Genomic DNA, 58,802 nt, shown 5'->3' with positions numbered 1-58,802 from the left:
CCGCTGTTTTTCCAGCACTGCTTTGGTGCAGCCCTCTTCCTTTGAATTGTGTGTCCATTGCATGTTCAGAGATCAGAGGAGAACTTAGTGTGTGATGCTCTCTGCTGGGCGAACATCACAAAAATCAAAACAAGCGCTGTTAAATACAGCCATGACAGATATGTGTTTTCAACGTTTCTATCTTTATCCACATTTGTGTCCTTCTCTGTCTTCTTTTTTGGCAATGCATTTCCTCTTTTTTGAAGATTTGTATGTGGCCACTCTAAATATCAGACAGGGTATTTCCCTTGGCCTCTTCTTGCCTCCTAGGAAGACTTGCCCTTGCTTTGTCTTTGGATTCAACTGCATTTTTATTTTACTTTTTGGGCCAGATGTTGCTGACAATTATTGCAAATCTGACAGGAAAATGTAAGACCTACCCAAAGATGGGTAGTCTTTTTCATCTCCTTCCCCCAGGAGATGGATTGTACAAGGGGTATTTCAGTAAGGGACTGCACACAAGGTTTGCAATATAAGGGGAAGAGGTTAAATTATAGAACAGAATGGACATGAAAAGGGCATCAGAGACGTAGTGAAAGACAAAAGAGATAAACAAATAGATATTTGCAGCCACTGTTTGCTTTAAAGAAAATGATTTGTGGATTTTGATTTTTTCTTCTTCTCATGAACCAGGTTAAGTTTCTTAAAAAGGGTTGTTTACGTTTGGTTTTAAGATGCATATGTATAGAGTTCTATACTTTCAGTACACTACCTAGCTTTTAGATGCATTCAAATATAAATATTTAATAATACTTTACTGTTATTTTTATAATGCTTTTCATAGTTTTTATACTTTTGAGGGCAGAGGGGTGGCTACAGATAATAAAGTAGTTGTGATTAATGTCACCACCTTTTTTCGGGCCCTACAGACTGCTCCGTTGCCTTTAACAACAGTTTGACCTGCAGAAATCTCGCAGGCAAAGTTTTCCCCATCACTGTTCTCCATGTCAAGGGGAAAAAAACACTTGCTATATTTCTGCAAAGGAATATGAACTTGAGCACACTCCAGGAGAGAGCGGAGGACAGGAAGGCCTGGTGTGCTATGGTCCATGGGGTCATGAAGAGTCGGACACGACTGAACAACTAAACAACAACAACATATTTCTGCAATTCAGGCCTGTTCTACCCATTTCTCAGAATGTGGTGACAGAATTCTGAACTATATCACTTAAGAATGCAAGTGGGGTATCATATTTTCAAAGGGTCACCACTTAAAATACAAACAGACCTATAACACATCAGAAAATTAAAAGACCTCACAGGAAAAAATATGTCCTGAATGTTGAAATCCCTGATGTTTCTGAAGCTCTACGGTGTTTAAATTAGCATAATTTAAAATAGTAATTGATATGCCCCAGCTTTAAAATAGATCATTCTTATTTTAATCAAAACTTAGCATATCATCAAATCTTTAAACAATAATTAACAACATTAAACAATAAGCAATGGACAGTGGAATATGTACATATTCCTGAAAAGATTTATTGAAAGTATACAGGCTGGTTGAGCAATTGGTCAGCAAAAAGAATATCTGGTCAGTTCTGGAACATGTGTTCATTTCTAACATGAACACACGACCCAGAACTGACCAGATAATCTTTTCAATAAAGGCTAGCTGGATGTACTTCCGTGTTCTTTTTACACATCGCTGAACACAATCTCCAAAAATCAGCTGTTCGTATTAAGTTTTCTTTGTTTGTAATAATGATGATGACGCATCCTATGCACATCTACCTTGGAATAAGCTCGCTGAATGTAGTGGGATGTCTGACTACACATGAATAGAACTGTGCTGTAAAATAATGTTATTGTTTGTCCTTCATTTAGAATTGTACTTGCCCACTTATTTTCCATTTTTATTGTTTTGCATATCGTATTCCTTTATTCTATATTTGCTTCCATTCTGATTCCTAGCTCAGCATCACTAAAATAAAACCTTTCTGGATGTTTTAAACCAGAGGTCTTCAGCCTTTTTGAGGGCACATTTGGAATGTTCAGAGTGAGAGTGGGTGCTCTCACAAAACGGCTGCCCTGGGGTGGGCTTGTCCATTCATAAATAGCTGCTATGGTGGGCCTGGCTGGTCACAAAACACTCATTTCCCAGAAGGCAAAGCAGTGAAACTAAAAGAAAAGTAACTTGCCCAAGAACCTAAGTCCAAGGCAGAGGTGGAGTCTTAGCTCCAAAACACAAGGCCACTCTTTTCAACCCAAATAAAGATGGTGTTGGAGGACAGCTGTTCACTTTGCTGTCCTCCTTTAATCATTGTCAAATGACATCCCCTAAAATGCTTCAGATACAATTTCACTCCTGAAATGTACCCTAAACAGGGACACACACAGGGCTTTGATTCCGAATACACACCCAGAATTAAATTCCATCGACTCTCAAGGCAAATACACTTGGGACTGAGCTATCAGGCGTTTGCTCTGATTAAAATGAACCGGGCAGGGTCAAAATCAAGCTCCCACCCTGCAAAACATTAGTAATCATAATCAAATTTGATTATGGTATGACAGGATGTTACCTCCCTGCCAAAGGCTTGTCAAGATGAAAAGTGACGTAACCCATCAGAATGTCGGACTTGGGCAACGCTGGTTTAGGAAAAGGTTAAACAAAGCCTTGTCATCATGACTAGTCCAGCTGAAGAAAGACAAAACTTAAAAGATGACTTAAACCATCTATCAGAAGTGGGCAAAACCTGTTCTTCATTGGCCACACTGGAAATAGGCCATGCACCAGAAGACTGTGATTTGCATCTTACCTGTGTGAGGCTAGCAGAGCGTGGCGTAGTGGTTCAGATGTTGGATTGGGCCTTGGGAGACCCAGGTTCTAGCCCCCACTCTGCCAGGAAGCTCACTGGGTGACTTTGGGCCAGTCACTGACTCTCAGCCTAACCTACCTCACAGGGTTGTTGTGTGGATTCAATTAAGAAGATGACGACCATGTAAGCCACTTTGGGTTTCTTGGAAGAGAAAAAAGCTAGGATAAAAATGTAATAATATAAGTAAAATAATCTGCACATCATATTTGTATGTGTGTGTGTGTGTGTGTGTTTTAATCAACATGGTGCATTTTAAAATATAGTTGGTGGTCATGTTGCACTTGAAGAATCTTGGCTTGGCAATTCTTGAGTAGAAAAACAATAATGTTGTTTTTTCTTTTAACTTCTAGTTTCTCTTCCTTTAGTATTTTGCCATCCTGTTATTTAAACATACCTCCGTACCAATGAATGAACTTGAGCACACTCCGGGAGAGAGCGGAGGACAGGAAGGCCTGGCGTGCCATGGTCCATGGGGTCATAGAATCATAGAATAGTAGGGTTGGAAGGGGCCTACAAGGCCATTGAGTCCAGCCCCCTGCTCAATGCGAAGTGTCGGGGTCATGAAGGGTCACGAAGAGTCGGATAGGACTTAATGACTGAACAACAACAACTGTACCAATGAGGGCTAGAAACTTTAGAGCTAGAATTGTCATGGTTCTGACAAGTGCTTTTGAGTTATCTGTGTGTCTTGCTGGATTGCGTAATACAGTACTGAACAATGTATTTAGTTGCATACAGATTTAGTACCAATCTCCATGGTGATCTGCTGAGTAACATAATTTCTCAGGTGATTTCCTGAGGGACGGGGGAAGACACATCTCTGCCTCAAGGAGCTTACACATTCATATAACTTATGTTTTGTCTAACATAATTTGAAAGGGTGAATCTTTAAATTGCTCACTTTTTCCATTTTGCCCATACTTGTCTAATTGAGTTTGCTGGTGATGTACAACTGAACCATTACCTCAGTCTGCATTACTATGAACACTTCCTTGGGAAGAAGCCTCACTTAACCCAAATGTGATTCCAAGTAAACATGCATATGACTTTTCAGAGGAAAAAACTGGTGAATTACATGTCTTGAATTCTACCAAAATGGCTTATTTTAGATGTAAATTTCCAAGAGATGCAGCACAATCCAGTGCTTGTTTACTCAACAGTAAGTCTCAACGTATGCAGAGCGACTTACTTCTAGGGAAATGCACTTAGGATTGCAGCCTTATATATTCACGGTTCTTCTGGATGGGCAGCGGCCTTTTATTAGTTTGTAGTGCTCCTCCTTGCTCTCCAAATCAACCCTTCCCACTTGTGCACCTGGTTTCTGGGTCTTTTTCTCCAGCATCAGTATTTCCTTGCTGTAGCAGTGATTTCTAGGCTCCGTAATTTCATGCTATTACCATTCAGGAGGCCAGTCTGCCATCCACATATAAGAATGTTGGTCTCTCTCCATTACACAGCAGAACTAATCCTGAAATAGAATCAGGTGCATTGGGCGGTTATTCTTCCTGTTCAACTTAAATGGCTTTACAAATGGCCCAAGTGCCATCTGATAACAGGGTTGTTGCACTGCTGTGCACTGAGAGGGAGAGAGGAAGAGTAAATGCTGTCTTCCTAAGGCTATCATCTGCAGCCAGGAAGTCAAAATAGCCATCGTATTCTTACAGCATATCTTGGGACAAAATGCAACTCACGAGAGAAATTATTTGAGGCTAAAATAATGGAAGATAAGCATGAAGTGGGTGATCAAATGTGGAGGAAGAGAAAATATTTACTGGGATTTTTATTCATGCGACAGTACAAATGGGCATTAGCACCAGCAAGCTAAAGTACATTTTTGGCAAAGTCCAACCTTTAAAACAGTGTGGATGGATCACATTTCCATTGAAATGAACAGGATTTCAGTTTATCATGATTAACTTAAATCCCATTCATTTCAGTGGGTCTACTCTAAGTAGGCCTTATGTTGGATTTTACCCATTGCGGCCTGCAAAACAGAAAAATAAAGAACTGGTATTGGTTAACTAAGGCAGCCTTCCCAAACCTGATGCCCTCCAGATGTGTTGCAGGCCAACATCTGGAGAGCACTGGGTCAGGGAATGCTGTCCTTAGATTAAGATGTCAAGCGCTTAGAGAGCTTGTCAGCATCATCCTATATCATGACACATACCTAGCACACTGGCTGGTTAACAGGCACCATGCTCCGCAAAGACTCATTCCCTTGCACTTCCAGATCGCTGACGTGACTGCCAAGCACTTGTGAGGGCAATTTCCTGTCATTTATTTCTTTTTAATTGGAGTTCCTGAGTACCGTCATTCCTGTGGCATGAAAAGTTGCTGGACAGGTTTCCATGGCTGGAGACAGGTTTTCATTTACTGCTCCTGGAGCAGGACTCCAGGCTCTGTTTATGACTTGACTGGCTATTTTTTGTAGGCTTCTCCACTCACACCACTCACTGGAGGGGCTCTGCTGAACACAGGATGTAGGGCGCTGCCTTGTACCAGCTCAGGCTGAGTGGATTCAGAAAACACGATAACCTGCACCGAAGGGTCAAGTAAGGGTTGTCGTTGAAACGGTGGTTATTGTGTTGTCTAAACCCACCCACACTAAAACCATGGTTTATTAACTGGGCTGACTGGGGGATTCTGGGAATTGCAGTCTAACACACCTGGAGGGCACTTGGTTGGAAAAGGGTGCTCTAGCTGAATGCAAGCGTAGTCTTCCATGAAAACGCCAGCGCATGACCCAGCTTGCACAGGAGGAACCTTTCCCTTTCCTTGGATCTTGACCAACTTAGGCAAGACTCCTTTGCCAGCATCAATGTATGCTAGTGACCAAAACCAAGCTCTTGCCTTGGAGCTATTCTGCAGGTCTGAGGCAGCCTTTCCCCAACCCAGCACCCTCCAAATGTGTTGGACTACAACACCCATCATAGCCATTACCTCCCTAGTGTACTCCACCAGCAAAGGCGTTAATTCTGCTGTTGCTACAGGCAGGATTCCAGGTGGAGTATACATTTGCTCTTTCCCTACCAGGTGATGGGTAAATATTTTAATGAAGTTCAGCACTGTAGGATTATGTACCTCTCCCAGCTAAGCTCGCTACCAAAACCAACTGCCTGAAGCATCCCATTGTCCTTTTCCTGTCCTTCCTTTCCTAGCAGGCTACCTAGTTTTTTGTAGGATGCTTTACAAAAAGCAGATCTGATGCTGGTGAAGGGCACTGCTAAGTCGGTGGTAGCTATTTTTGGAATATACCTTTAACATTTTCTATTGGCCACCCAAGGTGCATGCGCAAGAGAGAGAGAGGTCTTGGTCCTTACATGCACAGCAAAAAGCAATGACTCAGCTAAGCTGGGCAGCAGCAAAATGACCTGCGTGCTTAAAAAAGTGCACGCAGAGGCCCAAGAACACAACAGGGCTCTCGACCAGTTGAGTGAGATAACTGTCCATGTAAAGCCACCTATATATTTACTGGGGCTTTTTTCCAGTGTTTACCTGAATATTCCCACTTATCCTATTTGGAGGTTATCTTTATATTACAGACTTAAAAGGTTCTGCTGAACAGACACATTTTGAATGGAGGAAATTAGCCTCTCGCAGAGCATAACTTACATGGATAGCTGAACGCATTCCACTCTACAGGGAATCCAAGCGTGCACCTATTCCCATAACTGTCATCTCCCACCCGCACAGGAAAGCAGGGAAAATATGAGAACCTCTTTTAAAATACCCGAGAAGATCACAACACATATCCGTCAGGGGTAGGTAACCTGCAGTCCGCCAGACGTTTTGGGCCCCAACTTGCCTCAGCCCCAGCCAGAATGGCCAACGTTCAGGGATTATGGGAGCTGAAGCCCAAAACTTCTGGCGGGCCCCTACAGCTGCATTTGACATTTCTTACATTGCCCATTTGAGGCATTTAGACTGAAAGGATGTCTTGAATTGCACACCATCATCAACCCAAAATCTTTGCTTGTTATTTTGAAGAAGCTGAATCACTTTTTAAAAAACAGGCTAAGTTTTGCTCTTTGGACACATGAAGGGAAGTTTCCCAAGGTTTACAATGTCAGTGGGTAAGAGGAAATTAATCTCAAGCCCGTCTTTTAAAACTTTTGAGTTCTAGCGGCTGGCTCGATACAGCCACATCTGCGACTCAAAACACTTGTCTGTTGGCTCCCCCTACTGACAACAACCATGGCCAACCATACGTACAACCTTAATTGCTAAGCTGGGAGAGCTAGCATGACTCTTCTGAAACAAAGGTGAAAATAAAAGGGTGAGTTGTTTTGAGATACAAGAAAGGAGTTGCCCACTTCCATAGCTGGTAGGAGCCCCCCCCCCCCCTTTTTGTAGTTTGCTCCCATACAGGAATTATGGTCACCTTACAGCATTGCCTTCCCCAGCCAGGGATGGAGCTCCCAGCATCCCCCAGCCTACAGGCAGAACTCAGACTCATACAGGAATTTCGGTTGCTTTACAGGCAGACTGCGTGCTTCCATACATCAGCTGGGAAACACTCCTTTACTTGGCAATAAGCATCAATGATGGCCTTACAAAGTAAACAGATGGCACTGAATCAAGGGCTTTCTGGACTGGGATGGAATCACCAAAGAAAGCTTGTGCAACAATTATGACCAGCAATTATCCCATGAACTCTGCAGCTTCAGTACCAACCCCAGCCCTTTTTCTAGACCGGGGTAGGTCATCTGATACCCTCCAGATGTTTCAGACAACTGTCTCTAGTCCACCAGTGTGGCCAATAGTCAGGGATTAAGGGAGTTGTGCCCCCCAGATGCTTTGGACTACAGGTGGCCTACCCCTGATCGAGACAAAATGCAAACCAGTGTAAACAACCTGTCAAAGGATTATTTGCATAGAGTTTAGGACATCACTGAAACTTTTGCTAGAGAGCTACCACCCACTTCTGTTCTGACTGGGCATTCAGGCCAAAGATAAAAAACCCAGAATGGCATGCAATGTCCACAACACCATAATATAAACAAACCAGACTGAGGGTGGAAATGATGTTAAGACCAGGGTCACACCAACCTGGAGCAGGGCCCAAGCACAACTGCTTGTCTAGAAGTGTGCAGAGTCAGAATGGAAGTGCCGGGCTACCGTCCACAAAGGCTCCCCTCTCAGGAAGCCCCCACCACAGGTTTTCCTTCTGTGTACTGAAATGAGCATATGGGAATTCTGACCATGCCCGCTTGAAGCAAACCTGGACAGTTTCAAAATGTGGGAAGTGTAGAAGGGCGAGGAACCATGAGTAAGGAGTCGGCTGGTTCCCAGCCAAGGTCTAATGAGAAGGAAAATCATGGCTAAGAAAGCCACACAGCAAGCTCCCCCGCCCCACCCGACTGTTTTCTCAGCAAGACAATGGGTAGTATCTATTCAAGTCTAGATAAACCAGAATAAAACTCAAGAAATAGGACCAGCAGAGTTTCGTAGTTTTATTCCCCTAAACGTTTACTGTGCTGTCTCCAGACTATTTAGAAAACCAATTTGTGAGGATAAACTCCGTTAGAAAGTGAAAACGTTGAACGCAGATAGCCCCGAAGCTGAGGCACCTTCTTGATGACCAGAAGGAGCTGGGAGTCCACGGCCTTCTGGTCGGCCTTGCGCCGCTCCGTGATCTCATATTTCTGAGAAAGCAAGGGAGCACGTAAATCATCAACCCCTTTCTGAGCAACCTTTACTTCAGGTGGGAGCTGAGGGCCACCTGCATCGGCCTCCCCCCCCGCAACACTTTCCCTCTTCTCTCGGCTGCTCTAGACTAGGATCTGAAGAGGCACTTTCAGTAGGACCAGGCATCTTAAAAATTTCACAAACTGCTCCCAAAGCTACTCTGTTTAGTTGGGTCCAAAGCTCTCGAGGGTGGTGACTGGACTGGTGATTGGTACTTCTTTGGACTGTGATCCTCAGTTCCTGGGCATATACTCCTTCATATTAGCAATCGCAGGAGCAAAAGGCCCCAGGACAACAGGCACGCCCCCCCCCCCCCCCCCCGGGTTAAATGGTCAAAGCCAACTTTTTATGTAGACGGGACTGTGAGTGAGCTCTGCAACCATGGAACCACCACTAGAGATGTGAAGGCTGGGTGGGGGAGAGAATCAGAAAAACTGGAGTGGAAATCCCTGCTACCTCCCAATTTTTCAGGGCCCCCCCCTCCAATTTTTTTCTCTCCTAGGGCTTCATATCTCTAAACCCCAAAGACCTTTTGTTTCCTGGAGACTCAGGGTTTACATATAAAATCTGCTCACATTTGTTCAGCATAAGGCAGCTCCTTTTGCATGAGGTAGGCAATCCAAGCATGTTATACCCATCACCCCAATTCACCAAAACAATCAGATGCACAGCAGCTTCTCTGAATTCATTCTCAGATTCAAAACTCCCTAAAAGTAACTCCGAAATCTGGATTTCAAGGTACATTTGAAGTATTAGAGCAGAGCTCTTCAACTGATATCAGTAGTGAGGCTCTCATGAATGTTTTCTGCTTATTTTGCTTTCTTATGTACAGATAGGAAGCTGATTTTTTACAGGAAAAAACCCTACAGTATTTTCCTTCAAAGACTTACCACATTTCTAAATTGGGGAGAGAGCTGAATTTTAAATGCTTAATTAAGATGCCTATGGAGCCCCCCCCGGTTGACTTAGACTTGCCTTCACCCAACCTAGTGCACGCCAATGTACTGAACTACAACTCCCAGCATCCCCCAGCCAGCTGCACACACAGTTACCTCTTTCTCAGTGTCAAAGATTTCACCCTCTTGGTGTTTGGGTTTACGCAGCCTCTTCTTCTTAAAGTAAAGATCACTGAGGTGCTTTGGAAGTTTTACGCCAGAGATGTCAACCTTGGTTGAAGTGGCAATGACGAATTTCTGGTGAGCCCTGCGCAGTGGAACACGGTTGACGGCCAAGGGCCCTGAGGGCAAGACACAGAGGAGCGTTAGGTGGCGGCCTCCCAGTGCCGGGAAATGGCTTTGCCTCCTCCCCGACTAGTGGCAGCCACTGTCAACCTTGAGGTCTACCAATAGGCCCCAATTGACCTCCCCACCCTTGGTTGTATGAGGCATAATCAGTTCACACTGTGGGACCTGCTGGTCTTCACCATAGCTGTCAGGAGCGCCCTAGCGGCCTTTTCCAGTCTACTCCAATAGCCAACTCAAGACACAGACGAAAGGATTCTTTTCAAGGCTTTAATCCTGTTACAACTTAATGACTCTTTCAGATGCTCATCACCAGCGACTAAGCAAGGAACAGCAGAGTAGCCTATGCTCTGAGTAGGCAGTTGATCCCTGTTTGAAGGAGAATCACTTGAAGACCCTGAACTTATGGGCTAGGGAGAGATCCTCCCTCTTTCCCTTGGGTCCACGGGAGGCGGCCGTTGCTTGCGCGCCAAACGGGCACTACGCCTCCTTTCCGCACCCTCCATCACTCGTCGCTCCCTGCGTCTGTGTTGAGCGTCTAGCAAGCCCCCCTCCTGCACTTTCTCACTGCTAGGATCACTATCTATTTCAGGAATGCCTGCAGGAGGAATCTCTGCCATCTGCTGTGCCTGTGAGGGATGAGCTGGCCCCTCTCCCACGGATTGCTGATCCTCCTCAGAATCAGAACTGCTCTGGGGTTCTATCGGCTCAGTTTCCACCCTGACAACAGCCCACATTAAATGGCAATGCAGACACCCCATAAAGACTCTCTTGCGGTTGCATGTTGAAGGGGGAAGCTCTCCTTCAGGAAAGCTTATCTGCAGGTATTGATCTTCTCCTTGAGGAGCCCCTGATAAGCTTCTGAGCAACCCCAGTGGCTGGTGGTGGACTCAATTTAAGGCAGGGCCATATTTCAGAGGGGGGGGGGGTTCACCTTGGCTCACGATGGAGACGGGATGTTCAAACCCAGCCATTCTGTTTCCAAATCCCACGCCCCTGTTCCAAATTCCCCAATATTGCTAGTTGAAGACCAAATCCATGACATCAGGCTTCTCCCCAAACTGGTGGCCTCCTGATGCAGTGCTCATCAATTCCCATCAGCCCCGGCCAGCATGGCCAATGGTCAGCAATGCTGGGAGTTGTAATCCTGAACAACAGGAGGGCGCCCAACACTGCATCAGGCCATTAAGCACCTGAGCCATATGGACACCTCAAAATGCATCGCACACACTCCTATTCAATGTGGCACTGCAAGGGAAAACCAATCTTGGCTGGGCAAACTTGTTTTCAGAGACGCATTGAAATTATCAGCTGAGGAAAAAATGCCTATTTAGCAATCCTGGGCTCTTGAAAAAAATACAGCCAGCATAGGAAACTTCAAGAATACTCTGCAAAGAGCATGAATGCAAATGTTTATTTTACTTATTACAAGTATCCAATATTCCATCCTTTGGTCCCAAGACTTCCAGAGCAGCTTTCAAAATTTAAAAGAAAGCCAACAATTATGACATTCGCAAGGGGCATATGACAGTTTTACTGCTGCTCTGGTGGTGGCTAGTTTAATCCTTGAAAGCCACTCTAGAAGTGCCATTTGTTGGGTGTGCTACTTGCTGATTTCTGGCTTGGTTATGTGATAACAGATGCCGCACTTTTGCAACCTCAGCCCTACCTTACAGGGTTGTTGTAAAGGTTACAACTAGATAATGCATGTGAAAGGCTTTGACACATCACACAAATGTTAATTAGCATCATCAGCATCATCATCATCTAGGAGACAATCTGTTTTTTCACTATCTGAATTTGCTACTCCTCCCATTTTCACTATTTATATGTGCTTTAAAAAACACAAGAGCCTCGCGTGGTGCAGGGTGGTAGGCGGCAGTACTGCAACTGAAAGTCTCCCCACAACCTGAGTTCGATCCCAGCGGAAGCCGCGTTTCAGGTAGCTGGCTCGGGTCGACTCAGCCCTCCATCCTTCCGAGGTCAGTAAAATGAGTACCCAGCTTGCTGGGGGAAAGGTAGCCACGACTGGGGAAGGCAATGGCCAACCACCCCACTATAGTCTGCCATGAAAACGCCAGCGCAAGCGGCGTCCCTCTAGGGGTCAGTAATGACCCGGTGCTTGCACAGGAGGAGCCTTTCCTTTTTTTCCTTTATAAACACAACACAATCTACAAGTTTTCAGAGTGGTAACTGTCAGCCTGTTACAGAAGACAACATAGAGCCTTGTGGTACCTTAAAGCAGTCTTCCCCAACCCGATGCCCTCCAGATTCTTTGGACTACAACTCCTAGGATTCCTGACCATTGCCTATGCTGGCTGGGAATGATGGGACTTGTAGTCCAACACATCTGAGGGGGGAAACAGATTGGAGAAGGCTGCCTTAGAGACCAACACATGTATTACGGCAACTGCTTTTGCTGACTGCAGCCCACATACAGAATTCACGAAATTACTGAAAGCAGGATATGCAAAGATCAGAGTTGGGGGGTTCACGCGAACCAGCTTACCTGTTACAAGCAACAGACCGCTTCCAAGCTGCTTCAGGAAGACCACGCGCTAGAAAGACAAGACAGAACAGGGTTGTGAAACCGGAACCAGAGAGAAGGGATCATGCCAGCCAGGCGGCGAGGCGCTGCGCCTCCAGCAAAGAGCCCGTTGGGGCTCCCCTCACCTTGCCTCGGTGGCGACCAGTGAGGAGGATCAGAACAGTCCCTGGGCTAATGGAAGTCCGCAGCTTCCTCTTGTGCAGAGCAAAGTTCTTTTTGCCATGACTCAGGAGTTTGCGGGGAACATCTTCTGTTGGGTAATACCTAGGCTAAAGGGAGAAAAAAAAATTGCAGCACAGTATTGGATTCAGATCCCTTTTTCACGAAGTGCTCACTTTTCACCATTTGTAATATCAGAAATGGAAAAGTCTCACCCAGGTGGCTTCCCACCTGCCAAAAAACATTTTGAGGCTGCTGCCTTGAAGTTTGATGACCTTCCCACCTCAGTCCCAGACCTGTGATTCTGAAATCTAGAGATCTGAAATAGTTTGCCAGCTGGGCAAAGGAGTGCAGCACAAAACATTTCTTAAGCAGTATAAGAAAAGGACTTCTTGGTAGACTTATCCATCCCTCTTGAAACACACCAGGACGTACAAAGACAAATCATGGAGACGGAACGGTCAGGGACACTTGCACAAGTAGGGTTTGTGTCTACTTGGAACAGAAACAGGGAGAACACAAGCTACAATCCCCCACATGCCTTTAAATACTACTTAGCACAGGTCTCAGATTCAATGTTTTTGACTCCACCTTATTAAAAAAGGAGACACATCATAGAACACGTGAACGTTAACTACACGGTGGGGACTACCTTCAATGTAAGGATCACTAAACGCTCAACTTTCACTCGGGCTTCATATATATATATATGTTCTCATCAGCAAAGGCGATCGTTACCTTGTCGTGGTGCTGGAGCTTGAGCACCTCAGTGACGTCATGAGCTAAACCATGAAGGGACACCCAAGACGGGAAGGTCATGGCAGAGAGATGAGACTAAATACGATCCCCGGGGAAGGAAACGGCAACCCACCCCAGTATTCTTGCCATGAAAACTAAATGGATCAGTACAACCAGAGATATGTCGGTATACCATCGGAAGATGGGACTCCCAGGTCGGAAGATGGTCAAAATGCTACTGGGGAGGAACAGAGGATAAGTTCAACTAGCCCCAGATGTGATGACGCAGCTAGCTCAAAGCCGAAAGGAAGGCTAGCAGCTGATGGTGCTGGTGGTGAATGACGAATCTGATGTTCTAAAGATCAACACACCATAGGAACCTGGAATGTAAGATCTATGAGCCAGGGCAAATTGGATGTGTTTGTTGGGGAGATGTCAAGAAGAAATATGGACAGAAGTTCGCAACACTGTTCAGGAGGCGGCAACAAAAAACATCCCAAAGAAAAAGAAAACCAAGATGGCAAGATGGCTGTCTGCTGAGACACTGGAAGCAGCCCAAGAAAGGAAAGCAAAAGGCAACAGTGATAGGGGGAGATATGCCCAATTAAATGCAAAATTCCAGAGGTTAGCCAGAAGAGATAAGGAAGTATTGTTAAACAAGCAATGCGCAGAAGCGGAAGAAGGTAATAGAATAGGAAGGACAAGAGACCTCTTCCAGAAAATTAGAAACATGGGAGGAAATTCCAGGCAAAAATGGGTATGATCAAAAACAAAGATGGCAAGGACCTAACAGAAGCAGAAGAGATCAAGAAAAGGTGGCAAGAATATATGGAAGACCTGTATAGGAAGGATAATAATATCGGGGATAGATTTGACGGTGTGGTCAGTGAGCTAGAGCCAGACATCCTGAAGAATGAGGTTGAATGGGCCTTAAGAAGCATTGCTAATAACAAGGCAGCAGGAGATGACGGTATCCCAGCTGAACTGTTTAAAATCTTGCAAGATGATGCTGTCAAGGTGATGCATGCCATATGCCAGCAAATTTGGAAAACACAAGAATGGCCAACAGATTGGAAAAAATCAACCTATATCCCCATACCAAAAAAGGGAAGCACCAAAGAATGTTCAAACTATCGAACAGTGGCACTTTTTTCACATGCCAGTAAGGTAATGCTCAAGATCTTGCAAGGTAGACTCCAGCAATTCATGGAACGAGAATTGCCAGATGTACAAGCTGGGTTTCGAAAAGGCAGAGGAACTAGAGACCAAATTGCCAATATCCGCTGGATAATGGAGAAAGCCAGGGAGTTTCAGAAAAACACCTACTTCTGTTTTATTGACTATTCTAAAGCCTCTGACTGTGTGGATCATCACAAATGGTGGCAAGTTCTTGGTGGTATGGGGATACCAAGTCATCTTGTCTGCCTCCTGAGGAATCTGTATAACGACCAAGTAGCAACGGTAAGAACAGACCATGGAACAATTGACTGGTTTAAGATTGGGAAAGGAGTACGGCAGGGCTGTATACTCTGTATACCCTACCTATTCAGCCTGTACGCAGAACACATCATGCGACGTGCTGGGCTTGATGAAGCCAAGGCTGGAGTTAAAATCGCTGGAAGAAACATTAACAATCTCAGATATGCAGATGATACCACTTTGATGGCTGAAAGCCAGGAGGAGCTGAGGAACCTCATGACGAAGGTGAAAGAAGAAAGTGCAACAGCTGGGCTGCAGTTAACCCTCAAAAAAACCAAGATTATGGCAACCAGCTTGATTGATAACTGGCAAATAGAGGGAGAAAACGTGGAGGCAGTGACAGACAGACAATCTTTCTAGGTGCAAAGATTACTGCAGATGCTGACTGCAGCCAGGAAATCAGAAGATGTTTACTTCCTGGGAGGACAGCAATGACAAATATTGATAAAATAGTGAAGAGCAGAGACATCACACTGACAACAAAGGTCCGCATAGTTAAAGCAACGGTCTTCCCCGTAGTAACCTATGGCTGCGAGAGCTGGACCCTAAGAAGGCTGAGCGAAGGAAGATGGATGCTTTTGAACTGTGGTGCTGGAGGAAAATTCTGAGAGTGCCTTGGACTGCAAGAAGATCAAACCAGTCCATCCTCCAGGAAATAAAGCCAGACTGCTCACTTGAGGTAGTGATATGAAAGGCAAAACTGAAGTATTTTGGCCACATAATGAGAAGACAGGATACCCTGGAGAAGATGCTGATGCTACGGAAAGTGGAAGGCAAAAGGAAGAGGGGCCGACCAAGGGCAAGATGGATGGATGATATTCTGGAGGTGACGGACTTGACCTTGGGGGAGCTGGGGGTGGCGAAAGCTGACAGGAAGCTCTGGCGTGGGCTGGTCCATGAAGTCATGAAGAGTCGGAAGCGACTGACCGAATAAACAACAACAAAATATATGTGTTGTTGTTCAGTCATTAAGTCATGTCCGACTCTTCGTGACCCCATGGACCATAGCACGCCAGACAACAAGGCAGTGATCCATGAAGGGGTATATATATATATGTACACATATACAATATTTATATACTCCTCCACTTCTAGACAGGTTCCGGAGCAGCAAACAAGATACACAAAAGAATAAAAGACCACGTTAAAATTAATATTTTTTAAAAGAAACAGAATTCTGATAAAACCGTGGCCAGCCAGTCAAGGAAGGCTTCTTGAAATGAAGGTGTTTAGGAGGCACCGGAAACAGCACCACGTTGGTGCCTGCCTGACCTCCAAAGGCAGGGAATTCCATAGGAAAGGGGCAAGATGAAAAATGGCTAGTTGTTCACCAAAGTGCCATCTGCCATAGGAGACAACATTTAGGACAGCTTTGTATTTATGCATTTGCCTGGTAGCCACAGGCGACCAGGAATTGCATGCAGGTGAGTAAACGGCTGGCAGATGAGGGTTAGACTACTGTTCCTCTCTGCTCCCAGTACAGAAACTGAGTGAATTGCTAGAAGAGGGAAAGCCGCCTTCACCTCTGTGCCCAGTAGAAAAACTCAGCTCGCATCCCTCTTCTGTTAGGCTCCAGCAGCTTAGTAATTTTAGGGGTCTATTTGTATGACTGACTTATGTAGACCACCACCCACGTCTGCACACATACATTTTACACAAACAGAAATGACACATATTGACCTGGTGCTAATTAAGCAAGTACTGATGAATATGCTTCCATTAACACATTTGTCTCCTTCCTATACACAGGCTGTTCTGGAAGTCAGCTCACCTTGAAAGGAAGCTATCAGGCTAGCTGAAGAGATGGCTACGGCACAGAGAACACATTAGTTTAGAGTTATTTTTTTTTATTAACCAAACTGCTCCCAGATACTTATGCTAGTCATTTGATATGCCTAAATGAAAAAAAATCATTTTGAAACACTTCCATAGCTGGTCACCTGGGAATAAGGTGCACTCACCCCAAGGGAGTGGCTGTTTATGAGCCCGAAGTCTATCTTCTGTGCTCAGTTATGAATAAAGGGATGCAGTATTTAATGAATGGTGTGAAGTGCTGCAAGAATCTGTAGCGTGACTTACCCTTACAAAAAACAGTACTTATCTGTACACTGCCCTGAGATCTTAACAACATAGGGCAGGATGCAAATGTATTAAATAAATAAAAGCCACTTTTACTGCCATTTTACAGAAGGGAAGGGGAGAAATGTCGAAAGGGAAGAAAGAAAACAGTAAGCCAGCAAATCTAGCGTGAAGGTGGGGTTTGATGATGATTAATTAATCGCCCATCTGGCTGGTCACCCAGCCACTCTGGGCGATGTACAACATACAATAAAACAGTTTAAAACAATAAAATTCTACAATAAAATACATTTTCTAAAATACCCTAACCCACCCCAAATGCCTGCCTGAACAACCACGTTTTTAATGCTCGATGGAAGCTCATTTAAGAGGGGGCATGACGGAGTTCCCTAGGGAGGGAGTTCCACAGATTGGGGGCCACCACAGAAAAGGCCCTCTCCCTCGTCCCCACCAGTCTAGCTGTCCTGGCTGATGGGAAGAGAGAAGGCCATCCGAGGCTGATCTTGTTAAGCGGCCTGTTTGGTGTTGCTGGAGGTGCTCCTTAAGATAGGCTGGGCCGGAATCATATAGGGTTTTAAAGGTCAAAACCAACACCTTGAATTTGGCCCGGAAAACAACTGGTAACCAGGGCAACTCCTTCAGCACTGGAGTGATGTGATCTCGCCGGCAGCTGCCTTTAATCAGGTACGCCACTGCGTTCTATACTGCGTTCTGATCCCAGCCTTGGCAGGTTCACATCCAAAAAAGTCTACACCACACCCACCACTTGGCTTTGGGGCAGAGTCCTTACCATTTTCCGAAGTTTGACCACCCTGTTGCCTCCATTCTTATCGCCCCCAACTGGCTTTGTGGTAGTGGCTGGCTCTTTCTCTCGCTTTTTCTTTTCTATCTGCGGACAAACAACAAACCCTTGAAAGATCTTTGCAACCTTAACTTACTATACAAAGCATAAGACGCTCTGTAAGATCAGAGCCAGGATCTATGGAGTCTGGAATTGTTTTCCCAGCAGATTCCAGGAAACTGATAGCATGTTACTTATGCAGCTGCCTCCACAAAGAGCTCAGAGCGTTTTCCCCATTTCCTCTACCTTAGTTTCCGGAGCTTTGTACTTGCGCTTGTACATGGCCTTCCGGGCGTACATGGCTGACCGGGAATATTTCCCGATCCCTCGGGCCAGCACTGGGTTACGGCTGGTATGGGTTTTCCGGACCCTTTTGGCTTTCTTCTCGCCCGCCATCTAACAGATGGAGAAATTAAGATTAACAACTTGCATAAAACAAGGAAGAAGGGGAAAATGAGGAAACAAGGACAACACAACACCTTTGAAAAACATTTAAGCAAATAATTTTTTTGAGAAGTGTCTGTACCCAGCACACGCTTACTCAGAAGCAAGACCCACAATGTTCCAAGATAGCTTATTCTCAAGTAAGGGTACCTAAGATTTCAGCACTGGTTTCCTCAAATCAGTTTCATTGTGGCCAAGAAATACCAAAGAAGCACATATTAAGCCCAAGGACTAGCTCTAAGACAGGCATGCCCCACGCTCCTTGCTGCAGGGAAACTTTATGTCAATGAGATATTACATCTGAACTAGGGAACAAGCAAAGGCCTTATGGCCTATAAAAATGAGGCCCTTTACAGAGGACCACAGTCAGGCTGATCTTCTGGACAACCTATCTATACAGTTCAGCTGCAAACACAGAGGATCCCATCCCACGCTGCCTGGGACGTGAACTTAGGGCCACCCCAAGGTTCAAAGCAAACACTATGCACCAGCCAACTTATGATACACATCAAAGCTGCCAAAATTAAGGCGAGGAGGGATCAGGGATGGCAACCAAGAGCCCACCTCCCCGAATGAAGCCCCTCTCCTAGAGCAACCTTCTGCAACCAAATTCTCTCCAGATCTGCTGGACTACATCTCCCACCAGTTGGCTAGGGATGGTGGGACTTGTAGTTAAACACATCTGGGGGGGCACCAGGCTGCAGAAGGCTGTTAAAAGATGGGCTTTATTTGGGTGAGTGGGGTCTTGTTTTTATTTATTTCAAGTATTTCTTGGCCATCTTTCAGGGCAGAAGCCCTCCCAAGGCTGCATACAGCGACACATAAAACGAAGACGCAAAAAGAGGCAAAAACACAGCAAGAACAGGTTATCCTGCCCTTCCACCCCTCAGGGGAGACCCTCCTTGAGTTCCTTCGGGCCGGGGCCATTTCCAGGACTGGGGCAAGAGCATGCAGCGAAGTAGCCTGCGGCTCCCCCCGCCCCAATGAAAAATCACCTCGCCCCACACAGCGCCTCGAACCGCCTCGCCCCACACAGCGAAGGAGGAAGAGGGGCAACACGTGTCCTCGCCTGAGCTGCGCGACTCTTCGGCGCAATACGGCAGCCCCCTGGAGCAGCCCGGCCTCCCAGGCGAGATCAGCGGCAGCACCGGCGGCGGCCTAAAGGCTCCAGGGCGCCCCCGCACTGGCGGTCGGATCCGGCTCTCCCCCCACTCCAAAGAACAGCCCCGCGCCATCCACCAGACGTCGCCCGAGCGGCCGAGCCCTACCCGCCCGTCGCCCGGGCCCTCTGTGGGGTGGATGACGGCGGATGCGAACGACGGCCCTGGGGAGAGAAAACAGACCCCGCCGCCATTCTTACCTCCGGACAAGGGAAAAGGAGGCAATATCCGGGAACGCGGCGCTAAAGAGAGCAGCGGCGTGACGTCACCGCGCACGCTCCAGAGCACTGTGGGAGATGTAGTTTATCTCACGCTGCGGGCAGCTGGCGCTCTTTGGCGGTAGTGCTAAAGAAGGCGAGCTGGGGACCTCCAGATGTGTGTTGCACTACACCCCCCAGTATCCACAGCCAGCACGGCCATTGATGGGAGATGTAGTCTGACACATCTGGGGGACTCCAGGTCGGGGGTGGCCGAATGACGCCATGTGCCAACAATGGTGAGCTGTACGTTTCTTTTCACCCGAGCCTTTGCAGTTTAGGGCGCGATCCAGACAGACTAAAAGTCCTACATTGCCCAGCATTTCTCACCCAAGAGTCATAGGACCTTTTTTCGGTCTAGTCATGCGTAGCATCACACCCTTAACTTGTGTTGATCGAGTATGCTGCGTAGCACATGCCGAAATGGACATATTTACCACTGTTACGTTGTATTTTCTTCTGCTTGTCATGGGTTTATTGTGTTGTGCCCCGCTTTGGCAAATTCCTTTCTTAAGCAGTATATAAATGTATTAAAACAGATAAACGAGGATGGCACGGGTCACCCTGGAAGATGAGCTGGTGAATGCCCCCTTGTCCTTGGGGGTTCAGTTGTCTCGTTCTTCCTCCTCTGACGCCGCGTCCCCTTCGGCTCGCATCATCCACCCGGCTCACTGTCACATTCTCCAGCGACATCATTGCCTGCTTCCTCTGGGACGTTTACATAGCCAAGAGTATCCCTCATCCCAGCCTTCGCCAGCCCGGCGCCCGCCAGAGGCGTAGGACGGCAGGCCCCATCATCCACAGCCAGCACTGGCTGGGGGCGATGGCGACTGTAGTCCCACGCCTCTGGGGGGCGCCGGGTCGGCGAAGGCTGCCGTATTCCCTGCCGTGGCGAATCAGTTCCAGCACTACCGCGCGCAGGGGCCGTGCCCGTCCGTTTCCCGCCGGTGGTAGCGCCCTCATCCCCAACGCGTGCGAAATGCGGAAGGCAAACGTGCCCAGCGTGGAAAGGGTGCCCATCGCCACAGAGGCGCCGCTGCCTGGAGTGTCTCCCTTCGGAGGATCGCGGGCCTGGTTGAGCGCCACTCTAGCCCGCCTCCACCTCTATGCCCCGCCTCCCTCTGCGGCGGCGGCGGCGAGCCGGGAGTCCGCCACGGTGGGCGGGGCCAGCGGTTGCTACTTCGCGTCGCGGGTTGATGACGCGACGGGGGCTGCGACGCGTTGCTCTGTGTGTCTCTCCCTCCCGGGCCTGAATGCAGCCGGGCCCGGGCTGCCCTCTGCTCCCCCCTTCCCGGGCCGGGCTCCCCGCAAGGCGAAGGGGCCCCATGTGAGGAAGACGGCGACGGGAAGATGACCTCGAGGAGGTGAGGAGAGGGTGAGGGGAGGAACGCCAGGCCCCGCCCCTTCTCTCTTCCTGTGGGGGAGTGGGCTCCTGGCCCCTCCCCGCCTCACTGCTGTTGCCATGGAGAGGAATGGGGGAGGTGAGGCCCACCCTCAAGCCCCGTGAGGGGTTTCCCCTGTCCCTTGGGGGGCAGGGGTGAGAGACTGGTGGGCCTCCAGATTTTGGCCTACAACTCCCATCATCCCTCACCATTGGCTGTGCTGGCTAGGGCTGATGGGAGTTATAGGCCAGCAACTTCTGGAGGCCCAGATGTTGCCCACTTTTGGTGGGGGCTAAACACTGCTTGAAAGTAAGCCGTGTTTCCCCCCCCCCCGTTGAAATCGTCCACCCAGTTTCCAGCATATCTGTGCTGCCATAGGGGCTAGACACTTGCTTTCTAATGGTTAAGGTGAAAGCAGAGGTTCTCAGGATGCTGGATCCTATACCCTGCTCTGAGATTGTGCAACAGTGCTATGTTATACACAGATCTTACCTATTATAAACCGGGGTGGACAACATGTGGCCCTCTGGATACTTTGACCTACAACTCTCATCATCCCTCACCATTAGCTAGGCTTGCTAGGGCTGATGGGAGTTGTAGGCCAGCAACGTCTGGAGGACCACATGTTGTTGGCCCCTGTTATTTAGGGAGTTGGGGAAAAGACTGAGAGGGGTTGAGAAAGCTTTGATTGCCCAGTTGCTCCTCTACAGCAGAAGCAGCCCCCCTGGTCAAGTCTTCTGCCTTTGCTTCCTCAGGCTGGGCTTGCGGAACTCATCACCACAAGATGCATTCCCTGAGAGCAGCTGCTGACATTGGACAGCGTTCTCTTGTTTTGTTAAAGGTTATTATTGGTTATTCTGGTTTTGCTTAAGGCCTCCATGCAGCGTGTAACTAATTTGTGGGATTCATCACTGCAAGATGTGGTGATGGGTGCTTGTGGTAAACAGGGGATCAGACAAATTTATTTATTTATTTATTTATTGCATTTATATCCCGCCTTTTTTCCTCCAAGGAACTCAAGGCAGCATACATGATCCTCCTCCTTCCTCCATTTTATCCTCACAACAACAACCCTGTGAGGTGGGTTGGGCTGAGAGTCTGTGACTGGCCCAAAGTCACCCAGTGAGCTTCCATGGCCGAGTGGGGACTAGAACCCGGACCTCCCGATTCCCAGTCCAGCACTCTATCCACTACACCACACTGGCAGTCTTCATGGGTATAGACTGCTAGTAGTGATGGTCCTGTGGAACTTCCGGGGTCAGAGGCAGAATGCAGCTGTATAATGCCAGTTGCTGGGAAGCAACAACAGGAGAGGGCTCTTGCCTTCATAGAAGCCTGGCTTGTGGTCTTTCCAGAGGTGTGTGGCTGGCCACTGTACAAAAGAGTATGATGGACTACGTCGGGGGTGGGCAACTTGTGGCCCTCCAGATGTTTTGGAAAAAACAGTATCGAGAAGAAAATGGAGAAATCCCAGGTGCCTCTAGAAAAAGGTTTATTGTAGTTATTTTATGTTGGGACCAATATAAAAGAACTACAATAAACCTTGTTTTGTAGGCACCTGGGATTTCTCCATTTTCTTTTCTCTATTGTTTTTCCCCTGTACATGTGCCTCCCCTCCTCTTTTTATCCTCCAGATGTGTTGACCAACAACTCCCATCATCCGCCACCATTGGCTATGCTGGCTAGGGCTCATGGGAGTTATAGGCCAGCAACATCTGGAGAGCCACAAGTTGCCCACCCCTGATCTAGATGGCCCTTTGCTCTGATCCAGCAGGGCTCTTCTAAGTTTTCTATGTTTAAATGGGAACCCTTTTTAAGGTGGGAGAGCTGGATATACATTTTATGTAAGTATGAATAAACAAACATAGTGCAATCCTGTACATGTCTACTCAGAAATAAGCCCCATTGAGTTTAATGGGGGTTACTTCCAGGTAAGTGGGTATAGGACTGCAGATTTAAGGATGTGTGTTTAAAGGATTAAGACAAAGGTGAGGAGGAGAGGTCTGTCAATGGATGTTAGACATGATTAAGCAGAACCTCTGTGTCTCAAAGCACTCTACCTCTGGATACCAGGTGCTAGGGGAAGGAAAACAGGCATGGGTTGATGTGTTCACAGGCTTCTTGTGGAATGCCCCTGTCGAGTTGCTGTTGGGAATGGGTTGCCAGGCAAAATGGATCCTGGGTCTGACCTGTCAGGGGAAGTCCTTTTTTTTTGTATGGAATTTGGAGACTCTTTGCACAACTGGAGGGTGGGCAGCATGATGGACTCCAGCTCTCCCCAGCCAGCATGGCCAGTAGTCAGGAGTAATGGGAGTTGTAGTCCAATAACATTGGGAGGGCCACCAGTTTCCTGTGCCCAGCATTATCTATTGCTGTCTCTTGATGGGTGTTAACTGGGTTCAGATTCCTTCTCTCCCTTTGCCCCACCCCTTGTTTCAAAGAAATTAGACCTCCCTTTGCTCAGTTGGAGTGTCTGAATTATGGGCAAAGAGTCGCCCCTTTTCTTCTCTGGCAGGGCACTTCCTGTGGTTTCCCCAGCTGTGCTGAAGGTAGATAGTCAGTGGATGACATTTATTGTTGCACCTCTGTACTAAGGAAAGCTACTCCAGTTGCATTTCTGCCTGCTTTGCAATTGTTAATGAAACAACCCTTTTACAAGCTTGAGATATGGTGGAGGGTTCTGAGGAAGGTGATTGGTGCTAAAAAAATTGGATCCCCCCCCTCAATTTCTTGTGTAAGGCTTGAGCCTAGGAGTGAGAAATAATTTTCCAGCCCTGTTTTGTGATGCCCCATTTCACCTTTTCCTCTATACAGCTTAATATTGTCAGCCTTTTAGGGCCAGCAGTATCATTTTTTCCTTTTAAAAATGTACACTACTCGCTTCTTCCATTACATCATTACAATTTTTTTCAGTGTAGTAATTCCAGGAGATGCATTCATTATGTTTCCATTATTTCTAATTCAGACATTCAAAAATATGATCCATGCTTTTTCTTGAAAGATATTTTTGCTGTCTTCTTTCCTTTATCAAATTATGTGTATCGCTTTTATTAGCTTTGTGTTCCATACTCTCCTGATCACGTTGTCAGTTGAAATATTTCAGTTCCATTTAATACTAATTCTACTCTAGCAGTACCAAACATATGAATAGCTAATTCCTGGTTGTGCTTTATTAATATCCTTTATGTATCTTAAAGTCAGAGGTTGTAGCAGAAGTCCCTCACCTGTCATAGCTTTTGAAGATGTTAAAAAACTCTTTTGAGAAATCTTTGAACTTCTGGCAATCCCTCCATCATTTTTCTCGGTGTTTATAAAACCATCTAACCCACCCCAAATCCTAGCATTGAGCAGGATATCATCCCTAAATGTGTGTCTGAAGTTGTCCAAGCATTCTTGTTCCTATCATGTCTCCGGAACCACTTCGCATAACTTGCTGTCCTACGTCTGAGTTGATACGCCCCCATATCCTTCTATTTCAGGCTGTGGACAAGTGTGTCTTCCCACTTGGAGCCAAATATACCTGGAGCACCAGATAGCCTTAGAACAAAAGCTGCAAATAGAGCAGCAACCTCAGTTAGCGACCGCCGGAAGTTGTTTTCTTCCTCCGGGTTCTGCTCAACTCTTTGAGTCTGGTGCTTTTAATGGTCTCTGCTTCATGTCTCCACAATGGTTCCTTTAGTAGTGCACTACCCCGCCCCCAGCCCCCTCAACTTTCTGTGATGATCACTTAGAGTTTGCCAGGTGTTCATAACTTACATTTCTTAATCTTTGAAAGGGAAAACATTTGTGGTGGGCTGCAGAGGTGGGTGGTAGAAGGTCAGAGCAAAAGAGGTCTTGGAAGGTAATGGGTGGAGCGGGGAATGGTGAGAAGTGATTTTCAAGGCGCCCCCCACCCCCGGTTGTGTCTTCTTCCCTTCCTTCGGGCAAAGAGGCATCTAGCCAAGAGCAGTGGCTTTCGAACTTTCTGCCTTCAGCAATGCCATTTTTGGGTCAACTTGCTTGCGGACCGCGCTCTGCCTGACTGCCATGGGACTTCTGCAGGACTTTCGAAGGTGCAGATTTAAGGGTTCACCTTTTGGGGCATTGGTTGGGTCGATTGGTCATGGTGGCCCATCTGTCTTTCAGAGAAGCTTGTCTGCCATCACTGATTTTCTCATTCAGGAACTTCTGATAAAAGGAACCTGCAGTTTCCTTGGGACACAGTTTGGATTGGATCAGACATAATACCAACTATGGTTTGTGCTAACCATGGTTTAGACTCCAACATATGATTTGTGTTCTAGGTGTACAGGCAAACCATGGTTTGTGTTGTTTTCCCGTCTCTGCTTTCCCTGAGAATCCCCAGATAAGTTCCACATGGCAATCACTGTGGGGGGCGGGGTGTTATGTCCCAAACCATGGTTTTGGTTGTGATGCAACTCCAAACCACACCATTGCAAACCACCTTTGCACCATGGCTTTAGAACCTGGTTTGGCATACACTTGCAAGCTATCAGTTTGTCAGATGATATTGGTTCAGAAACCGCAAACCAATTATGGTTTGGCTTTAGGTCTGAACCATAAACCACTGGTCTAGCAGAGCGCCCTATCTTTATGCCAATGTAGCTTTTGGCTCAGCCTCCTTGATTTTATGTGGGAATCATTGTTTTTCTAAAGGAGTGTTCTAACAGGCTACTATAATTCCACAGAGGACATGGTATTCAGCATGACCTCGGTGCATAACACAGCAGTCCTATTGTTCAAAGGGATTCGCATTTGGGATGTGCGCAACCTGTCCCATTTCTTGCTTTCCACAAATTGGCATTGTCCACAGAAGCTGATCCTCCTTGTGCATTGCATGTGTATTTTTATCTGCAGCTGGCTTAATTGACCAACACATTACCTGTTTCAAAAGTAAAGGCACCTCTAAGCAGTCTACTGCTGATCTGGTTCACCATTGCACATCATGCGCGTATTACCTGCATTTGCCATAAGTATGCATCATCTTATTGCCACCCCTGCCTTCCCCTGTTCTTTTTGCGGATCCATTGATGGCAGCCTTGAACCTGCTGCCTGCTCCAGAGATTTCCCTGTCAGAGCTGAAAATCACAGGTATTTTAGGCACCCCTAACTTGCATGTATTACATCAATGATACTTATAACAGTCCCTGCAAGATAAGACGGTAATGCAGCCTTCCCCAGCCTGGTATCCTCAGATGTTGTTGGACTACAACTCCCAGTATCCCTGAGCCAGCGTGGTTGTGCAAGGGTGCGGTGACGTCATCTCCGTAATACAGATGGGAGGGCGATGAGAGCTAGTGGCTTGCCTAAAGCCACCAAGGGAATTTGGGGAGTTTCCAGCTTATGCCCTTGACTGCTCTGCTTATCCTTTGTATGTTGTTTTCCAGTTGCAGCAGGCTGCTTGATCTTGATTGCCCAAGATCTTTTTCCTCGTGATGGTATTGAGCTCACTCGGGAGTCTTGGTGGTTGCCATATTTGGAATTGGGGAGAATTACTTTACCTACCCAGCTTGATCGCCCAGGAGTTTTTCTTCCTCGCCCTGCCCTGTGGTGTACAGCTTGGCTAGCTTCCTTGAGCAATCTGAAACCATTTCTTTGCAGCCATCTTTCTGTGGGGAGTTCCTGGGAGGCCTGGTGGGCAGCGGTTTAGACAGGGAGGCCTTTCTTGCCTTTTCCAGCTGTCCTTTACAAAAGTTCTGCACGACAGATGCCTGGCTAGGGTTCTTTGTCTGATTTTGCTTGATTTGGGGGGTAGATCTATTCTGTGTCACTGACCTCTCCTTTTACCTTTTCTCCCCATTGAAGTCTAGATCTAGATTGTAACCTGGTCAGGGCAGGGACCCAGCACTTGGCTCTGTTGCTCCAAGCGCCATGTACCTTGATGGCAGTGTATCACCCTTCCCTGACCTGGTGCCTCCCAGATGTGCTGGGTTACAGGGTCCATTATCCCCAGCCATGGCCATCCCCAGCACATCTGGGAGGCACCAGGTCAGGAAAGGCTGCACTATATAAATACATCCATTACCAGTAATAGCTCCTTCAGCTTTTCAACTCCCTGGGCCTTGAATTTTCACTCTGGGGCGCGGAGCTCAGCTTGAGCTGAAATGTTGGTTTAATTAACCAGATTTCTAAAAATAAGCCAGACAACGCTGATGGCATAGGCGGCGAATGCCGAGTCAAAAGGTGCGGCCTGTGTGGGGGTTTTGGCCAGCAAGGTGCTATATTAGTCTCTGGGGAGGGTGGCTGTGGGTGGCCGAGGCCAAGAGGATATAGGGAAGGCATTTGCATCAGAGCAAGGTATTGCCACCTCGGGACGGAGTCCACTCTTGACACGGTCTGCCAGCCCCCAAGACTTCGGAGGAAGCCTCTGGAATTGAATCTTCAAGAGGCAGGAGTGGACTCCTGGTCGCCTTCCGCTGCGGCACGGTGCTTTTTGTGAGGCATGAGGTTGTACTTGCCTTCTTGGTTTGTCTTGCTCTGTCTGATGAAGTGATTGGAAGTCTAAAGGCTTTCCACAGGGCTCCTGCCATGAATAAAAAGCTTTGTATCTTGAGACGAGAAATCTCTGAAGGTCTGCATACTCTGATCCCATTGTCTTACTTTACTTGGGTGTGTAAACAGCTGCTCGCCTGTGATAGCTGGATGATGCCTCCAGGTGACCGGGCAGGGAAGGGGCTATAAATGCCAAGAGGACCAATTCTCTTTCTCTTTAATTTACCATATAAGACCAAAACAAGGGAAGGGCTGTAGCTTCATGGTGGAGCCCTTGCTTTGCATACAGAAAGTTCCAGGTTCAATCCCTGGCATCTCCAAGTAGGGCTAGGAAAGACTTCTGTTTGAAACCCTGGAGGGCCGCAGCCAGTCAGTGTCGACAGTACTGATCTCGAGGTGGATCGGTGGTTTGACCCAGTATCAGGTAGTTCCCCGTGTTATCAACATAGGTTTATGCAGGTAGGCAGCCTAGAAGGGTTTAAAACATTTTTTTTAGGGGGCCTCAAAAGGACTTGCTAGCAGTTTGGCTGATGACTCAGATTTCTGGGGTCAATACCTCTGGCTCCCTAAACAGTGGCTTTTAAAAATTATTCCTTCTCCCCCTGCCCCCCTTTAGATGGTTTCACCCAAATATTACTGGTGTGGAGGCAGAGAACCTCCTCCTGACACGAGGAGTTGATGGCAGCTTTCTGGCCCGGCCCAGCAAAAGCAACCCAGGGGACTTCACCCTTTCGGTTCGGTAAGTTGGTTGCGTGTCGTGAGAGCTTTTTGCATGCGGGAGGCGCCCCCAGGTTCTGTCTCCAGTAATCAAAAGCAATTTGATGAATCTACTAAGCTTTTTGGGAGCAGGTGACTGCCCCACAGTAGATGACTGCGAATAACGGGGGGGCGGGGGGAGAGAGAGTGTAGCCTATTTGCATTGTGTAGCTGGCCAATACTTTTCCCTCTCTGCCATCAAAGGAAGTGGAGGATGAAGGCAATGGAGGGGATCAGAGCTGGGAGAGAGAAAACCTTGTCTAAGTTCAGAGACCCTGGAAAGCCACAGCCAGTCAGTGTAGAGCTGCCTTCCCCAACTCCCATCAGTCCTGCCGGCATGGCCAATGGTCAGGGATGATGGGAGTTGTAGTCCAAAACATCTGGGGGGCACCAGGTTGGAGAAGGCTGGTACAGACAGTCCTGGGCGAGATGGAGCCACAGTCTGACCCCATACGAGGCAATGTTGTATGCTTGTATATGTACGTTCTTAAGAGTTGGCTTCTTGTTTTTCTTCTCTCCCCCTCCATGCCCGTGCGCTATGCACAGGCGGAATGGAGCCGTCACCCACATCAAGATCCAGAATACAGGCGACTACTATGACCTCTATGGAGGGGAAAAATTTGCCACCTTGGCTGAGTTGGTTCAGTATTACATGGAACATCACGGGCAGCTCAAGGAGAAGAATGGTGATGTGATTGAGCTGAAGTATCCACTCAATTGTGCTGACCCCACTTCGGAAAGGTGAGACAGAGGTCAGGGAACGTCAGGAGGAGGTGGCTGGGTGCCAAGCAGGATGATTTCCTGATGGGGCCTGTGGAACGTGGTAGAGCAAAGGAAGTACCTGTCTCCAGACTGACTGGAAGAGCCGGGTGTGGCCAGTGTTGGGTTTCGCAACCTGGAGGCACACGGTTGGTTTGGCAAGCAGCTGCCCCAAGGCAAGCCTACTGGCTCAGTCTGGGGAATCAAGCCGTTGTCAGCAGCTTCATAGGGCTTGGTGAGACCTTATTGGCCCCTTGTATTGCCTGGTACCTCCTGGGTTGAAAGCTGCAGTACTGCCCTCTAGCCTCCTGCAGTGGTGGCGCTGCAGTGCCACAGATCCGGTTAATGATTCCTCTGCTTGCAGGCAGCCTTCCCTTCAGGCTGGGGCCCCTTCTAAAGATGGGGAAGTCTTGCTCTTATGTGTGTTAATAAGAGTGAAGTGCGTTTCCCATTTTTATTTTTTATTTTTTTAAAGCACATGTCCCAGCTATTAGAAATTTGGGCAGTGCTTCTCTGACTCCTTCGTTGTTGCTGAGTGCAGGTGAGGGGGGCAAGGAACTTTCAGCGGTGAGCCTGAGGGCAGGGACTGTCCGATAGCTGATTGTTGTAAGCCACTCAGGGAGTCCTTTGATTGCAGAGTGGGATAGCAGTGCCTTGAATAAATAAATATGGAGCGACCGGCTGTGTTTTGCTGTCTTCCCGAAGGTGGTTTCATGGTCATCTTTCTGGAAAAGAAGCAGAGAAGCTGTTAACGGAAAAGGGGAAACATGGGAGCTTTCTGGTCCGCGAGAGCCAGAGCCATCCTGGGGACTTTGTCCTTTCTGTCCGGACGGGAGATGATAAAGGAGAGAGCAATGATGGGAAATCCAAAGTGACGCATGTCATGATCCGGTGCCAGGTAAAGGAGTGGGGCGCAGCTGAAACAAATAAGTAAAAAAATGTGTAGGGGGGACATCTCTGAAGCATTTGGGGGTGCATGCGTGCCCAGGTGTTCTTTCTCGGAGGTAGAAAGGTTGGGCCCCGGGTCTCACCCTGGCTGGTTGCCCCCTTCTCTTTCCCGGCAGAAGCACAGTACAGCCACCTCACCACCATTAATCGATTCATTCTGGGGATTAATTGGCTGGAAACGTTTTTAGTCTATGGAAAAGCCATCGTAGGAAGAACACAAGAAGAGCCCTGCTGGATCAGACCCAGGGTCCATGCCGTCCAGGATTCTGTTCACAGAGGGGTCAACCAGCTGTCAACCAGGAACCCACAAGTGGACCCAAGTGCAACAGCACCCTCCCACCCATGTTCCCCAGCAGCTGATGTATGTAGGCACAGTGCCTCTGATACTGGAGGTAGCATAGAGCCATCAGGACTAGTAGAAATTCCTTCTCCTCCAGGAATCTGTCTAATCCCCTTTTAAAGCCATCCAGATTGGTGGCCATCACCACATCTTGTGGTAGCGAATTCCGTAATTTAACTCTGTGCTGTGTGAAGAAGTCCTTCCTTTTGTCTGTCCTGAATTTCCCACCAATCAGCTTCATGGGAGGACCCCGTTGGGTTCTAGAAGTATGAGAGACAGAGAAAAATGTCTCCCTCTCCACATTCTCTACACCATGCATGATTTTGTACCCCTCTATCCTGTCTCCCCTGACTCTCCTTTTTTCCAAGCGAAACAATCCCAGCTGTAGCAATCCTTGCTCAACCGGGCATCACAGACACTATTTTAAAGTGTGTTGATTATTTTTAATTTGAGTATGTACAAAAATTGCAGACGGTGAGTGCTTTCTTGGAAGAGCCATCACCTCTTCTGTGTGTGTGTGTGTTTGTTTGTGTGTAAGAGAGAGGGAGGGGGTGCATCTTCCAAGATGCCACATACATACAGTAAGTGCATCATCTTGAAGCAGAACAAGTGTGCTTTTTTGCCAAGGCCATGGGTTTAGTCATATGCCAATTTATTCAGACGTAATCAATTCATTCATGAATTAAAAGTAACTTCTCACAGTAATGGCTAAAGTTTTGTTAATTGGGGTGACTGTCCTGGAGTAAATGTATTGAAATGTAGGCATATTTGGGGGCGGGGGGAGAAAATCAGGAGTCAGTTTTTGAGTGAAAAAAACTGTAAGCTCATTTTCAGTACTGCAAACAATTTGCACACTGGGCACATGCTCAGAAGCACCATGTTCCTTAATGCAAAGTGTGCCTGTGCCCCTAAGCCAGTACATAGGAAGCTGCCTTATACTGAGCCTGACCCTGGGTCCATCTAGCCCATTATTGTTAACAAAGACTGGCAGCAAAGGCTTTCCAGGGATTCAGGCAGGATTCTTTCCTTGCCCTACCTGGAGATGCTAAGGTTTCGAACCCGGGACCTTCTCCATGCAGAGCAGGGGCTCTACCTCGGAGCGACGGTCCCTCAGTACTTGGCAGCAGGCTCCAGAGTTCTAGTAAAAAATTAAAACGTAGATCCTGGCAGCCTGAGGCGTGCCCTCTTCTGCTGTAGTTAACCAGCACCTTTCCATCCTTCCTTCAAAGGACATGAAGTATGATGTTGGCGGAGGGGAGAAGTTTGACTCCTTGACAGACCTTGTAGAACATTACAAGAAGAACCCCATGGTCGAAACTCTGGGAACGGTTCTCCAGCTGAAGCAGGTGAGAGGGGAGGGGAGCCCTTTGCACTGGAGAGCAGCTACAGGGGTTTTTGGGGAATGCCAGCCCCAGTCCTCTGAAAATGGCTGCGGGGTGGGCGTGCGTGCTCTTGTTTGTTGGGTGAACCCTTTGTCATTGCTGTTGCTCCATCCGGGTCTTGCTGCTGTGGGAGGTTTTGAATGGGTTTGTGATTGTATGCTGAATATGATTGATTGGTATGACCTGTTTGACATTTGTTGGCTCCCCTGTCTGCCCCAAATATGGGAATGTGTGCATGTCTGATTGGGGACAGGGGGGTTGCAAAAAGGAGAAGAATTACAAATAACTGCAGGCATTCGGAATGCAATAAATCATGTCCAGGACCCAAGTCAGTTTCTTCTGTGGTTTTCATCTGTTGGCCTGTCCATCTTGGCAGTCACAAAAACAGCTTTGGGGTGCAATCTTATGCGTGTTTAGACAAAAAGAGTCCTACAACTCCCAGCGTCCCCCAGCCAGCATGGCTGGCTGACAAATGCTGGGAGATGTAAGATTTTCTTCTGTCTAAATATGCATAGGATTGCACCCTTAATTAACTGTTCTTTAAAGCAGCCTTCCCCAACCTGGAAGAGCTGGCTATGCATGATGGGCATTGTAGTCCAACACATCTGGAGGGCACCAGGATAGGGAAGCCTGCCCTAATTTTGGGAATCACAGGCTTCTTTCAGTGTTGAGCATGTACAAGCTTCGTGGCTAATAGAAGACTGATACTAGGAAGTCTTGTCACAGAGGGGTAGTTCTTAGCCAGGCCATTCCATAGAATAATCAAAGGACTGGAATTCAGTTGAATCCCTGTTATTTGAGCAATGGGCTTTAATATTTGGAACCAGTATATTTGAAAAAGAGCCCACCATCTTCACAAAGTAAGAGTGTTTCCAGCCTGTAAATCTCTATTGGTATTTTAACTATCTTATTCAGCTTTAGGGGAGGTCAAATACTGGTACTAAAACAATTTTATGTTGTTGCTCCTCTGACAGAGAAGCTTGCAGGGGGACTCTTAATTAAGGTACAAATCTTATTCCAAACGTTGTCAGACAATTATTACTAAATTATTACTAAATCTTTCCCACATGGAGATATATATTTTCTTTTTATGTTAAGATTCAATATATTGAATAGATTTGAGAGGGTGCACCTTTCTCCCTCCCCAGAAGTTACTGAGTAGCCACACCTCCCAGGGGGACACATTTCTCGGTCCAAATGGAAAGACTCATTTTCAAAAGACAAACCATCTCACCTGGAAAAACGGTGAAGCAACAGACACCTGTTCCGTGCTTTTGCTCCTATTTCCTCCTATGTGGCTTTAACCCCCGTTGCCCCCCCCCCAGTCATGACCATCTAGTCCAGTTTTCTACTTCCCCCGCAGCAGACATCCAGATGATTCTGGGACGCATACCTGCGGGACTCGAAGGCCAAGAGCCCTCTCCTGCTGTTGCTCCACAGCAAGTGGTATTCAGAGATACACTGCTTCTGAGCACAGAGGTCCCATTTAAGTATGGCAGCCTGTGCTAACTGCACCTTCCTGTGTGAATTTGTCTAATTCCCTTCAGGAGCCATCTTGAGGCAGCACATCCCATAAATAAAATAATGTATTGTGCTGTCCTCCTGAGTCTATTGCCAATCCAGTTAAGTGGGTGACTCTGAGCTCTCATGTTATAAAGGGGAGTAAAAACCCCTGCGTGTGCTCCCTCCCTCTCTGTCTCTCTCTCTCCCCACAGTCCATCATTTATGAGCCTCGGTCACATCCCTCCTTAGGCATCTTTTCTCTCTAAACTTAAAGTCCTGACTTTTAATTTGGCACCAAAAATAAAACATTCTGCCCAGGTATTTTAATAATTTAAAAGTTTTTTTTAATATTGAATTGATTCTTGTGTTTTTCTTTGGCTTGCTGGTGGAAGAGGTTGTAGTTGTTCTTGTTGTCTCTTTATTTAGTTTGCTCTTTAGGGCGCAATCCTATAGTCCCAGGGACCACAGGATATTTCAGAGTCCCTCTCCCAAGGCCATAGGCACTGTTACAACCTCGGGAGGGGGAATCTGGCATCGAATCTCCTCCTCGCCGCCCCCTCACAGTCGCCACGGAAAGAACCATGGTGGCTGCCTTCTGAGTCGCAACAGCAACCTCAGACAATCTCATAGAGGTCAAAAAGGGGGCATCCTGGTGGGCAGGAATGAGGAGAGGAGAGGCTAGGATACAAAAACCCCAGTGGCTGTCCATTGCCCATCCCTGCCCACTGCCGGTAAGTGAGCTAGATGGGTTTTGTATGGTGTTTATATTGAATCTGTTTGTTTTTAATGTTGTATACACCATCCTGTGGATGAATGGCAGTTTATTTAAAAAAGAAAAGAAAAAATGGCTAAACGTTGGTCACACTCCTGGAGGTCATGAAAGATGCCGTTCAACACATCTGGAGAGCACCAGATTTGGGGAAGGCTGTTTTGGCTTCTCCTTATCCCGGATGGTGCTCTGATCCCTGCTTAAGCGGTGACTTTGTACATGGGGACCGGAATGGGGGGGTGACTCATTGCAGAGGTGGAGCAAGGCCAAGAGCCAGTCAAGGTGTGTGGCTGTGTGTACGAATGTGGGGGCTGGAAGGCCCAAGTTCAAGACCAGCTCCTGGAAGGCCCACGTTCTGAGTCCACCTGTGGCTAAGGAACCTGCCAAGCAGCTGTTCTTGGCGTGCTCTAGGTTAACTGGCCTCTTTCTCTTCTTCCTTCCACCAGCCCCTCAACACCACCCGCATCAACGCAGCAGAGATCGAGAGCCGTGTGCGGGAGCTGAGCAAGCTGGCAGAGACCACCGACAAAGTGAAGCAGGGCTTTTGGGAAGAATTTGAGGTAACGTGGCAAGAGGTCTCAGCAACATGTCGGGTGGGCAAAGCACTCAGTAAATAGCACTGTTATGGCTTCTTCACTTATTTTTTAAACTTGGAGGGAAAACCTGTCCTGGGTTCACACATAACAGCACACAGTTCAGCAAATCATGGTTCATTAAACCATGGTTTGCAAACCAGGTCATTGATTTGAACTCATGAGGTAGTTGTTTCGCTGCTGGTGCCTAGCATTTAAGTTGCGGTTGTGCATTTAATAAATCTGTTTAGAGCAGTGATTGTGAGTTGCTGTTAACATTTTTTTAAAAAAATACTTTTTATTCTATTTTTAATCTTTATAAATGAAATAAACAATAGCAACAACCCAATTATCTACAGTTTCCAACAATACAGTATTCTTAAGAGGACACAGCAATAACAAGAAAAAGAAGGGGTGGGGGGAGAAAGAAAAAAAAAAGACAAAAGGGGGATGAAAGCCAAAGGGGAAAAGAAAAAAATATAAAAAGTTACTTCAAGGGATTAAATTTAAACTTCATTACACACAGACTTCAAGTATCATTCTATTTAAAAAATTATACCTATATCATTGCCATTATTACACTTCAATACAGCATAGATAATCAACCTTAAATTTCAATATCATATCATCAGTCTTATAACACGGAAGGAAGCATACAATTCATTTCCACTAAGCATATATTGCCCTTCAGTTAATATATAATAATAGAGCTTAATAATTTAGCCAGTTAAAAATATTACTAATCAAGGTCTCATAGTATGATAATAATAATAGTAAAAAAAGAAAAGAAAAAAAAAGAAAAGAAAAGGGTAAAAAATAATAACAAATCATGAATATATTTTATATTATCTATATTTTAAATAATATCATTTCTGTATGTATGTGTGTGTGTATGTGTGTGTATGTGTGTACATATCTATACACACCCAAATAAAAATTGTGTGTAAAGTATATCATATCTAATATAAAAAAGAAGTAATAAGAAGAAAACAGGAATATATATAAACAATCCTCATTGGCATACTGCCTGGCCCTTGTAGCCTGAACAAATCCAAAGAGCAATCTTGATTGAAGAATTCTCAGCTCACGAAGCTAGAAAAGATGACTCCTGGATTTTACTTTGTATGCCAGCTAACCAAGCCTCCGCCAGTTCATGATTTAAAAATGTTTTCATCTGGCCTTTAAAAAGAATACATAATATAGCAGGATATTTAATATGATATTGTAAATTCATTTGCCTTGCGTGATGTCTCGCCTTGGTAAATTGCCTTCTTTTGTCAGCAATTTCTTTGGTGTAATCTGGAAACAGCATAACTTTGTCTTGATTTGGCCCTGAAAAAAGTCCTTTCATTTCTCTAGCCAAATGTAGGATATGATTTTTTTATAGAGACTCTTGCAAATTGGACTATGACATTTGCAGTCCGATTGGCCACGAGCTGCACCTGGAACACGGTATGCATGCTCAATATCCAGTAAATAATCAGCTGGCAGAGCAAGTAGCTCATGCAGAAATTTATCCAGGAATTTAGGCAGGCTTATCCCATCAGGCACACCTTTAATATCCAGGATGTGCAGGTTTGCCCTGCATGAGTATGCCTCCAATTGAGAAATTCTAGCAGACATGACATTATGACTGGCTTGCATTGTAGTTTCTTGCACAGAAATCTGTTCTTGGAGGGCATTGACCTTCAGTTCCATTTTTTGCCAAGAGCTATTAATTAAATCCACAGCCCCTTGAAGGATAGTAATGGAATCTTGGATTACATCCAGCCTCTTAGCCTGTTCTGCTAGTTGAAAAGACAAAGTTTTTATCAAGGCCAGTACCTTCCCTAAATCTGCAGGGTCTTTAGAAGTCTTTAACAAAGGGGGGGTTGGGGGGGTTGATGGTGGTCCAACAGTTTTCTTCCTTCCCTTTGATGCTGCCATCCCTCTCTTCCAAAGATAAGGCAGGTAGAAATAGTTAGAAACAAACAGTCACATAAACAGTCACGTAAACAAATTTTGCAGGTCCTCAGATGTTGTTATTTTCAGTTCAAAATTACTAACTAAAATTGGTGCTCGTCAGCCCTGAAGTCTCCTCACTACCTAGGAGTTTCCAAAACAACTTTGAGTAGACGACGCTCCGGAAAAACTGACCTTAGAATGCAGCCCTTCTGCCGCTTTGCAAAAGGAGTTGTCCTTCCAAAAGCTTATCCAGATGGTACTCTAGCTTTCCCTTTTAATTCCAGGGAAAGATGAAAAGGTTTCTCAACCTTTTAAAAGTGGTTTGAGAGGGCCACCTGCGGAGCCTCCGCAGAACGTTTGCCAGAGCGAAGTGGCGCCGACCGGATGTCGAGTTGCTGTTACATTTTAAAGGCTTGTACTTACCATTAGAACAGCGGCCTGTAGCCAGGCCTCTCAAAGGCAGAGCATGTGGGATGTATAGAGGGGTTGGCCAGTCTCGGCTTTGTTTGCTTCGGGGTGGGGTTGCTGTTTCATCTCTAGATACGGGGCAAGGGTGGCTACCTGGAAGGTAAGGTTTGTGTGTATGTCCAGTCGTTAGAACGCCACTAGGAGGAACTGTGACCTTGCCTGCTCCCTCCGTGTTCCCATCTCAGAGGACCCTCTCTGGCTGCGTTGCACATTTTGAGAGACCTGCTGAACATTTCCACTTATTGGGAGCAAGAAGAAGAAGAGAGGCCTCATTTAAACGACGCTAAGAAGGCAAAGTGTAGTTCGCTGTGGTGGATTGTGTCCTGCTAGCTTTTTGCCAGTCTCTTGCTCCCTGCTCTGGGTTTTGTATTTTTAAAAATTTATATCTATATCCTGCTCTTTCTCGCAAGGAGCACAGGATGGCTGTCAGCTCATATACAAGCAATATAACATGAGAGCATGAACATCATAACTCGATAAACCCATCACTACAACACCCCAAAACAGATAAAAAATTTGCCTGTACTCTCAAAGCTTGTACAAATCCATCTTTAATTGGTGCCTGAATGATAACAGTGTGGAGGACAGCCGAATCCCTAGTGGAAGGGAGTTCCACAGTTGGGGTGCCACCACCAAGAAGGCTCTGTCACGTGGGAGCCCCATGGGCCTCAAGGGCGCCACAAGCATAACCTCCCTGGTCCATTTTAAATTGCAGGTCGCTACTGGGGAAGGCAGTCCTTCAAGTACCTGGGTCCAGAGCCATTTAGGGTTTTGTACCTTAGTGGTAACACCTTGAATTTGGTCTGGTAGTGGCTTAGGAGAGCCTTTCAAAGTGTTTCACTTCTTCAGCAAGACTGGCGAAACTTGGAGATGGTCTGGGGAAGAGGCTGGAAAACTTGCTCCAAATTCCTTTGACCTGTTTGGCTTTCCTTTTAGACTCTCCAGCAGCAAGAATGCAAACTCCTGTACAGCCGTAAAGAGGGGCAGCGGCAAGAGAATAAGAACAAGAACAGATACAAAAACATTTTGCCCTGTGAGTATTGAAGGGTCTCCTTTATCTTCTCCTAACACTGCCTCACCAAACTTTGTCTTCCCTCCCCAGATGTGTTAGACTACAGCTCCCATTATCCCATGGCTGAGGCTGATAGGAGGTGTAGTCCAACTCACCTGGGTGATGCCCAGTTCAGAAGGGCTGTTCAAACACCCGAGGTTTTGTGGGCCGCTAAGAATCATCCAGTTTACTATTGATGCCTTCTGTCTGTTACGAAGAAGGTGCGCGCTTCAGGTTCCAGCTTCCCCAGTTAAAAGGGTCGGCCAGCAGGAGAGATCTGTGACTGAGACCTTGGAGAGCTGTTATCAGAGCAGGCTTGCCTTCCCCAACCTGCTGCCCTCTAAATGTGTTGGACCACGACTCCCATCATTCCCAGGCAGCAACATGGGAAGTATTGTTTCTATGTTGTCTTTTAGACAAAGCATCAGGATGTAGTGTTAGCGGAAAGGCAGCTGGTTGTCACTGGGCATGGAGTTTAGATTCCAGAGAATGTTTCGTTCTAAATCTTAGGGTTTATTTATTTTTTTAAAAAAGCAAGATCCTAGTCCTTGTAATTTTGGATATACGTGTGTGGCGCTAACTCCCAAAGACTCCCTGTTTCTACCTGGCCTGGACAAGCTGAAGGCAGGCAGAGATGGGAAGACAGAAGGAGAAATTCTCAATCTGGGGCAGGTGTTCTCCTCCCCCTGCCCTTGCCCCCCAAATTGGGACCAGAGATCATTGTAGGCAAGCAGCTTAGTATGAAATCTGACTTGCATGTGGCTGCTTTTACCCAGAGAAGGTGCAACAAGCTGGCCGTTCTGCACACAGGCATTATTTTTACTAGCCTTGCTGGCCTGCAAATGTGCTGTTTGTGACCTAAAAGACAAAGAACCAACTTATGTAACTCTTCCTTGTGTGGACACAATTCTGACTCGCCCTAGGTGACCAGGCCCCAGGTGACTGTTGATGAGCCTGGTTTAGCAGTTGCTGGTGACAGATGTTTAATACAGTGCATATTAAACCGCTTGTTTGTGTTTTCTTTCTTCCAGTTGACCATACCAGAGTTGTTCTTCATGATGGTGATCCAAATGAGCCTGTTTCCGATTATATAAATGCCAATATTATCATGGTAAGATAACACCCCTGGTTTATGGGGACTTCTCCAGCCAAAGGGAAAGGTGTAGTCTTCCTCTTTTGCTGGGCTGGGGGCAGTGGTGTCAAGGTACATTTTGAAGTCCAGCTGCTCATTTGGCCAGTCCCCGTAGCCACGCCGCCAAGGAGATTGGAGACAGCTGTGTTGATCCATATCAATGAACCAGTTCTAGGAGTTTTCATCTGCTTGGACCAGGTCTTTTGTAAAGCTCAGGGGTCTTAATAGCATATTCAAGACCAAGCCACCTCAAAATACTTTATATTACAACAAGGAACAATGTTGCCCTGGTTCACACGTAGGAACAACCCAGAGTATGGGTTGTTGTTGAACCGTGGGTTGTCGTTACGTGCAAACCCTGCACCATGGTTTAACTCTGGGTTGTTAACAATGAGCAACCCAGAGTTCACAGACCAACAACAAACCATAGGTTCTCTCCCTGGGGTGTTCATGGTTAACAACCCCCAGTTAAACTATAGTGCAGTATTTGCAAATAACAACAATCCATGATTCAGAGACGACCCATGATTCATACTCTGGGGTGTGAACCAAGTTATTGTTAGGAAAACCCACCCCACCCCCAGCTAATATGAGGATTGCAGCTAAGCTCAGAGGGACCAGGGAATTCTGAGGGCTGGCAGATGACATCAGCATCCCTGCTAATAAAGAAATGCCAGTGCTGCGTTCCTGTGAGCCTGGGCTCCACTGCACTGCTAGCTGGAGGTCCGGAGGGATATCTCCTACCAGTGTTCCACAGGAGAGGATTGGTCCCTCTTTCCTGCCTGATGGAGATGGGTTAAAGCAGTGTTGCAGAAGGAGACCTAGTTCTCAGAAACAGCCGACGAGAAGGTCAACCTCTGCTTGGGCTCTGTGCTGCTTCAGGTTAGGGGGATCGCATCATGGAATACTCCTCTATTTAAATAAATAAATCCTCGCAGAGAGAGAACTAGGATGTCAAGGGGAAGCTTTCTAGGTGTGAGGACTTTAAAAAAATGGGGTGGGGAGCATGGGGCATGATCAAAAAGTCCCCTGTTGTAAAAACAAAAACAAAAACCCAGAAAAGTAGTAAGAGGTGTGCAGTGTTGGGCAAATGCCAGAGGCTGGGCCAGCATGTGGTGAAAACCGGGGGCAAGGTGAAGCCTAGACCAGGCCATGGGTAAGGTGGAGGAGGCCACAGCTCAGGGGTTGCAGAGCACTTGCTTTGCATGCTGAAGGTTTGATACCTGAGGAGGGGGCGAGGAGCAGGGAGCCGATGTTGAGCAAGACTCCTCTTTGCCTGATATTCTGGGAAGCCTCCACTGATCCGAGTAGGCCAGCCTCCCCCAGGCTGGCTGGGGGATGATGGGGCTTGTTGTCCCAGATGTCTGGTGGGCACCAGGTTGGGGGAGGCTGGAGCAGACAGTCCTGATCCTGATGGGCTGATGGCCAGTCGCCGGCTGCGTCAGCTCCGTGTGGAGTCCCTCTGCAGGTCTGACCCAATGCCATCCTGCGGGGCAGGGCGTGTTCTCTGCCTCCCTCTCTTTGATGGAGAGCCTCCCTCGATAAAAGGGGCCTTCTGTTTCTGAGGCATGCGCTGCGGCTGGTATGTCTCCTCCTGTTGCTACTTCCGGGGTGAGCAGGGCGGTGAAAGAGTTGCCGAGAAAGACCGGTTTGTTCCTCTTCGTCTGAGGAAGTCCCTGCAAGGGGTCTTGTCCCAGTGGCCACTTCCCGAGATCAGGGCTGGGCAGAGAGTAGATCTCCAGGCGGTTTGCACTTCCGCTCCCAGCATTCCTGACCATTGGCCAAGTTGGCAGCGCCTTCTGGGAGATGAAGTCCCAAACGTCCAGAGACCTGCCTTCTACCCACCCCTGGCCTGGATGGTCCAGGGAGGGGGGGTGTCCCCCGTTCTCTGTGTCCTTCATGTCCTGGTCCCTTCTGTGATGCAGAAGTGTCCTAAGTCCAGGGCCCAGGCCGCGATGGGGGGGTGGGGCTTTGGGGGTCATAGCCCGCTGCCACGGACACCATCCCAAGACGACCTGCCTGGCAATATTCCTCTCGATCCACAGCCGGAGTTTGAAACTAAGTGCAACAATGCGAAGCCCAAGAAAAGCTACATCGCCACCCAAGGCTGCTTGCAGAACACTGTGAACGACTTCTGGAGGATGGTGTTTCAGGAGAACTCCCGCGTGATCGTCATGACGACAAAAGAAGTCGAGAGGGGAAAGGTAAATTGGGGGTGGGGGGACATGACCCCCAAGGTGAGCTCATGACATGGGGCGGTCCCTGAGTGTGGTGGGTTAAGTGGATGTTGTCATGTCTTTAAAAGAAGAATCTGTGGGGGCAGGTGGGGGCGGGGGCACCTGTGCCCATCATCTCGCCGGAGCACAGTTAGAATCTAAAGTGCTGAACTCGGCTGAGGAGTTCAGCTTTTAAAAAAAGAGGCCAGGTTTCTAGTGCTCTGTCTTCTCCTGTGTCTGTCTCCCACTCTGCCCCTTTTAAGGGCATCCAGAAACTGCTGCTGTGCCTTGACTTGTGGCAGAGCTGCTGCCTCGGGGTAGAATGAATTCGGTTGCAGCTGCAGAGCCTTCACCCCCACCCCAGCAAGCAGAAATGAGTCTGCCCTGCCACCCCAGGTCCAGTGCTTGTTTTCTCAGACTCGAGCCTGTACTCCTCGCCTAGGCCCTTCTGCTTGCCCTGCCTCTCTTACTGGAACAGCTCAGCCAATGGCAGCCGGGGTCCTTCTCCCTCCCTCTCTGTGACCTCAGGGCATCTCGGCCAATCGATGCTAGAGGCCTCATTGCCACCGCAAAATCCCTTATCGTGCTACCGCATAGATACGCTTTTCCTTTAAAGAAAAGAAGCTGCTTATTCTTGTGGCATGAAAGAGACAAGTGAGAGCCTGGCTTTGTATGAATGGAGTTCCTGCAGTTCTCTCCCCCACCCCTCTGAACTCCATTCATCGGCATGCCGCTTGTTAATTCATTTAGCCTTCTCAATGCCACACGCATTGCTCTTTCTCAGTGTTTTTCTCCCACGGCTGCTCTCTTGTTAGGAAGTCCTGAATTGAAACTGCGGATTGCCTCCTCTCTATAAATACAGGGAGTGGTGGTGGTGGTGGTGGGATGACTGTTTCCTGGGGAAGAAACCAAGAGGATCCTGGCTCCAAAGCTTTCTGGCAAACACCTGGGCCAGGCTCTGTTGGCTCTGCGTAATCGTCTTTTCTTGCTCTAGAGGTCGGCAGCTATGGGCCTCCCTCCCTGCAGCTTCTGCCAACGAGATCTCGGCAGTGGCACCACTGCAGGCTGGCGGGCTGTTTGGGGCCTCGTCCTAGTCAGCAAGTTGTCTGTGCTTTTGTCTATTTTCCTTTGGACCATCTGCTTTCCCCCACCAACACTTTCAATCTTGCCAGGAACCATTCCAATAAATTCTTGGCTACTGTCACCACTTGGCGTAGCAGCGTTTAGCTTGTGTGCATCTGTGTGTGTGTTTCCCCGCCCCCCGCCCCTTTCGCACATCCCAAGAACATCTCTGTGTTGGTTAAACACAGGCGTCGGGGAGAGGGAAGCGGGAGGCTGCTAAAGCTGGGTTTGTGTGATGTGAGAGATGGTGCGTGATCCAGACTGGATTAGTCTTTTGAGGGGAGGCTGCAGCACAGGCAGGCTGCCCTGTTCAGCTCCTTGCTCTGCACATGCACGTGCGCACACTCTCTCTCTCTCACACACACACACACACACACACACACTCTCTCTCTCTCTCTCTCACACACACAAACCCTCTCTCACACACACTCTCACACACACACACACACACACACTCTCACACTCTTAATTGCAACAGAGGAGTCAGTTAAGCAGGCCAAGAGCGACACAGAGTTTTTACTGGCAAACAAGGATCATCAAGAGAGAAGTCAGGGATGTAGCCAGGGTCAAGCGTGCAAGGATAGCAGGCGAGTATAATCAGAATCCAGAGGCAGCGTTGAGCAGAAGTCCAGGGTCAATAATACTTTTGTAAACTGCCCAGAGACCTGAGGCTATGGGGCGGCATAGAAATGTAATAAATAATATGAGTCAAGGTCAAGGAAACAAGGTACTAGGGATGAGGAGCTGAAGAAACGATGTTTCTGGCACTGGGCTGAAGCGGAAGGCTTCTGTTGCCAGAGCCTCCTGTGCCCCACCCAGGGCTCAGCTGTAGCTCATTATTGTCTTCTGGCAAGAGGCTGCCCATGAGGACTTGTTTCCTCTTGAGTCCCCCTTTGTAATGGAGCAGTCCTCCTCAAACGCGCCCTACTGGCCTGCCTCTTGAGGTGACGGTTGCCTCAGAGGTGGCATCCCCTGCCCTGTGCAGGGGCGGACTTGCAGCCCTCTCCCCCACGGGCCTAGGCTCTTCCTGGTCTTCCAACATGGGCTGTCTGGGGTTCTCTGGGAGGTGTAGCTCCTCCTCTGAGGAGGGCTCCTCCAGGGGGGCCTGATCCAGGCCAAGGTGAGCCAAACCAGGCTCTTCCCATGAGATGAAATCCGGCAGGATGAGGATCCCTCTGTCTTAGGAGAAGAGCAGGAGGCAGGCTGGGAGCGAGCGCAGCACCAGCAGCTGTGGCACCTCCAGGAGTTCATGAACCACAACTCCCATTCTCCCTGACCATTGGCTGTGCGGGCTGGGGCTGATGAAAGTGGAGTTCAACAAGTCCGGGGGGCCAAAGGTTCCCCACCCCTGATACAGCGCAGGCTTCCTCTACCTGGGCGCTTGCCAGATGGGTTGGACTACAACCCCCATCATCTCCAGTCAGCCTGGGTGGCTGGGCATGCTGGGAGAAGTAGTCCAGCCCATCTGGAGGGCCCCAGGTTGTGGAAGACTGGTCTAGTGCCGTGGTTTGAGCGTGGCCCAGGGAGAGTTGGGTTCAGATCCTCACGCAGCTACCAAGCTGGTTGGCTGACCTTGGCCCCATCACTGTGTGTCAGTCTGGCCTACCTCACAGGCTTGTTGCGAGGGTAGGTCTGGAAACCCCACCCCCCTGTGTTCCTTGGAGGAAGGGCAGGATTAAAATGCTCTATTTTAAAAAAGGAGTTCATATCCCACTCTTCAGGTAAAATGTCTTAAAGTGGCTAACATAGTGGGAATGCTATAAACACGACTAATTTGATAAATAATAAATCAGGATTATAGTTTTTATTTGTGACAGCTGTATGTAAACATGGTTGACGAAGTGGTCTATCTTGTTGCGGAGTTGTGAGATTTTTTTAAAGCTCCCCAAATGCCTGTTTCTCACTTGGGTCGAACCAGAACCATAATGAGACAAACCTCAGGTTTCACCCACCCACCCTGTGTCGTCTCGTCTTGCCTTCCAGAGCAAGTGTGTGAAGTACTGGCCGGATGAGCACGCACTCAAGGAGTACGGCGTGATGCGTGTCCGGAACGTCAAGGAGAGTGCGGCTCACGATTACACGTTACGAGAACTGAAGCTTTCGAAGGTGGGGCAGGTATGTGTGTCAGCTATTTAGTTAGTGTTGTCTGATACTCCCTGCGGGATGAAGGCAGTGACCGGTCCCCAGAAAGCAGCAACCGGCCCTCCTTTTGTAATTTATTTCTGTATCCTACCTTTTGGTCACCTCCTAGGTCTGCATTTGGTCACCTCCTAGATCTACGTTGCCTTGTTCCGCCAGGTCATAACAAGTTTGGCTGGTGGGTCCCCCTTTCCCTAGCAGCCTGCAGGCAGTTCCTGTAACTCCACTGTTTCCCCCTCCTCCCCTCTCCATCACCTGGAGTAGCTGGGGGGATTTGGGCTGGGAGTGCTACAAGAGAGTGTCCCATCACGTCCCTAAGCCTCTCTTTGCTGGCATCTCTCCCAGGGAAACACTGAGCGGACGGTCTGGCAGTATCACTTCCGAACCTGGCCCGACCACGGGGTTCCCAGTGATCCTGGAGGAGTCCTGGATTTCTTAGAAGAGGTTCACCACAAGCAGGAGAACATCTCGGATGCTGGTCCGGTCGTGGTCCATTGCAGGTACCATGATGCCATGGTTATGCCTTTGCTTGAGTGCAAGGCTCTTTCCAGTCCCAGGAAGTACACCTGTAAAATGCGTGTCGTTTCTCCCCCTCCTTTGACAGTGCTGGAATTGGTCGGACTGGAACATTCATTGTGATAGATATTCTTATTGACATCATCCGAGAGAAAGGTGAGTCCCTAACATTCCCTCTAGAGGTAGGCTCAGGGCAGATGTGGCAACCTTAACCCTGGTTAAGATTCCAAATAGATAGCAAAACCATGGATTATTATTATTTATTTACTACATTTATGTGCCCCCTTTCTCCCAGCGCACTTGAGGCTCAAGGCAGTTCACAATTTAAAACAACAGCATACAGTCTAATAAGCATGTTACAAAAGGAGAAAAAAAAGGGGAGAGGAGAGAAAATAAGACTTGCCAACCGAATTGGCTTATCTATTAGATAATGGTTACAAAGACCGGGTGGAATGGCCGCTTAGGGAGAGGAGGAGCCAAATGAACTTGTTGTTCAGTCGTTAAGTTGTGTCTGACTCTTCGTGACCCCATGGACCAGAGCATGCCAGGTCTTCCTGTCCTGCGCTGTTTCCCAGAGTGCGCTCAAGTTCATATTCATTGCATCGGTGATGCTATCTAGCCATCTCATCCTCTGCCATCCCCTTCTCCTTTTGCCTTCAATCTTTCCCAGCATCAGGGTCTTTTCCAGGGAGTTTTCTCTTCGCATTAGGTGGCCAAAATATTTGAGCTTCAGCCTCGGTATCTGTCCTTCCAATGAGCAGTCAGGATTGATTTAATTAAGCCCCGCTTGTCACTTTGCAAGCAGCAATGCTGGAGAGGTAGGAAAACTGCTTTAACCAGAGTTTGCTTGGTGTAGATCAGGCATGGGCAACCCTTCTGGCCCCGAGGGCTGCATGCAGCGCTGAGTCAGGGGCTGTGTGCTCAGGGATGGGAACTGTTGGGGTGGGGTGGGGGCCCTTAAGGCCTCCCCCACACAGGCAGTCCTGATCGGGACCACTGTTTCCCTGCCCTTATTAAGGCTGATCAGCGAAGAACAGTGGGGAAGGCCCTCCAGGCCGCTGTTGGGAGCGGAGCGCTGGGCTAGATGGGTCCTTGGTCTGACTCAGCAAGGCTGCTGTTACCCCTGTACTGCCCTGTTCAGTTGGCTGCCCAGGGCCCGTGCAGTCAGTGTTCCACAGCTGGGTGGGCTGCTGCTGTGGGAGAGCTTGGGTGCGAATGACCCCAGGATGAGCATCCAGCCAATGGAGCTGGGCCTGCATGCTTTGCATATGCCTCCCCCCCCCCAACCAGGTGTGGACTGTGACATCGATGTCCCAAAGACCATCCAGATGGTGAGGTCCCAGCGGTCGGGGATGGTGCAGACGGAGGCACAGTACCGGTTTATTTACATGGCCGTGCAGCACTACATCGAAACACTGCAGCGCAGGATCGAGGAGGAGCAGGTACCCCTGGGCCTCAGGGTGTGGCCAAGTGGCTGAGACCTCTTGGCTGGGTGTGGGCACTTCCGAGTTGAATCAAGGCCCTGGTTTTTAAGGGCCTGAGGGCTTCAGTGTAAAAGGGCTCCAGGTCTCTGCAAACGTCCACCCACGCGACCAGTCCCCAGTGTAATTCGCTCTCCCTCTGTTGGTCATCTGTGGCCTGGCTGTAAAATGAACCAGATGTTTCCCGCTTATTTATAGCCCTGCTAAAAGACCCTCTGCCGTGTCTCTGGCCAGAGTCCAACGGGGATATCATTAGCTGGGGATGGGGGTGAGCAGTTGGAGAGGGCGGCGTCAGGATTCCCCTGTGTCCTACTGAATACTCCAATAGCCAAATCAACACTCGGACAAAAGGGCTGCTTTCTAAGGCTTTAATTGCATTTACCCTAATGAGGCATACATATGCTAATTGCTAGAGACTCGGAGAACTACACAGGAACAGCCGTCTAGGGGTGCAAAGGGTTAGTACGTCAGTTGATCTCCGTTTGGGGAAAGGGCGGCAATTCTCTGAACTTAAGGGGTGGGAGAGGAAGATCTCCCCCCCTCCCGTGATGCTTCTGGGCGCAGCTGTTGACGTTGAGCCAATTGGGCTGAGCGCCAAAGCTCGGCCCCTGCGGTCTCTCGCTTGCACCTGCGCCTTGCGTGTAAAGGCTCAGCTTGTCCTTCCCTTTCCACGCCTTGTTCGCTGTTGCTCCCAGGGATGTGGGGGGGGCTCCCCCTCCAGCTGTGCCTCTGAAGTCTGGGAACGTTCCTCCCGCACGAATTGCCTCTCTTCCTCAAAATCAGAGCTGCTTTGGGACTCTATGAGCTCAGATACAACCCTGACAGGCGGGGGCTTCCCCACAAATCCACATTGGGCCCAGGCACCCCGCAAGTAGGGCCTGCTTTAGATTGGGTCTGCACCCTCCCCCCTCTGCCCTTCCCCCCCCTCTGCCCTTCCCCCCCTCTGCCCTTCCCCCCCTCTGCCCTTCCCCCCCTCTGCCCTTCCCCCCCCTCTGCCCTTCCCCCCCCTCTGCCCTTCCCCCCCCTCTGCCCTTCCCCCCCCTCTGCCCTTCCCAAGGAAAGAAAGCTTTACCTTGGAGAAGGGGGAGGCACTTCCAGGGCCCCATGCGAGAGGTCCGGAGCATAAACTCATGGAGCATCATTTCCTACCAGGGCAGGTGGGATTTGAATCCCTGGGAGCCTGCTGCTGCTTTCCCCAGTCAGAGGTGTCCCCTTTTCTGACTTGAGCAAATGATGGGGCTAGCAAAGAGGCGGGGGGCGGGGGAGCAGTGGCAAAATTGTAGCCTGTTTCCGAGTGTTTAAACCTTGAAGATTTTCAAGTATTTGACATGAGCGCTCCAAAAACACCATCTTATTTTTGGCTGCGTAATTGGGTGCCTGCAGAGCTCTGTCTGTGAGCAGCCCAGGCAGGGCAAGCCTCTGGATACCAGTTGCTGGGACCAAAATGGTTTCAAATGAATTGGGACTTCAGGTAGAAAATCTGATGATATTACGCAGGACCTGGCTGGCTATGAAATGCCATATACCCTCAAAATGGTCTTCTTTGGCTACATCAGTGGCGGAGGACCTAGAGGTGGTTGCAAGTATTCCAGTAGCCTCCAGGATATCTCGCGTCCGACGCAGCTGGAGGGCACCTGGTTGGTGGAAGGGGTTGACTGAGGGGGGATGGAGTGCCCCGTTTGGCTTCCCCTCATTTGGTTTCCATACTGGTGGCAGAGGAAGCCCCTTCCTCCATGTCTGGCCAAGAAATGGAGTGGGCAGGTGGGGCAGGATGAGGCAGGGAGCCTTTGCCCCTCTGCCAACCTTTCTTAGGAATAAAAAACAGTCTAGTAAAAAAAAAAGATGTTTGTGGGCTGCTAACTTTTCTGGGCTTACTTTCAAGGCTGTCCTTTTTGGTGGAGGCTGGGAGCTTTCTTTGAAATTAAATAATGAAAGCAGGTGTTGGAGGGGAGGAAGCTTTTTGCACGCTAGGAAGTGCTATATTTCACTTGATTTATAATATTTTTATACTGCCCCATAGCCAAAGCTCTCTGGGCGGTTCACACAAATTAAAAACCATTGAAAATGCATCACAGAAAGTACAAAACCATTGACATAGAAACATATGAGCAGGTAGCGCACACAGAGCGAACATATATCTAAAAACAATTTTTAAACAATCAACCAAAGACAATCCAGGGCCTGATTAAAAACTCATTATGTGCTGCCAAATGCCTGAGAGAAGAGGGCAGTTTTAACCTGACACTGGAAAGATAACAGTGTTTGTGCCAGGCAGGCCTCATCAGGGAGATCCTTTCATAACTGGGGGGCCACTGCCAAGAAGGTCCTCTCCCTTGTTGCCGCCCACCAAGTTTCCCTACATAGAAGTGGCTTCCCCCTTCCTCATGCTCTGTCTTCCCTCTCTCTCTGTCTCTCTTTCAGAAAAGTAAGAGAAAAGGGCACGAGTACACCAACATTAAGTACTCCTTAGCGGACCAGGCCAGTGGAGACCAGAGCCCTCTTCCGCCATGTACTCCAACCCCGACCTGTCCTGAGTAAGTTGATCATAGTGTCCAATCTGCCCCCCCCCCCCAGCTTTCCTTTTTTAAGGATGTGTTTCCTCACTAAACTGTTCAGGATCCTAATGCTCAAACAGCTCATTGCATGTCCAGTTTTGCCCACTGAGTGGAAGCAGAGGCCAAAAGCAAAGAGTTGGGGGGTTGTTTCTGGGCAGACGTGGGGACAGCGGAAAGCGTGCAAATACTGTGTGGCCTGACTGAGAAATCCTTGCACTGTGTGCTGCAAGGAATGAGTGAGTCCAGCAGTTACATTTTTAATTAACGGCTCCTTGCCGCTCTGGGCTTCCCTCCTTCCAGCTGGCCTCTACTGGGGGGTGGGGAGGGGCATGTATTTTTGCTGCACTTGGGTGCGTTTTGGATCCTTCCATCATGGCTGATGCAGAGACGCAGCAGCAGGGTGGCCAGCTTTCAGAGGAGGTCTTCCTGTCGCATCTCTGTGTGAACTGCTGCTCTGGGCTTCCCTTCTTCTCACCAGCAGGCAGGCTCAGAGCAGTGCTTCATGCAACAGCACAGGAAGATGAGCTCTGCTGGCTCATTCTTGCTCCCATTTATTGATTTGATTTATTGCATTTATATCCCGCCTCTTTTCCTCTTGCAAGGAACCCAAGGCGGTTTACATTATCATCCTCCTCTCCATTTTTCCTCACAGCAACAACTCTGTGAGGTAGGCTGGGCTGAGAGTCTGTGACAGGCCCAAAGTCGCTCAGTGAGCCTCCATGGCGGAGTGGGGAGTAGAGCCCAGATCTCCCGGCTCCCTCTCCAATACTCCCACTGCCACACCACTCTGGCTCTTACATACTACTCAGAGCCTGCCTTTCCTCATTGCCATCCAGCGGTCCAGGCTCTGCCCTCCGCCTGCTGGGAGGCAGGTTCTTTGAGCAGAGAGCCCTCACCAGGGTGCTCTTACACACCCGTAAGCCTTTTGCGGGATAAAAAACACACCTACCTGTGTCTCAGCTTTGAGAAGTTTGGGAAGAACTGCGCCAACCGCAAGAATCCTCTCCCGGATCTTCTGCATCTCGGGGCAAAGTTTGTTGCTGTCAACATTTTCTTTAACTGAGCTTCTTGCCCGGCTCTTCTCAGCTTAAGAGGCGCTGAGCACTTTCCCTTGGAGCGATTCCACCACCCAGCAATGAGCAGTAACCCCCCCCCCCCCCAGTGCATTGTAGTGTTCAAGTGAAACCATAAAGGTTCAGCTTGAGCTGTTCCCGACCAAGCTGGAACCCCATTTTGTTTTTTCCTGTTTTGATTTTTGATTAACTTGAAAATCCTTTGCTTGCCCTTGCAGGATGAGAGAAGATAACGCCATGAGAGTCTATGAAAACGTTGGTCTGATGCAGCAGCAGAAAAGCTTCAGATGAGATGGCCTGAGAGGACTCCCTGGTGGGGAAGGCAAGTCTGTCTCTGATTTGTGGCAGGGCTCCTCAGAGGACCATGTCTTACCTGGACGAGGTGTAGATCAGCGGCAAAGCACATCATTGCGTGCCCAAGGTCCTGGGTTTACTTCTCAACCACCCCATTAAAGGATCTGGGTAGCAGGGTCCAGCTGGCACGCTGAAGGCAAGCTCCTAGTCCTTGGTGAGGTAGACAATTGGTCTGGCTAAGGACAGAGCAGATTCTTCTGGTGTTTAGAATGATGGTCTTCAAAACTGCAGAGTTAGCGCAGGGATCAGCAACCTGGTGCCGTCTGGTTGTTTTAGATGAGAGCTCCCATAACCCCTGCCCACTGGCTATGCTGGCTGAGGCTGATGGAAGTTGCAATCCAACACCTCTGGAGGGCACCAGGCTGGGGGGAAGGCTGCATTAAAAACTCTCTTTACAGTCCTAAGGACCACAAACGTGAATGAAAGCTCCAGTCTTCACTATGCTGAATTCCACACCTGGTGATAACCGTCTCTGTGTCCGCATGGAATTTGCAGAATGTGGATAGCCATGGGTGTATTTCTGAAAGATCTCTCTCTCTTCCTTACCCCTTACAGAACCGAAATACCAATATATTTTTTTTTATAAGAAGGTGACGTTGAAGCGACTTGAGAAGCATCCCACGACGAGGGGACTTTGACAGCTGCATAGAGCCTCTTTATATTTATGGTGTTCTAACCCTTCAGTAATAAGCAGAACTTAAAAGACCATCTTTCACAGAAACCCCTCATGCCTTTCCCTCAAAATGTCTGATTTCTGCAATGGCTGATTTTATTTTATTTTATTTTTGTTTCCATTCTTGAACGTAAGGTTCTTTTGCCACCAGCGCAGACCAATACTTTGTTGTACTTGAACATTTCCCCCCCTTCTGAATTTTAGAAGTTTTTAAGCTGTATCAAATTAGATTTTAAAAAAAATATTTCTTGCCCTTTAAAAACAAAACAGAAGTAAGCCGGGTGAAAAACTCATGCTTTGGGGGAGAAATTGGTTATGCCAATCAGACGCTTGTCCCTCTTCTGCCTCTTCCTCCTCCCCAGCCCCCTCCTTTTCAGGCCCTGCTTCCAGGGAACTGCCAATGACCATCCCTTGAACAGCAGGGCCTGTTGATCAGCTAATTTGATCAAGCATCTAGTCCTCATGGTGTTCCGTGTTCGTTCCTGAAATGAAGATGCTTTTCTCCAACTTCCAATGATGCATTTTTTTCACCAGATTAAACCGGCTTGTTCCCTGGGGCCTCCTACCAGCGATTGCTGTGTGGTTGCTGCCTGGTGGGGTGTGGTGGTGGGGGAGTGGCAGCTCAATTCTGATGTGGCGGGGTGTTGGGGGTGGTAGTGATGTGGCTCCAGAATTCAACTTGGAGTAGTACCCCAGCCTCTGTCTGCCTGTTTGCTGTAGGCTTGTATGGAGCATCACCTCCTTTCACAGCCTTCTCGTAAACATCCCCAGTGGTGCCCAACCGGCTGCTATGTCAGCTGGGAATGTTGCTGGACCTCTGCAATGGACCTCTGGAACGGTCCGGTTGGCCTCTCCTCCCACTCCCGGCCTCCTTAGAAAAGAGCCACAGTCGGGTTTTTGCGTCCGCTGCAGTGTCTGAAGCATCACGTGGAGGGTGCGGTCGTCTGGCATTGCCTTAGAAAGGCAGACGGGCCGGGCAGATTGCAAACGCTTCTGAACCATGCGTTCTGTTCAGCAAGATGCCCCGTAACACGCTGCCTTCTTTCAAGTGCCTTCTCCCCCACCCACTCTCAAAGCTGGGCCCCTCCCCAGCTGGGTTTCTTGTTTCCCCTCCCCTGAGCAGCTTCTATCACAAAGGTAATAAGCTAAGCTGCTCTGACCGGGTCCCCCCTCTGCGCCGGAAGCTGGCCGTGTTCCTGGCCCTGTGGAAATGAGCCATCCGGTGAGCAGAACTGCCTCAGCCGGCTGCTAGCCGGCGAGAGCGTGGGTCGCAACGGGATGTGGGCAGTGGCCGCAGGCTGCCTTCCCGCAGCTTTTCCCATAAGGCCTGGAGTTGGTGGTGTCGGTGTCAGGTGTGTTCTGGAAGGGCTGCCATTCCCGTGTGGACGGGAGCACCTCTGCGGTTGCTGCTTGATACAGAAGCTGGCCGGTTAGGTTAGTGATGTCTCTCTTGCGAGAGCCAGAAACTTAATGTGAAGGGAGCACTGTTGCATTTGGCCTCTTGTCATCTGGGCTGTGTGCGCGCCATGCTTAGGGAGCATAAAATAAAAACTCTGCACCCTGAAAAGCTGCATTTTGAGGTCTGCGTCATGCAAACCGAGCAAACTTGCATGATCTCTCTTTCTTTGAATAACTGATACTGCAGTTTTTACTCTTTTCCATAATTCATCCTTGCTTTGTTCGTCATGGGGAGGGTGGAGGGGCTAACGAGGCCCTCTGCCTGCGAGAGGTCGTATTCGACCACCTGTCGGGTTTCTAGAGTTCAGCAACCGCTGCCTGCATGCTTTCAAGCGTATCTTCACAACCATGAGAGCTAGAAGCTTGTCCTTTAAAATAAAATATTTTAAGGAGAGTTAGCTTCTCAGGAAATTCAGTTCTGCCCTCTATACCACATGGTTCCAAACTGCATCTTACACACAACCTTGCTTGTTGCGTGTTTAGCTTGGTTGGATTAAAAGCGGGGAGGAAGGGCCGTCTTTCGAGCTCTCTGCTGCTCTGTTTTCTTAACGTTGTTCTCTGTGCACCTTGTCTTCAAACTTGGGGACTGCTGTAACTAGTTTTGCCAGATATCTTTGTGTCTTACTTCTAAGCTTGGCAGTGCGGTACAACCAGCAGCCGGCCTGTGGGCCGTGCCCAGTGCGCAGGCTGTTCCTGTTTTCTGCTTTCTCCTCTAATCTCCCAGTGTAGCAAAGGGTCCCCCTTACAGCTTGGGGGTGGCATTGGCTGAGAGGTTGGGTGGGGCCCACAGAAAAGGTGTGGCAGAGCCCCCCACCCCCCAAGCTGGGGCAGTGTTGGCCAGACTGAGGCATCTGTTGTTACAAGCCAATGATGTTGGGGTGAGTGTGAGAAAGTTCTGAGTGGAGCTTCTGGGCCCCATCGGGTTGCCCTGCCCACACGCTGGAGGTGTTAAGTGTCGGACATCTTGTCTGTTTGAGTACAGCCCTCATTTAGATAGGATACCTCCCCCCCACACACACACACAAACTGATGGAAATGAGAAGCCTGCATCCATTACACCCCACCCATTTCCTTCAACAGCATAAAGTGCCTGTTTCCTGTATTATGATTTCTGGAGCTGAACCTGCCCTGGAAACCTAAAGGCATATTATCGTAAATGCAGGGCGGCTGCTGAAAACAGGATCCCCATGTCATGTCCTTTTCCCATCCATAACATGTATTGAAATTTACCCGTGCCCTGATGCCCTCAGTATTCTATTTCCCAGCGTGCCCGGCCCCACCAAGTCGCTGGCTGTTACTGGCAGGGAAACTCCTGACGTCGTGACCCTGGGGAGGTTTGGCTGCTGTTCTGTAGCATGGAGTTCTGCTCCGCCAGGAGGGGGCTGCGAGATCGCTTCCGTTTGCACCTCCCCCCTGCTGTGTTTGTTCCGATTTGCTACGGCCAGGCTGGAATGGAGAGAGCGAACGCATGTGGCTTTTTAAAAAGAGAGTGGTGTGAATGTTGTTACTGGGTATCTTAATGTCATGTATTTATGGGAGACAGATGGGAAGAGACAAATGCAAAGACCAAAGTTCTCGTTTGAGTGCTTCTGCCTCAACTCGTTTGTGTGGGGGTGGACCCAAATGGGGGCTAAAACCCTGTTAACTTTTATGGGTGGTTGTGGTAGTTGTAAGCATTACCAGGATCTTTGGTGTGTCTCCTGGTGACTGGTCGCCTTTTTTTTTTTTTACTTTACCCAGAAAACCTCTCGATCAGCCTTTCCCAACCTGATGTCCTCCAGATGTTTCAGACAGCAACTCTCAGCATTCTTGACCATTGGCCATGCTGGCTGGGGCTGATGAGAGCTGAAGTCCCAAACATCTGGAGGGCACCAGCTGGGGTGGCTGCTCTAGAAAGACTGTGGGTTCTGGTTTGTTTTTTTTTAAGGTGTTTGTCTAGCACCGATGAAGAGTGGTAAGTGTGGTCCTCACGCTCCTGGAAATCCCCCCCCAAGACAGCCCCTCCACAAAACAGCCCCTCCAATTTCACCACCTGCGAATGTGGTTAAACTGAAGGGGGCTCTGACAGCTGAGCCCTGAAGGAGACGAAACTGGAACTATGTGATTTTTTAAAGACCCTCCCAAATGAACATTGTAAAGGAATAAAACTCCACCCTGAGCAGGACGAATGTAATCCATGATGATGTGACCTCTCTTCAAAAGACTGGCTGTTTTGGTTTTTAGCTGAGACGCATGGCGCATGTCCGTCCAGGATGCAGTGGGGTGTACTCCCTTCTCTCTTCTCTCCCCCTCCCCTCCCCCCCATCCCAGTTGTTGCTGTTAGACTAGCTGCCGAAAGACACCATCAGGAGAAACACATGATATGACCTTTGCTGGGTTGCAGTCCCTGGGGAGGGAGAAATGTTTATCCAGCACAAAACTAGAGTGGTAGGCGGCAGTATTACAACCGAAACTCTCCCCTCGACCTGAGTTTGATCCCAGTGGAAGCTGGGTCTCGGGTAGCTGGCTCAGATCGACTCAGCTCTCCATCCTTCTGAGGTTGGTAAAATGAGTACCCAGCTTGCTGGGGGGAAGGTAGTCACGACTGAGGAAGGCAATGGCAAACCACCCGGCTACAGTCTGCTGTGAAAACGGCGGCGCAAGCGGCGTCCCTCTAGGGGTCAGCAATGACCCGGTGCTTGCGCAGGAGGAGCCTTTCCTTTTCTCCCTGCCACGCATGTTTTCTACATGCCCCCCACTCCCAAATGGCACAGTCCAGGGCAAGCCTTGCGGTGCGGTTCTCCTGATGGTGTGTTTCCAGCGCCCTCTTTTTCTGTAGGAATGCGGTGTTGGGAACATGAGGATTTTTTTTTAAGGGCACATGAACGTCGTTTTTCAAACTTGAAGGACCTTCTCGAAGATTGTGCAAGGAAAAGAACTTGAATACGATCATTGGGCCTTGCTGAGAACCAAAAGGAGATGTGCGGGGTGGTGCGTTGTGGTGCTGCTTTTAATAAAGCGGTCCCTTTCAAATGCAGAATCCCGCGGCGAGTGTTTTCTACACAAGCCACGCCACAAGGAATGTCTGTAGCATGAAAGATCCCCCCCTTCTGTGCTGTGTCCAGAATCAGCAGGGGCTGCTACCTATTTTAATTCGTGTCTTAAAATTTTGGATTGGTTTTGTCATCATGCACAAGATAGAATTGTGAACGTATAAATGGAGGGGAGATGGAAGCAATTTGCAGTTGTTCAGCCTGTTCAAACAATCTCCCCCCTGCACACACACAGTTGACAGCAGATGGCCGTTAAACCTGCCTTCCCCAACCTGTGGCCCTCCAGACCTGTTAGACTACAGTTTCCATCTCCCCCAGCCAGCATGGGCATTGGCTGAAAGGGATCCCATGACTTAAGTGTTCTGTTGGAGAGGACTTTTACATACTGGATTGGGTTAGGAGGCTATCTTTTATCCTGGAATTGTGTTTTCATGTAATTGTTTTGGCTTTGGGAAAGTGTTTTTTCTTGTTAGTTTTTTTTCTTTGATGAAAAGTTGCAAAACCTGACATGCAGAATCTTTTAGCTGTCTTCTCAGTGCATTGTGTTTCGCTGACCAAAGTGCGCACAAACATCCCCCCCCCTTCCTTCCATTTTTGGGAGAGCTCTTATTCTCCATGGCCAGTTTTCCTGACCATGACTGTGTGGGACTAAAATGTAGCGCGCCCTCACACGGGCAATGATTCCCAAACTCTATGAGAAATGTGGGAGAACAGCTAGAGTCCCTCCTGGGGGGTGGGCAGATGTACATGCTGTGTCTGCAGCTCCTGATCAATTGCTCCTTTCACAGAGAAGTAGCAAAATAGTCAGCTCTCAGAGGAGGCTGACTGTCGGGTCTCTGCATGAGTTCGAGGGCATGCCCATATCAGTGTTTTATGTAGAGAGTCACAGAAGCAGGGTTCCTCTGCCACAGAGAAGTAGCAAAATTGTCAGCTCTCAGAGGAGGCTGACTGTTGTGTCTCTGCATGAGTTCAAGGGCACACCCATATCAGTGTTTTATGTAGAGAGTCACAGAAGCAAGGTTCATCTAAGGGCAAGTGATGAGTTACTCTTGCACACACGCGAAAGCTTTGGGGGTTTAAGGCTGTAATTGAGAAGGAAAGTGTTAGCAGACATTTGAGAAACACACTGTGCCATTGCTTACTGAATGTTCGATACATACTTCATTTTTTACAGATTCTTTTTTTTAAAGCCTCCTATTAATCTCAACAGCTTTTGCTGGAAAACTTGATGACTAGGAACTTGATGCTAGCTTTGAGCAATTTGAAATGCTTCCCAGCCCGGATGTTCTGATGGGAGTGGTTTATATCTTAATTTTCTCTTGGTTCTTTTGTTCTTCCTCCAAATTTTAATTCTTATTTCCCTGTAATTTCAAGCCTGTTTTTCTTTTATTTATGAACACTCTTGAGAATCATAGAATAGTAGGGTTGGAAGGGGCCTACAAGACCATCGAGTCCAGCCCCCTGCTCAGTGTAGGAATCGAAGTCAAAGCATCCCTGACAAGAGACTTTAAAACAGTTATGCTATAATGGTTCAGTGAGAGAAGATATTTGTTATATTCATCTAGGTTGAAATAGCTCCCCCCCGACACACACACACACACACACACACACACACTTATTCTCCTACCCTTTTCCCAGCAATGTATGAAGAATTGTACCAGAGTATTAAATGAAATGTAATATTTTATTGAGAAAATAAGAAAAACACACTCAACCTTCTCCTTTAAAAGGAATAAGTCATTGATTTTTACATGAATAATGCCCATGTTCCAGATGTGCTATTCTCTCCCACATGTAGAAGTGGCATGAGTCACAACCCCTTGCGCCGGTGAAGGCCCATCAAAGCCCAAGGGCTCGCGCCAGTGTAAGGGAGTGGCAGAGTCACCCCTTCGGTGTTTCAGAGCAACTCATCTGCCTTTTTGCCCACATATTCTGTAGACCATTTTTGCAATTGTCAACGTGTGACATTAAAAGGAAAAAAATAGATCATGTATAGAAAACTTAGTGATTGTCTGTCTGTTTCCAGCCTGTATTTATGGGTGTTGAGTCTGACTGCATTGCTGGCTGTGCTGTGTTTTTTTAATTGCTCCAAGGCTTATTATCAGAGTAAAAGCATTATTTGTAAAACATCAGAACTTTAAAAAAAAGGAATAAAAAAATCAATTTTCTTACACCTGTTTCCTGAATACTTTTATAAAGCTGAGTTAGCCTGAACGCTAACACAGTAAAATCAACTTGTGTGTGTTAGAATTCTATGTAAAACTCCCAACTAGAAGCAAAGATACTGCAGTTGGTATAAATTACGCAACACTGGTGTATTTGCATGAATTCTTAAATAGTCCTATTTCTCCCAATTGCAAATCTTCTGCATATGTAGAATTTGGTGTATTTGTGCTGGGATCAAGAGGAGTGGGGGCAGGGGTTGGACTTGAGAGTGGTGTGTATGTGTAAGGATGGCATGGTAAGGGGTGAGGAAATGGACCTTTCAGCCTGTTGCCAAACCAGCTTTTTCTGATCGTAAGGACTAGAATGTTTAGGGGGGAAACCCCTTTTAAATGAGATAATAGCTGAAATTTGACATATATAAATAAACCTCACTTTCCTTCTGGGTCTTTGGCTTAAGTAGGGGCTTTGGCCAAAGAAAGTTGGACTTGGGCAGCTTTGTGGCTTCCAGTCCTTAACTTTTGGTACAAGGTGACATGGGGTTTTGGGGTGGATTTTTAAAACTGAAATAATGAAAACATGCCATTAAACAGTGGGGATATCCAAGAGATCTCCAGCTGTGAACCCACAGTTGCATAGATTCAGTGTGTCAGGAAGAGCGGTGCAACACTTGTCTCAATGTAGAATTAAGGCAATTGCCTGTCATTCTAAAGGGAAAAATCAAGTTTCTAGTCCTCAGGGCTATGTAAATGCATCAACAGTGTCTGGTGTGAAATCAGTTGGTCAAGACTGTGCCAGCAGTGCCCTGTAGAGCCTCTTACCACTGCAATAGCAGACTAAATTGTGCATAAGATGTAAATAGCAGAACTGATGGGTTTCTGGTCAAAGGATTTGGCTTACTTTGGCCTACTTTTTAAAATTTTACCTAGGGGTTTCATAGCCCCAACCTCTGCTTGCTAGTTTTATTATCTCCCAAAAATGAGAAACGGCTTGTCTGGCGGGAAGGCCTAATCTTCCCTCCAGCAAT

The 58,802-nt window shown here is 48.1% G+C and overlaps 2 protein-coding genes across 7 annotated transcripts; one reads left to right on the top strand and one right to left on the bottom strand.

Annotated features, from left to right (window-relative positions):
* Positions 1-8,290: 8,290 nt before the first annotated feature.
* Positions 8,291-19,476, bottom strand: RPL6 (ribosomal protein L6). Of its 5 annotated transcripts, none has more exons than XM_084819409.1 (7): positions 19,439-19,476; positions 17,881-18,030; positions 17,584-17,682; positions 12,464-12,607; positions 12,300-12,348; positions 9,602-9,786; positions 8,291-8,506 (listed from the first exon to the last, which is right to left on the bottom strand). In XM_084819409.1, the coding sequence occupies exons 2-7, from the start codon at positions 18,028-18,030 to the stop codon at positions 8,354-8,356; spliced, it is 780 nt and encodes a 259-aa protein (XP_084675535.1). In that variant the 5' UTR covers positions 19,439-19,476; the 3' UTR covers positions 8,291-8,353. The 5 variants fall into 5 exon arrangements, with proteins under 5 accessions (XP_084675535.1, XP_084675534.1, XP_084675536.1 ...); XM_084819408.1 differs by having other exon boundaries at positions 19,074-19,459; XM_084819410.1 differs by having other exon boundaries at positions 19,148-19,459.
* Positions 19,477-20,678: 1,202 nt separating this feature from the next.
* Positions 20,679-53,179, top strand: PTPN11 (protein tyrosine phosphatase non-receptor type 11). Of its 2 annotated transcripts, none has more exons than XM_084819406.1 (16): positions 20,679-20,859; positions 27,986-28,108; positions 28,672-28,866; positions 29,590-29,782; positions 31,402-31,518; positions 34,273-34,386; positions 37,747-37,843; positions 38,893-38,972; positions 41,039-41,197; positions 44,315-44,446; positions 44,816-44,970; positions 45,075-45,142; positions 46,277-46,428; positions 48,889-49,001; positions 50,314-50,417; positions 51,005-53,179. In XM_084819406.1, exons 1-15 carry the CDS (start codon positions 20,846-20,848, stop codon positions 50,384-50,386), a joined length of 1,785 nt encoding a protein of 594 aa, XP_084675532.1. In that variant the 5' UTR covers positions 20,679-20,845; the 3' UTR covers positions 50,387-50,417; positions 51,005-53,179. The 2 variants fall into 2 exon arrangements, with proteins under 2 accessions (XP_084675532.1, XP_084675533.1); XM_084819407.1 differs by having other exon boundaries at positions 20,697-20,859; positions 44,315-44,437.
* Positions 53,180-58,802: the final 5,623 nt, after the last annotated feature.

This window comes from Heloderma suspectum, chromosome 13 (genome assembly GCF_057233095.1).
Source record: "Heloderma suspectum isolate Gila_16-S chromosome 13, 16-S_ref, whole genome shotgun sequence".
In the NCBI taxonomy this organism is placed as follows: Eukaryota; Metazoa; Chordata; class Lepidosauria; order Squamata; family Helodermatidae; genus Heloderma; species Heloderma suspectum.
This window is presented reverse-complemented; position numbering and strand designations above follow the sequence as displayed.

Excerpts from the sequence above, each read along its gene's own strand:
- RPL6 (XM_084819408.1), bottom strand. The coding sequence starts at position 19,313 with ATGGCGCGGGGCTGTTCTTTGGAGTGGGGGGAGAGCCGGATCCGACCG. Across the intron at positions 17,683-17,880 it reads ACAAAGCTCCGGAAACTAAG|ATAGAAAAGAAAAAGCGAGA; the intron begins GTAGAGGAAATG and ends GTTTGTCCGCAG. Across the intron at positions 8,507-9,601 it reads TCTTTGACACTGAGAAAGAG|AAATATGAGATCACGGAGCG; the intron begins GTAACTGTGTGT and ends TTGCTTTCTCAG.
- PTPN11 (XM_084819406.1), top strand. Across the intron at positions 37,844-38,892 it reads ATACAAAAACATTTTGCCCT|TTGACCATACCAGAGTTGTT; the intron begins GTGAGTATTGAA and ends TCTTTCTTCCAG. Across the intron at positions 49,002-50,313 it reads CCAACCCCGACCTGTCCTGA|GATGAGAGAAGATAACGCCA; the intron begins GTAAGTTGATCA and ends TTGCCCTTGCAG.